Genomic DNA, 58,600 nt, shown 5'->3' with positions numbered 1-58,600 from the left:
AGTTACACATAAATTTTATAATTATATATTTCAGTCTTAATCAATGATTCATAGAGAAATATTTTTTTAAATTTTATTTCAAGAGTCCATAAAAAGCATAAATTCAAATTACTAGTATATGATGTTCAAACTTTTGAATTTTACCTAAAAAGGTTGATAATGCTATTGAATACGTAATAGTAATCAAGTGTCTGGAATAGCAACATATTTTTGAAGAGTGAGAATAAAACCCTGTGGACTTGAGGTAGTGTAGATATCAATTTAAAATTAAACTTGCTACATAGAGGTAGTGGGTGAATTAATTATAACAGAAGCTGCAGTAACAGTAGACCTAATTTTAAATATCAAATGATCAAGACCATTGATGAGGTTTCTTTTTTACAAATGTTCTTGAAAACATATGTAGAGTCTTGAAAAATCTTGCTCATCTAGAGTGCTAAAATTGCTAGAGATGTTGCATACAATTAGAAGAAAAAGACTGTTTAGACATTGATTTAAATTTCAAAAGTCAAAAATCAACTGTATCAGTTTATACACAGGTCGAGGAAACAATATTGTTTGGCGCCAGAATAAATTTACATGCAAAACGAGGTACCCACGTGACTGACAAATCGACCAATCCACTAAATGAGTTGGGTTTCTACAATACATACTACGTTTGTAAAATGCCAGTTTTTCAAATTGCTCTCGGAAAGACATGTTTAGAATGATTACAAAGATGCAAACATTATGTAAATGGCGACTTTGTAAATATTGTTTACTAAGTATGCAACTTTGAGATATACATGTATATACATGTACATGAATATGCATGCTACTAAATCCATGCACGACAGTTATATATAAATGTATGTGAGACTTTAGTAAAATTGTGTAGAATTAATGTCGTACAATACACTTTTGTTTTAGACTGTATGAACCTTTAGTCAACAAATGAATATCAAGTATTTATAAGAACCTAATTTTTATTACTTATGAAGAGTTGGTGAGTGGTATTTCAACGCACTATTTAACACCAAAAACTAGCTTTGTTTGTTGATGTGCCTGAGCATGGAACATCTTATTTTAATTTTTAACAAAAAAAATTAAAATAGATATTAGTTGACTCTCCGACAGGCATTTGAAATCATGTCGTTAATTGACCTGAACCACGTGTTTGAAGTAAAATGTAAACAGGTAGTAGACCAGCATGCTTTACGGTTCATTAATTCATTCGACTGGTTCATTGTTTGCTGTGAGCAGTAACAACAATGTTCATATAATGTAGTTTCTTCAACCTGATACATGTTTAGTAGAGAAGGAGAAATACACAAAGAATATATGGCTGAACCAGGAATTGAACCTGGGACCTCTGCATTACTAATCAGGTGCTCTATCACTTAGCTTCCCAAGATCCATATAGTCTGAACGGCTACATTCCCCCCTCCTTAAACGGCACAAAAGCCACAAATTCAAGGGCCCTGTCAGAAATTACTTATTAACGAACCTAGGAACCCTGCATTATTAGTCAGGTGCTCTGATTACTGTGATACCCAAAGTATATATAGACCAAACTGCTTGAGTTGCAAAGTGTCAATATAAGAATAGTAATTACAGGGCCAGAAGGCCAAAGTTGTTGATGTCAAAGGTGAATGCATATGGTATCACTGATTTGCAACAAGGTCAGTGTAGGAATATTGACTCAAAGGTCTAAGTCACACTGTTTCTCACCATATAACCTAAAGTATGAATTACAAAATGAACTGAAAAATGATTCAACAAACACTGTTTCTGTCGAATATTTCACTTTTTTTGAGTCAAGTTTTAAGACAATGACAAAAACATTAAAAAAAAATTACAACATTCAAGTTTTAATCAAACTCAGCAGTATACAATTTTTGACACATATGCATGAAAAGTCTTTAAAATAGAAATAAATATATATATATTTCAAAATAAAATCAATATCAACAAGAGTATAAACAAATACTTAATGCATCACTGTCTCATAGAAACACAACCATAATAATTTAAATCTACTCTGTACACAACCATTGTAATCACATATTAAATGTGAAAAGGACGGAATAAGATTGGCATTCAGCAAAACATAATACCTAATATTTGTCTATGTAATGCATTATGTCATACAATGAAACTTCTAATAAATAAATTTTTCAGCAAAAAATGTCAGTTCTTATCAATTAATCACTCTTAAAAGTCATCATTTTGGATTTTTTTAATACAACACAAAACGTCTTTGGCAGTTTCTTAAATTAATAAGGCCAGACAGTAGCCGTGAGCCCACGTAGTGCCCATCTCATGGGCGGGATTCCCTTCCTTCTAGATGTCAATTTCCATGATGGGGTCCCGTGGGGCTATTCTTGAGGGATAGAGTGGGCACTGGAAGGAGGGTTCCTGTAGGGCGGGTTTCTCATCAATCGAGTAGCACTGTAGATGGAGGACAGGAGGGGGCATAACCCTGTCTGGAGGCCTGGTCCTGGAATTCATTGGTCGTCTTCTCAATGGAACATCCCAGAGGTGGATTCCACGGATGTACACGCCCTCTGGTGGATGTTGAAGTAACTGTCTTTATTAATTTTCAATCTGAAGTTGAAAATGATAACATTACTTCAGTTTGATATTAATTAATAAAAGACACAACTAAAGAAGGGAACAAAAATACCAAAAATCAATTTTATTCATTAATGATACAATTACATTGTTATACCGGTATCAGATTCTGTTTCAGTCTTTTGTTAGATCTGGTAGCAAAAAACAAGATTTTTACATTATAAAGATTAGAGAGAAGGTATTGTTTTCACATGTCCAAAATCTCTAAATCAATGTACCAGATGTCATTGGTTTATTACATATAACATCCCATCAATCAGACAGACTCTGGATCAGTGACAAAAATGGTAATCTTGTCCAAACAGATCTACAGGGGAATATGATACAGAAGATAAAAATCAGCGGTGGATCTGATGGTCATCACTCCGCGACACAAGACGGGGATCTGATATTTACAGACATAGTCAATAAAGTCATCAATAGGATAACACAGGATAACAATATCACCGAATTCATTAAAACTGGAGTCTGGGTCCCACTCAGCATAAACTCCTCCCACATTAACCGGGAACTTGCTGGTGGGGAAGTTGACATATACAGAGGGTAAAGTCACCAGGTACAACAAGACAGGAAAAGAAGTAGAGAACATACATGTACAAAGAGATAAGAGGGGGCGAAAACTATATACTGAACCACACTATATCACAGAAAACATCAATGGAGATATCTGTACATCAGACTGGAATAAAAAGGCAGTGGTGGTAGTAAATAAATCAGGACAACACAGGTTCTCCTACACAGGTCAGAAGTCAGGGTTCCGCCCCTATGGAATCTGTACTGATGTCCTCGGTCACATCCTGGTGTGTGATTATCACACTAACTCTGTTCACCTCCTTGATCAGGACGGTCAGTTCTGTCTCTATTACTCACACACGAACAAAGGATATACGGCCCCTATAGCGTTTGTGCAGATGAAGAGAAAAATCTTTTTGTGGGACAACTACAGGGCACACTTACAGTGTCTAAGTTTCTCCAGTGAGAAAAAAACGTACCATTTTTTTATATTATGCAATCTTAAAGTTAACGTCATGTGAATATTTTAAATGCTAGTATTTTAATTTTAAAAGATGAACACACTTTAGAGATATAATTCTTTCTGAGTTACACATATTACACAATGTATAAAGTTTGAAATTTATCTATTTATCAAATGTGAATTCTTTAACATACTAAATACGTACTTGTACGTGACATGGTGAAGACAGCAAATAGAGTTTTATAATATATTGACAAACAATAAATATGTGAATAGTGCAAAAGACTCGGAACCTTAGAAATTCCAGAGGTGTGAATAGGTGCAACGTGCCAAACAGGAGAAAACATCTTATGTTGACTGGACGTACCCACATGAAACCCTATGTATTCAGTCAAATGTTGACGTTACAATCGAAGTTGGTGTTAAAGGGATGCTGAAGTTCCTCATTGACATCTTTTATGTAGTCTTTAGAGACAGAGTCTTTTGATGCTAAAATTATTTTTAGACGTCTATTTGCAATTGATAAGAAGAAAACTCCACATAAAGACATATCGATGCCTTTGAACATTTTACTATTGTTAAATTCATGTAAGTATGTATGTCGACTTTATATATCTTAGTGAATTTGAAAAAAAAGATAAGGCTGAGATCGAGTCTTGCATTTATTTCATAACTGCATAATTCACTGACTTGGACAACAAAGTCGAACAAACAACTAAATTATACGAGAAACTGGAATTAAGACTTCAGGTTTTTAATTGTCAAACTTCTCAAATTATCTAGTCATATTCTGTTATCACCTGCATATGGCTTTTATATTCCAACTTATTCATACCATAGAGCATACACTGAGGAAAATCAATTTTTAAACCGAGACAGGCTACTCACACATAAGTTGACGTTGCAGGGATTTCAACAATCTTGTTTAAATTTAGCATTATGCCTGTTCTTTGGACGTTATAATGGCCTTGCAACAAAAATAAACTATCAATAAATAGTACGTATTGTGTCGAATTTGCTTCATACCTTAGGTACTTTTCTTTTGAGCAATTCATAGGTGGATGTGACCGTTTAATAGGGGATGCTCACGCGATTAACCCATTGTTTCCCTCCTTACCCAAAAGGGTCATGATTTGAACAAATTTAAATCTTCAATACTTGAGGATGCTTACATGTCAATGTGACTAAACATAGCTTTCCTGCTCTTGGGTTTCACCCTTTATTTTCCTACGTAAAAATTGGATCCACCATTGAGGCCCCACCCTACCCTTGAGGGTTATGATGTGAAAAAATTATTCTACATCATTTGAGTATGCTTTCATATAAATGTCATCTATCATGGCTTTGCTGTTCATGAGAAGTTTTTAAAAAAAAATTTAATGTAAAACTTGTATCCCCGATGGTGGCTCAATTCTATCCCTGGGGGTCATGATTTGAAAGTTTTTTTGTTTCTTGCTTAGCCAGTGTTCAGGTGAGCGATGTGGATCATGGGCTTTGTTTATTTCATGTTTACACAATATGTTTTACCTTTCTTTTCCTCCATTTATTCAGAAATTATTTTTTTAATATCATGCTGTAATGTTTTCAGTAAAAATATTTGTTTACTTTTTGGAGAATACTAGTATGCAATCAAAAATGATATTGATATCAATAGACACGAAATCTTATCAATTTGTGTAAACTAGAATTTGAAAATAAATTATTTTAAAATACATGTTTTTTTTTCTTCTTATGGTTGAATTGGACAGATATGCATGTTTTTGTTGAAAGCGAAAATAAAGTTCAAGGGTAAATTAAAGATCAATGTATCTTCGAAAAAGGGTGTAGGCAACTGCGATAATCAATACAACCAAAACAAAATACTTGTATGGAGAATTATATGTACAAATACTGAAAACTAATGCTAGTCCTCTAGAGGCCCGAGGAAAGCAATTACAACGGGGGGGGGGGCAATTATTTTCAGTTTTCAGAGGGTGCTATTGAGCAAACACTTCCTTCCGCGCATATGATATATTGGCGTCGGGAGCAAATTTAATTGGGGGGGGGTCTAAGTAAAGGAGAAAAAAAATTCAAAATTTCTTAAAAACCTGACAAGCAAATACAAAAGAAAATTAAGATGTCTCCATTGCCCAAACACGAAAATCCTTTTGTAGTGGGCTGTAGAATCCTCAAACTATTTCCAGTGCCATTTTTAAATAAACACTACCATTTACCCTTTTTTGACTCAAGTAGAATATGCATGCTGAAAGTTGGGGGGGGGGGCTCAACTTACGTCCCATTGTTCAATATCTATATTATGTCAATTTTTGCAAATTGCCCAGGCTCCTAGTCCCCCAACCCCGGTTCCGACGCCTATGATGATCATGTAGTTTTGTTTTCTTTACAGTTCAATACAATACAGTGCATATAAGAAAATTTTAGGGGAGTTTTATGATTCACCCTGAATCACCGTGCACGTGCACAGCTAAATCATTAAATGAAAACAGAAGGCAATGCATAAGGAGAAAACAGTTAAAATTAAAACGAAATTACGATATCTTTAATTCAAAATATTTGTGAATTAATTTTAATGACAAGGAAAAAATTAGGTTTTTTTTTTTTTTTTTTAAACTGTCTGACTGTCATTATTTTCAGAGTGAAAAATCTTTCGGAACACAAAGGCCTACATGTATTAAGTCAAAAATAGTTCACTGGTTTTTTTTTTTTCGTTTTTTTTTTATTTTTTGGTTTTTATTATTTCACATGACACATAACACTTTTATATTTTTACAACAGGATATGCAGTGCATATTTTATTTTCCAAATAATATTTCAATACGTATTAGTAGAGAGAGAGAGAGAGAGAGAGAGAGAGAGAGAGAGAGAGAGAGAGAGAGAGAGAGAGAGAGAGAGAGTCGCATACAACGTAAATTAAATGTTGATTCAAAGTATTGTTAAATGAATGACTCATACTAAAGTGCAGACCTTTAAAGGTTTTATGGTATTTTGCATTATGTTTGGAAGAAAACGAATGATATACGCTGGTATTTACCAGTTATGGGTATTTAAATCTATATTTATCTTTAATCTATCCCGGAGGTGAATTATAGAGCTCGTTCAGGTCTCGACTGAAATCTCATTTTGACATTCCAAAACCTAGCTGTCAACAATGTCGTTTGTCAGCCATTCATAAAAGCTGTAAGTACTAGCAGAACATTAATTAAATAAATTTAATTTTATGAAAACTGTTGAATGAATTATGGAGAAGAAGTATAAAAAAATTGATGTACAAGAAAAGCAAATTGAATGCATATGATATTAATCTCAGTCAGATGTCATAGTTCGAGAGAAATCTTTGATGTACACATACGTACATGTATAAAACATACATTTCTATTTTCGTACTTTTCAGATGGCATTATCTAAACAAAATATTCCCCAGCGAGCCCAGCACTTTTTAGAATGTGGTATTGAAGAATGTGAAAGAAACTGCGAGTTCTACTGCAACCCTTGTCATCAAAGATTATGTGAACAATGCAGCGAGGAACATCTGAAAAGTCCAGAAAACAAGAACCATGAGGTGGTTCTTTACCAGCAACGCAAACGACAACTTCCTGTAGATAAATGCAAGATCCACCCTACTAAAGATGTGGACATGTTCTGTGAAGAATGCCAGGTTCCGTTATGTTCCAAATGTGCTACAATGGGAGACCACGAAAGACATAAATTTGTTGATCTTGAAGCAGTCTACGCTGAAAAATTTGCAGTCTGCCAAACGGAAATCTCCAAAATTCATGAATATTTTCTCCCTACATCACAAGATTTACAGAAAGATATTAAAAAAAATTCCTGGGAAATTAAACACATTATAGACAACATTAGAACATCTATGAAGACTGAAGGTGAAACCTTAAAAAATCTTGTGGACACAGTCGTATCTGAGAACATGAAGCAGTTAGACCAGATAGAGCATTCACTGTTAGAAGATATAAACACCCAAGACAAGACCATGGATGAATACATCAATTATCTTAATAACCTTGTCAAAGAGCTCCACAGATGCCTGTTCTCTAAAGAAACCCAGAAATTATTGTGTGAGAAGAAACCAAAGATCCGATCCATACCAGAAACAACAAAACCAGTCACACCAGAATTTACAGCTGGTCCATACAGCAAACAAGATGTCATCAAATTGCTAGGTAAAATACATGTCCCCAAAACTATGGCAGAGAGGAGAGAAATAAAGTCCATTGAAAGTGTCTACAATACAGCAATGAAACATACACATAAACAGATGAAAGAAGACAGAATGAAATCCGACAAGAAACAAACAATGTCTCTATCTGCCTCTGTCACAAAGGTCAGGGAGTTCAATGTACCAGGTGTTGATAATGTACGTCATGTATCACTAGATCAATCAGACAAACTCTGGATCAGTGATGGTGATGGTAATCTTGTCCAAACAGATTTACAAAGGAATGTCATACAAAAGATAAAAACCAGTGGTGGATCTCAGGGTTACCACACAGTCACACAGGACAGGGATCTGATCTTTACAGACAGAAAAAAGAATGTCATCAATTGGATAACACAGGATAATAATATCACTGAATTCATTAAAACTGGAGTCTGGGTCCCACTCAGCATACACTCCTCCCACATCAATGGGGACTTACTGGTGGGGATGTTTAAAGAGACTTTAAGTTTTATGGGACTAATGAATGAAAGAGAGGGTAAAGTCACCAGGTACAACAAGACAGGAAAAGAACTACAGAACATACAGAGGGATAACAAAGGACAGGAACTGTATAGTAATCCACACTACATAACAGAAAACATCAATGGAGATATCTGTACATCAGACTTTAATAAAAAGGCAGTAGTGGTGGTGAATAAATCAGGACAACACAAATTCTCCTACACAGGCCAGGAGTCAAAGTTTCGTCCCTATGGAATCTGTACTGATGTCCTCGGTCACATCCTGGTGTGTGATGGTGTTAGTAACACTGTTCACCTCCTTGACCAGGACGGTCAGTTCTTGTGTCTATTACTCACACAAGAGCAAGCGATATACTGTCCCCGTAGTGTGTGTGTGGATGATGAAAACAATCTCTATGTGGGACAATACTCCAACACACTGACAGTGTACAAGTATCTACAGTGAAAACAATATTGCAGCTATTCTTAATATTAGATCTACATAAAGTTTTAAATTGCATATTTAAATCTGAATCATATATATTGCAAAATCACGAGTATTTGCGAGGGATCAGATTTCCTCTATATCATTGTTAATAATTATCAACATAATTAAATCCAAACCAAAATATACTGTATACGATAACTTTTAAAACAACAAAATTAATCAAGTTTTGCTAAAGATGTTGTGGATAACCAGAAGATAGACGACATAGTACTCATTTTAGGATAAAAAGATCAAGGTTATTGTTAGTTAGGGTATGGTCGTACCAATGATCTTGAAAATAAATGTAGAACACTGTAAAACTTACTCATCTACAGTCACAATAATTCTTTAGATGTTGCATATAGAGGAAAAAAATGTCTATTCATTTGAATGTTTAAATATGTCTATGGTTTACAGTTTCAATTCATACTGGCTAAGAGTTACAAGGTGGTCAATGTAAGAATGATTCCAGCATCATCAGGTCAAAACGAAAGGTATGTTAATGGTCAAGGGTGAATAATATCACTGAATTTCGAATGTAATATGATTCCAGGGTCAGAAGGTCAAAAACACATGTATGTTATTTCTTTGTAATCCATGAATTTCAAACAAAATGTTAAAGAATCACTTTTCGTAAATATTTCACTTTTAACAAAACAACAATATTACAACGCCATTCAAGTTTTAATCAAACTCAGCAAAATACAATATTTTGACACATATGCATGAAAAGTCTTTAAAATAGAAATAAATATACAGTATATATTTCAAAATAAACACAATATCAACAAGAGTATAAACAAATATTTAATGCATCACTGTCACAGAGAAACACAACCATAAAGATACAAATCTACTCTGTACACAACCATTGTAATCACAGATTGAACGTGATGAGGACGGAATAAGGTTTGCATTCAGCAAAAAACACCTATTTATCTATGTAATGCATTATGTCTTACAGTAAAACTTTCAATAAATCACAAAGTCAGAAAAAAAGTCAGATCTTATTCAATAAATCACTCCTAAAAGTTATTATTTTGGATTTTTTTAATACAACACAAGACAACGTCTTTGGCAGTTTTTATAATTAATAAGGCCAGATGGTAGCTGTGAGCCCACGTAGTGCCCATTCCGTGGGCGGGATTCCCTTCTTCTTGATGTCAATTTTCCATAATGGGGTCCCGTAGGGCTATTCTGGAGGGATAGAATGGGCACTTGAAGGAAGGTTCCTTTACATGTATGGCGGGTTTCTCATTACAGTTGTAATCGGGTAGCACTGTCGACAGAGGTTACGAAGGGAGGCGTAACCCTGTCTGGAGGCCTGGTCCTGGAATTCATTGGTCGTCTTCTCAATGGAACATCCACAGAGGTCGATTCCGTGGACGTACACGCCCTCTGGTGGAGGCTGAAGTAACTAAAGAAGGAAACAAAAATACCAAAATCAATTTTATTCATGAATTCTGTTTCAGTCTATTGTAAGCTTTGGTAGCAATTAAAAAGCAAGATTAGAACATTAAAAAGATTAGATGTCCAAAATCTCTGAATGTTGTATCGGTCTGGAAGGTGAACTGTTCGAAATTGCCATACCTATCTCCACAGTACCTCTTGATGGCTTCCTGTTTCAGCAAGGAAAAAGTCCTCTAGGATTGAAGAATGCTCCTAACCAATAGGCTGGCATGGCCTTCCTTCCCTGTAACTCGCAAAAAATAATCCCCATATAAAACATTAAGTTCTTTTACTAAAGATGAAAGCTTAGTAGGATAAAGTGTTATTTGTTTCTAACTAACTAATATGAAAAAATAAATCTGCATAAAAGGATTCCACTCCCTATGGATCCTCCCCCATTTTCATTTATACAATGCACACCATGCTGAGGATCTTCTCAAAGTGTTTCTAGCGGTCCTCCAGATCCCGGAGCCACTGAGCGGCGTTGTAGGTGTAGGGTGGGGCGGTGGTGCCGGTCATCTTACACCAGATCCTGGGGATCCTTAAGTGGTAGAGGTCATCGGCCGCAGACAGGTAGTGGTCACTCAGCTGGTCACCCATCACATTGTTCTCACAGGCGTTCCTTATCAACTGTAATAAAGAAAAGATATTTGTACCAAGATCAGCAAAAAGAAGTTGATGTCAGAATACAATACCTAGGACAGAGTTTTAGTAAAGTTAAGAAAATAACCTATTGAAATCTTAATCAAATATACGCTTCAACAATTTATACATGTGTAAATTTCTCAGATTATTCGGACAGGAAATTTATTTGGTAAATACAAAATAAGTGAAAACTTACAGTGAGTGTATTTCGGACTTCTGTTAACAGTACTAGTTGGTGAAGAATCTCATACTCTTTCAAGATGAAGCCATTAAAGAGTAGTCTCCAGATAGTTTACGGATTTTCTCCACAACAACTTCATGGAATGACTAAAATCATCAAAGTTGGGATTTAATTACAAAATAATTTTGTTCTACTTTAGAACTCAAGTTATTAATCTGATAATTCTGACAAACAACTTTCAGTTTATCCATGCCATTGACTCTGACATTGTATTGACAATACAACTGAATTTCACATTACTGACATCTGTGATACATTAAAGTTTTAAATGTAACAATTGTACTGAGTATTTTTCCTAGAGGGTTTGACTTCCACAATAAGTTTTAAGTAGTTTTGATAATTCTAAATATGCAGGTCACGCCATTATGGAATGATATCAACAAAATCAAATATTTAACAAAATTCAACGTTCAATGAGAAATCATATGACTGTCATATCTGCCGGCGTTGCACCAGGACAAGGACTAATAAGTGTGGTATTCTGTTTCTCAACAGTTTGTTTATTAACATTAGCCCATGTGATTGCATTTATCTCCATCTAGCTAGTAAACAAAGTACAGATAACTTTTACGTGCTCGACTTAGTCAAACTACTACATCCAGAAATATTTGGATAAAAGTTTCTGTAGGCCATGAACATATATTGTAAGTATTAAAGAATACCATGTCCATTATTTATCTAAAGCTTATCACTTTATATAATATATAACATTATATAACAATGAAATTATGCTATATTATGTATCTCTTTCGTAAAAATCTTTATACCGGTATTTATGGAAACTTTTTACGTACTGTGAGAGATCATTTGTGGGATTTTAAGATCCAATTGTATATTTTTTTTTTCTTTATGGAATAAAAATTTATTAAATCAAATGATACAAAATTTTATATTTCCAGTACTTACTTAAACCGATGTCAAAGATTTACTAGTAAACTATTTGATGTTTGACTATTAATCAATAGTCTTCTTAAAAATAAAAAAAAAAGCTTTTGGTATTATTTTAATAAAGTTATTCACTGCGAAGATGAGAAATCCATATTACTATATAGAAACATCATGATTTTCAGATGTCATCATGTAAAGCAGCTTGCACTGTCCAGCTCTTTTTAGAGTGTGGCATTGAAGAATGTGATAGAAAATGTGAGTTTTATTGCAACCCTTGTCATCAAAAATTGTGCACACAATGCAGAGATGAACATATGAAAAGTCCAGAAAACAATAACCATGAGGTGGTCCTCTACCAGCAACAGATGACAGAAGACAGAGAGAAACAAACACAGCCTCTATCAGTCATCAAGGTGAGGGAGTTCAATGTACCAGATCTCCTTGGCATATTACATATAACATCATATCCATCAGACAGACTCTGGATCAGTGACAAATATGGCAATCTTGTCCAAACAGATCTACTGGGAAATGTGATACAGAAGATAAAAACCAGCGGTGGATCTGATGGTCACCACACAGTGACACAGAATGGGGATCTTATCTTTACAGACATAGTCAATAAAGTTATCAATAGGATACCGGTAACACAGGATAATACAATCAATGAATTCATAAAACCAGGAGTCTGGGTCCCACTCAGCATACACTCCTCCCACATCAACGGGGACTTACTGGTGGGGATGACTGGTTATAGAGAGGCTAGAGTCACCAGGTACAACAAGACAGGAAAAGAAATAGAGAACATACAAAGAGATAACAGGCGGCGAAAACTATATACTAAACCACACTACATCACAGAAAACATCAATGGAGATATCTGTACAACAGACTATACTAAGGGAGTAGTGGTGGTGAATAAATCAGGACAACACAGGTTCTCCTGGTCAGAAATCAAAGTTCCGTTCCTATGGAATCTGTATTGATGTCTTCGGTCACATCCTGGTGTGTGATTATCACACTAACTCTGTTCACCTCCTTGATCAGGACGGTCAGTTCTTGTCTCTATTACTCACACACGAACAAGGGATATACGGTCCCTATAGTGTTTGTGCAGATGAAGAGAAAAATCTTTATGTTGGACAACTACAGGGCACACTGACCGTGTTTAAGTTTCTCCAGTGAGAAAAAAAATTGCCTTTTTCATTATAGGCTCAAAATTCGCTCTTGTGAACATATTCGGGGACAAATTGGAAAATATTTAGATGTGATTTTTTGAATATTTTCTTCGTTTGTATATCATTTTTAGGTTCTAAAAAGGATATAAAATGGCATTAGAAGATAGTCAATTATAAAATAAAGATTCTATTTAAGATTAAAATTTATGAAACGTAACACTGACAGACAGATAACGTAACATGACAGACAAATAATGTATGCCCGACGGACATATAACGTAACATGACAGACATATAACGTAACATGACGGACATATAACGTAACATGACAGACATATAACGTAACATGACGGACATGTAATATAACATGACAGACATATAACGTAACATGACGGACATATAACGTAACATGACAGACATATAACGTAACATTGACGGACATATAATGTAACATGACGGACATATAACGTAACATGACGGACATTCAACATAACTATTAACAAATAGCGTAATTCGAGCTGAATTATCTCGTACTAGCACTGCAGACAGGTAAAATATCTCATCAAATGTCTACTGTGACATGATAGAAACTCTTGCCAATGTATGCAATAACATATGCTGGTGTCCTGGTACCTTTCTAAAACAAATAAGGCTCATTCTTGTTTTCTTTTTTCTCAATATTAAACCACCAACAGTATGTATATAAATATTGTAATAAAAAGAATTTGCCCTAAGTATTTATTTCCTGAATAGGACTATTTTACCAGCAAGACTTGTACCTTTTTGAGTTCTTTTTTAACTATTCTGCCCCCAAAAAAGAGAAAAGCAATTTGAATGATGTGAATTTTATTTTATTAACTTTTCATCAGCATAAAAAAATCATTAAAACTTTATCTTTTTGTTTTAGGTTGAAATTTTACCATATGTCACTTCATAACCAACTTTATAAAATTGTGGTGCAAGAGATAATTTCTTCTTGTTTTGAAGAATCCAATTTGAAGTGGAGAAGGGTTTGATCCCCAAAATGGAGACAACTGAACACGTTGTCAAAGAATATTGTCAGTCTCAGAGATGTGGATCTGTAAAATAAAAATATAAAATTAAATATTTCTCTCCAGAATGTGTTATAGATTTAATAATAGTCACAGTGTCCGGCAATAAATGTTTCTTTAAAAGACAGAAACGCTTGTGTTGTAGGTTTTTAAGAGGGAAAGAGACGGAGAGTATATTTTTTCTTATTTATCTATTTAGATTTGACATATCTATTTATCTTGTATATGTTACATATTTATTTGCTAAACGTAATTAAAAAATATTTTCTGTAAATGTTTCTATAAAATTGATTTCTTGGGAATGATGAATATTAACATGAATTACCATAAAAGTCATAAAATGTTCTTCTGCCTTGCTTCTTTACAGTAGGAGCACTGATCAGGCCTTTGACATCATTCTTCTCTATTTCGTGGGACACATCTAGCTTTATCCATAAGAAGTCTTTCTTTCTTTTAAAAAACTGGACACAGGGCCAGTCAACCACCTAGAAATAAAAACATGACAGAATAAGATTTTTGAAATTAACTACAAGTACATAGACATCTGCTACATTCAGATTAAAGACAAGCTTACAGATCTGTCAGAAATAAAATTTGGGATCAAAATTCTATAGTAGTTTATGAAAAGATGTAATACTGGTAGGTTAGATGAAGAAGAAAAGAAAAAATATAAACAACTGAAATAAACTCCATGGCTTAAAATGAATGATGTGGTTAGTTTAAAATAAAACCAAAAACTAAGCAATTTTAAATGTTTAACATCAAAGTAAACTAATGCCCTTACAACAGCTGGCAAGTATCCACACCCATAAATGACTTTTATGAATTGTCCGCTATCGAAATATCTACTTTAAGAAATTAAATTGGAATGAAATTCAATTGCATAAACAGTTGTGTCCTGTGAAAGGTTAAATTACAATCAATCATAGAGAGTTAACGTTAGAAGAAAGGAAGGGTTTTTACATTTCACCAAATGTTAAATGAGTTTTACAAAAATTATTATTCACAGAGAGTTAAATGAGGAAAAAATTCTTCAAGAAACTAAAGTCATATTTATCCAATACATACCTGGCATTTTTGGGGTTTTTGATTGAAGTGTGCTGTTCTGGTGTGTTACCAATGTTCTTGTCAATGTCCTTGTCAGACATTCCCTCTGGATTCTGGTCCGTTCTGGGAGTTAGGTCCTGGTCAGAACTGGTACAATAGGTTTGGTCAGACATGGACACCATATCTTTCTCACATGTTATAACTTGATTTTGATCTTGAAACTTAGGTTTCTCTTGGTCAATCACGGTATCTGATGTGTGCTTTTCAAGTGTGTTTCTAATGTTTTTGTCATCTGACATTCCCTCCTGATTCTCATCTTTTCTGGAAATTATGTCCTGATCAGAGCTGGTAAAACAGTTTTGGTCAGACATGGACTCTACAAATAGATATTTGACATTTTTATTTATCTTGTATATGTTACAGATTTATTTGCTATCTAAAAAATATTTTCTGTAAATGTTTCTATAAAATAGATTTCTTGGGAATGATGAATATAATCATGAATTACCATGAAAGTCATAAAATTTTCTTCTGCCTTGCTTCTTTACAGTAGGAGCACTGATCAGGCCTTTGACATCATTCTTCTCTATTTCGTGGGACACATCTAGCTTTATCCATAAGAAGTCTTTCTTTCTTTTAAAAAACTGGACACAGGGCCAGTCAACCACCTAGAAATAAAAACATGACAGAATAAGATATTTGAAATTAACTACATATACACTGTAGACATCTGCTACATTCAGATTAAAAACAAGCTTACAGATCTGTCAGAAATAAAATTTGGGATCAAAATTCTATAGTAGTTTATGAAAAGATGTAATACTGGTAGGTTAGATGAAGAAGAAAAGAAAAAATATAAACAACTGAAATAAACTCCATGGCTTAAAATGAATGATGTGGTTAGTTTAAAATAAAACCAAAAACTAAGCAATTTTAAATGTTTAACATCAAAGTAAACTAATGCCCTTACAACAGCTGGCAAGTATCCACACCCATAAATGACTTTTATGAATTGTCCGCTATCGAAATATCTACTTTAAGAAATTAAATTAGAATGAAATTTAAATTCAATTGCATAAACAGTTGTGTCCTGTGAAAGGTTAAATTACAATCAATCATAGAGAGTTAACGTTAGAAGAAAGAAGGGTTTTTACATTTCACCAAATGTTAAATGAGTTTTACAAAAATTATTATTCACAGAGAGTTAAATGAGGAAAAAAATTCTTCAAAAAACTAAAGTCATACTTATCCAATACATACCTGGCAATTTTGGGGTTTTTGATTGAAGTGTGCTGTTCTGGTGTGTTACCAATGTTCTTGTCAATGTCCTTGTCAGACATTCCCTCTGGATTCTGGTCCGTTCTGGGAGTTAGGTCCTGGTCAGAACTGGTACAATAGGTTTGGTCAGATTTGGACACTATATCTCTCTCACATGTACTGGCTTGATTGTCGTGGTCAAACACGGTATCTGATGTGTGGTTTTCAAGTGTGTTTCCAATGTTTTTGTCATCTGACATCCCCTCCTGATTCTGGTCGGTTCTGGAAATTATGTCCTGATCAGAACTGGTAAAGTAGGTTTCGTTAGAGATGGACACTATATCTATCTGACATGTACTGGCTTGATTATGGTCTTGACAGTTAAGTTTTTCCTGGTCAAACGCGGTATCTAGGCAAGACAGGGGGGCTTGATTTTCATCGAGTTCACTCACATCGAAGATGTCCTGAAAACTAGATACGATCTCGTTGCGAGCAACGAGTGGGTCTTCCGTCCGATTCTTAATAAGATAAGATAAGATTTTGATTGAGAATTTCATTCTAAAATAATGATAAAGATTGTGAAGAAGAACGATTTTGCCTCCATAATCTGTAAACAGACATTGAACATTAAGACTTAAAAATTCGACTTTTGGCTCCTTATGCACCCTAAAATTAGGGATCAGCATTTTTTTTCTTCATATCATCTTAAAGCTCTCACGACATTTCTGAAACACCAAAACACTTTCTAAAATCATATAACAATCAATACCAACAAATTCAACCCAAACATACCAAAAATCAATCTACAACACACTAAACACAGACACCGAATATTACACATTTACTAGATTCAAATTCTCCCGCACCAGAAGTGACGTCATCATTACCATGAAAACAACTGACCAATCAGAACAGTGTAGTACTACGCGGCACTATTTCCAACATATATATAACCTCTATACAACACTTCTACTACCGCTTTCACGGCACATCTCAACACACACTTAAGTCCTATTTTCATATATATACATATTAAGGAGACATTCTACGGAACTTCAAATACTAAACAAAACATTTCATATAACACACTAATATTACTTAACATAACTCATTCCATCAAATACGAAAAGAATATTCTAGAATTCCATCAAACATTTTTCCTTCAGTATTGTATTACAAAATATTTACTGATAAAGAGTTATCGATTAAAGACTTTTGGCCCTTCTCGGCCCCAAATTTGAGTACCCAGCCCCTTTCTCTGGATTTTATCTTAATGCTCTCATGTTTTTGAACACTTTTTGTCCAACAACTATTCAGAGATTCTCTTTTGTTTTCGAGTTATTTGCAAAAGAAATATTAAGGGGCTAAACCTTCAACTCCTTAAAGGGTACGTATAGCGAAAAATGAAAGGTTGCATATTGTTCAGAACATTATTTTGAACATCTTCAGTTCAATATTACTTATCAAAATATTTCCCACTTTTGAGATATAAAGCGTCAAAGATTTAGCATTTTGGCCCCTTTTGGCCCCTAATTATGCACCATAGGACATTCAAATTATAATATATAGTTGTAGATTGTTGAGATAAACATTTTTGCTTCAGTAATGTATTACAAAATATTGACTGCTAAAGAGTTATCGATTAAAGACTGTTGGCCCCTCTCGGCCCTTAATTTGAGTGCCAAGACCCCTTTTCTTGATTTCATCTTAAAGCTCGCAGGATTTTGAACAATTTTTGTTCAACAACTATTCAGAGATTCTCTTTCGTTTTCGAGTCATTTGTAAAAGAAATATTTAGGGGCCAACCCTTCAACTCCTTAATGGGGACGTTTAGCAAAAAATGAAAGGTTGCATATTGTTCAGAACATTATTTTGAACATCTTCAGTTCAATATTACTTATCAAAATATTTCCCACTTTTGAGATATAAAGCGTCAAAGATTTAGCATTCTGGCCCCTTTTGGCCCCTAATTATGTACCATACGACATTCAAATTGTAATATATAGTTGTAGATTGTTGAGATAAACATTTTTGCTTCAGTATTTAATAACAAAATATTGACTGTTAAAGAGTTATCGAATAAATACTTTTGGCCCCTCTCAGCCCCTAATGTGATGAGTCAGCACTTTTTTCTTGATACATGTATCATATTGAAGATCTTGTCATTTTGCACAAATATTGCTCAGTATGTTTTAACAAAATAATTATACTTTAAAAGATATGATGCAAAATGTCTCAAAAAATCAGTCAAGATTCGTGTCCTAAATTTTGACCCCTACCGAGCTTCCATACTAGGCATTTCCGGAAAATTTGAGAACCATTGTGCATATTGGCAACATGTCCTTTATCTTTGGTAAAAATTTCATTGATCTAGCTTAAGCCGTTCTTGAGTTCTGGTGATGACAAGGAGGTCCTCTAAATTTCGATTAAAGGGCAATAACTGCCGACCGGAAGTGATTTTCGAAAAAATGAGAAAAATTAATCAGGTTTAGTTGACGACACACCTTTCCTGAAAATTTCAAGTTGATCGATCGAGCCATCTCCGAGAAATCTTCTGCACAAAAATTGTAAGAAGAAAAGGAATAATAATAATAATAACTAGAGCCGAGCTCGTTGCAAAGCAACGAGTAGGTCTTCCGTCCTGTTTGGCCGGAAATGCATCTTTTACTTTCATTTTAAAAAAAAAAAGAGTGATGAAGTTAAAAAATGGTTTTATCCTCCAAATCTATATTAATTAATGCAATATTAAGCCATTTTTGGCTACTTCCGGTTTGACCGGAAGTGACGTCGACGGACGGAAAATTAAGATTTAAGCTTCCAGTGACATATGTTACCCAAAAACCTGTCAAGAACGGCAAAAATATGCAATTTTTGACTACTTCCGGTTTGACCGGAAGTGACGTCGCCGGACGAATTTTGACGATCCCATTAGATAAAGCTTGAAATTTTTAACAACTTTGCTTCTTTGACGTATTACAAATTCTCAATACTTTTTGAGATATAAAGGAAAAACTTTTGGCCCTTTTTGGCCCTTTATTATAGGGGCCAGCCCCTTATCGTTAATATCTTTCGAAAGATTGTGACATTCTCAACAAGTTTTGTTCTATATGTCTTTACAAAATGTTAACATGTAAAAAGATATTGCAGATAAGGTGTCAAAAATTTCTAAGTCCTCGAAAGAACTTTTTTCGAGCCATAGCGAGCGCCGACGCGCGGCACTTCCGGAGAAAAAGAGTGGTGTGTGACAAAAGAGCACACGTTGCTCTATCATCGCTGAAAATCTCATGTTTCTGCCTTAAGGCATTTTCAAGAAAAATGATGGACAATGAGACCCCCTGAAAATCACTAAATCGCTGAAATCTCAAAACCAGAAGTGACGTCATCAAAACAAAAAATTATATATCAGGTTTGTTTGATGTTCTATCAGTCCTGAAAGTTTCATGAAAATCGAACGAGCCGTTTCCGAGAAATCGTGTACACAAAATCAGTAAGAAAAAAAAACAACAATAATAATAACTAGAAAGTCTGCTATTGCAAGCAATAGCATATGTCGCCCCGTATTAGACAAGACTTTCATTTTTATCATCACTAAAACAAAAGTCCATAAGCTAAGTTTGAACAACCATTGAGTTATATCAGTCCTTTCCATTGGAAACGGAAGACCTTAATTCGGTACATCCCACTCATTATTTTTAGAATCGGTAGGAGAAGAAAGTAGTGCAGGAAAATTACAAGTTCCTCAATTTGCAGACTTGCATAAAAGAAATCTGGCAGATGTACTGAACTGAGCCTCATACTTGTTAATTGGCAGTATCTTTCCTATGATAAAAGCTTGGGAAATGTAATTTATGAAGAAGATCAGCCGAATTATTTTGTGTATTGTAACGCCAGTGAGAACTCTGAAATTTCCCTCTTTCACTTTCATTTTAGAGGTTCTACCGAAAAACGAATCTGACATGCCACCATCAATTCGAGCATTTCTGCATTGCAGAGAGCTGATGTGTGTTATGAGATAATAAATCATGTGTGAACTTTCTCAGTTTAGCGGAATCATGAACATTTTCGGCGAGATGAATGTTTTGTATACAGTGGTGATCAAGGCTTTGCGAACCATCAGGAGCGGATCAAAGAATTTATGAATGAATAAAAACTATGGAAATGACGTACCAATTTTTTAATTTATACTTGCACTATCTAATGAAATGAATAATATACAAGTGATAGATATACAAGAAAACGCGAAATGATAATAAATGCAGCTGACAATCGTTATTTTTTTTTTATATAGATAAAATAAAATATTTATAAATTCAAGAGACAAAACAGAAGGAGAATGAATGATGGCAAAATATCACATAACGGGAACTGAATTTTATGAATGAAGATTTTAAAAAGTTACTTGTAAGTTGTATATGTTATATCTGTGTATTCTACTTGGCTGTGTGCTTCATAAAAAGAGGGGGGGGGCGTCTTGAACATAGTAAATAGCCATAACGTTTGAACGGTAAGTACTAGGGCTTTCGTATTTCAAATATGTAATCCTTGTGAAAAGAACTTTTATTGGATACGACGAACTTTGACCCTTTGACCTAGACCTTGGAGAACACATGTGTACATCTGAATCTTTTTTTCTGTTTCGTTTCTATGGCAACCGTGAGCGACTCATTACAATTATTTTGAAAGTAGAAATCACTTTGACACATTGCAAGGAATAAACATTGAAAGTTTCAAAACGATTGCCTGAGTAGTTATTGAGAAAATCGAAATTAAAGAATTTTAACTTTCACCTGGTTTCCATGGCAATAATCGATTATATGAAAATTTTAAATACGAGTTGCAGAACTACAGATACTAATCATTAAAATAAGAAAAGTTTCATGACGAACGTTTAAGGGACCAGAGAGAACACTCTCGGACAAAATTTGTCGCTTTTTACAGGTTTCCATGGCAACGGTAGACATATTGGAACTGAACGACCTCACTGCACAACTACAACCAGTGATCGTCCTTGAAGGAAAGTTTCAGGAAGATTGTCCCAGCCATCTCCGAGAAACAGCCTGGATAAAAAAAACATGCGTACAATATCAATATGTCGTCCCCGACTTCGTTCGGGGCGACATAATAACTCCTGAATTTTTCTCATCAATAACTCCTGAATTTTCCCCTTCAATTCGAGCATTTCTGCATTGCAGAGAGCTGATGTGTGTTATGAGATAATAAATCATGTGTGAACTTTCTCAGTTTAGCGGAATCATGAACATTTTCGGCGAGATGAATGTTTTGTATACAGTGGTGATCAAGGCTTTGCGAACCATCAGGAGCGGATCAAAGAATTTATGAATGAATAAAAACTATGGAAATGACGTACCAATTTTTTAATTTATACTTGCACTATCTAATGAAATGAATAATATACAAGTGATAGATATACAAGAAAACGCGAAATGATAATAAATGCAGCTGACAATCGTTATTTTTTTTTTATATAGATAAAATAAAATATTTATAAATTCAAGAGACAAAACAGAAGGAGAATGAATGATGGCAAAATATCACATAACGGGAACTGAATTTTATGAATGAAGATTTTAAAAAGTTACTTGTAAGTTGTATATGTTATATCTGTGTATTCTACTTGGCTGTGTGCTTCATAAAAAGAGGGGGGGCGTCTTGAACATAGTAAATAGCCATAACGTTTGAACGGTAAGTACTAGGGCTTTCGTATTTCAAATATGTAATCCTTGTGAAAAGAACTTTTATTGGATACGACGAACTTTGACCCTTTGACCTAGACCTTGGAGAACACATGTGTACATCTGAATCTTTTTTTCTGTTTCGTTTCTATGGCAACCGTGAGCGACTCATTACAATTATTTTGAAAGTAGAAATCACTTTGACACATTGCAAGGAATAAACATTGAAAGTTTCAAAACGATTGCCTGAGTAGTTATTGAGAAAATCGAAATTAAAGAATTTTAACTTTCACCTGGTTTCCATGGCAATAATCGATTATATGAAAATTTTAAATACGAGTTGCAGAACTACAGATACTAATCATTAAAATAAGAAAAGTTTCATGACGAACGTTTAAGGGACCAGAGAGAACACTCTCGGACAAAATTTGTCGCTTTTTACAGGTTTCCATGGCAACGGTAGACATATTGGAACTGAACGACCTCACTGCACAACTACAACCAGTGATCGTCCTTGAAGGAAAGTTTCAGGAAGATTGTCCCAGCCATCTCCGAGAAACAGCCTGGATAAAAAAAACATGCGTACAATATCAATATGTCGTCCCCGACTTCGTTCGGGGCGACATAATAACTCCTGAATTTTTCTCATCAATAACTCCTGAATTTTCCCCTTCAATTCGAGCATTTCTGCATTGCAGAGAGCTGATGTGTGTTATGAGATAATAAATCATGTGTGAACTTTCTCAGTTTAGCGGAATCATGACCATTTTCGGCGAGAAGAATGTTTTGTATACAGTGGTGATCAAGGCTTTGCGAACCATCCGGAGCGGATCAAAGAATTTATGAATGAATAAAAACTATGGAAATGACGTACCAATTTTTTAATTTATACTTGCACTATCTAATGAAATGAATAATATACAAGTGATAGATATACAAGAAAACGCGAAATGATAATAAATGCAGCTGACAATCGTTATTTTTTTTTTATATAGATAAAATAAAATATTTATAAATTCAAGAGACAAAACAGAAGGAGAATGAATGATGGCAAAATATCACATAACGGGAACTGAATTTTATGAATGAAGATTTTAAAAAGTTACTTGTAAGTTGTATATGTTATATCTGTGTATTCTACTTGGCTGTGTGCTTCATAAAAAGAGGGGGGGGCGTCTTGAACATAGTAAATAGCCATAACGTTTGAACGGTAAGTACTAGGGCTTTCGTATTTCAAATATGTAATCCTTGTGAAAAGAACTTTTATTGGATACGACGAACTTTGACCCTTTGACCTAGACCTTGGAGAACACATGTGTACATCTGAATCTTTTTTTCTGTTTCGTTTCTATGGCAACCGTGAGCGACTCATTACAATTATTTTGAAAGTAGAAATCACTTTGACACATTGCAAGGAATAAACATTGAAAGTTTCAAAACGATTGCCTGAGTAGTTATTGAGAAAATCGAAATTAAAGAATTTTAACTTTCACCTGGTTTCCATGGCAATAATCGATTATATGAAAATTTTAAATACGAGTTGCAGAACTACAGATACTAATCATTAAAATAAGAAAAGTTTCATGACGAACGTTTAAGGGACCAGAGAGAACACTCTCGGACAAAATTTGTCGCTTTTTACAGGTTTCCATGGCAACGGTAGACATATTGGAACTGAACGACCTCACTGCACAACTACAACCAGTGATCGTCCTTGAAGGAAAGTTTCAGGAAGATTGTCCCAGCCATCTCCGAGAAACAGCCTGGATAAAAAAAACATGCGTACAATATCAATATGTCGTCCCCGACTTCGTTCGGGGCGACATAATAACTCCTGAATTTTTCTCATCAATAACTCCTGAATTTTCCCCTTCAATTCGAGCATTTCTGCATTGCAGAGAGCTGATGTGTGTTATGAGATAATAAATCATGTGTGAACTTTCTCAGTTTAGCGGAATCATGAACATTTTCGGCGAGATGAATGTTTTGTATACAGTGGTGATCAAGGCTTTGCGAACCATCAGGAGCGGATCAAAGAATTTATGAATGAATAAAAACTATGGAAATGACGTACCAATTTTTTAATTTATACTTGCACTATCTAATGAAATGAATAATATACAAGTGATAGATATACAAGAAAACGCGAAATGATAATAAATGCAGCTGACAATCGTTATTTTTTTTTTATATAGATAAAATAAAATATTTATAAATTCAAGAGACAAAACAGAAGGAGAATGAATGATGGCAAAATATCACATAACGGGAACTGAATTTTATGAATGAAGATTTTAAAAAGTTACTTGTAAGTTGTATATGTTATATCTGTGTATTCTACTTGGCTGTGTGCTTCATAAAAAGAGGGGGGGGGCGTCTTGAACATAGTAAATAGCCATAACGTTTGAACGGTAAGTACTAGGGCTTTCGTATTTCAAATATGTAATCCTTGTGAAAAGAACTTTTATTGGATACGACGAACTTTGACCCTTTGACCTAGACCTTGGAGAACACATGTGTACATCTGAATCTTTTTTTCTGTTTCGTTTCTATGGCAACCGTGAGCGACTCATTACAATTATTTTGAAAGTAGAAATCACTTTGACACATTGCAAGGAATAAACATTGAAAGTTTCAAAACGATTGCCTGAGTAGTTATTGAGAAAATCGAAATTAAAGAATTTTAACTTTCACCTGGTTTCCATGGCAATAATCGATTATATGAAAATTTTAAATACGAGTTGCAGAACTACAGATACTAATCATTAAAATAAGAAAAGTTTCATGACGAACGTTTAAGGGACCAGAGAGAACACTCTCGGACAAAATTTGTCGCTTTTTACAGGTTTCCATGGCAACGGTAGACATATTGGAACTGAACGACCTCACTGCACAACTACAACCAGTGATCGTCCTTGAAGGAAAGTTTCAGGAAGATTGTCCCAGCCATCTCCGAGAAACAGCCTGGATAAAAAAAACATGCGTACAATATCAATATGTCGTCCCCGACTTCGTTCGGGGCGACATAACTAGAGCAAAGCTCGTTGCAAAGCAACGAGTAGGTCTTCCGTCATGTTTGACCGGAAGTGGCTTTCATTTTTTAGTTTTTTTTAGCTACTTCCGGTTTGACCGGAAGTGACGACGACGGACGAAAAATTAATTTTTATGCTCCCAGAGACATATGTTACCAAAAAACGTGTCAAGAACGGCATAAATACGCGTTTTTCGACTACTTCCGGTTTGGCCGGAAGTGACGACGCCGGACGTATTTTGACGATCCCAATAGATTTATCTCGACATTTTGAACAACTTTGCTTCTTTGAGGTATTACAAATTCACAATACTTTTAAAGATATCATGAAAAAACTGTTGGCCCCTCTAGATCCCTTATTTTAGGGGCCAGCCCTTTTTTCGAGATATCATTTGCAAGATCATGTAATTCTACAATTCTTTTGTTCTATATGTCTTAACAAAATATTTGTAGGTGAAAATATATCGAATAAAAGGTGTTAGAAATTTTAAAATTCTCGACATGCCCTTTTTCGGACCATAGCGAGCGTCGGCGTGCAGAACTTCCGGTGAAGATGAAATGCGTATGTCACATCTACATACATTGGTCTATCATTGCTGAAAAACTCAAGTTTCTATCCTGAGCCGTTTTCGAGAAAACTCGCGGACAAACTGACCCCCTGAAAATCACTAAATCGTGGAAATCTCAAAACCGGAAGTGATGTCATCAAAACAAAAAAATTATATATCAGGTTTGTTTGATGTTCTATCAGTCCTGAAAGTTTCATGAAAATCGAGCGAGCCGTTTACGAGAACTCGCGTGCACAAAATCGGTAAGAAAAAAAAACAATAATAATAAAAATAGTGGAAAAGAAACCTAAGAATAACAAGAAGGTCTTCCGCTGAAGACGAAAGACCTTAATAATAATAATAAAAATAGTGGAAAAGAAACCTAAGAATAACAAGAAGGTCTTCCGCTGAAGACGAAAGACCTTAATAACTAGATACGATCTCGTTGCGAGCAACGAGTGGGTCTTCCATTCGATTCTTGATGAGATGAGATTCGATTTTGATTGAGATTTTCATTCTTAAGTAATGATTTTCCATATTCTGTAAAAAAAAACATTGAACAATAAAGACTTCTAAAATCGACTTTTGGCCCCTCACGACCCCTAATAATAGGGATCAGCCCTTTTTTCTTCATAACATTTTAAAGCTTTCAGGATTATGAACACTTTTTGTTCAACAACTATTGAGAGATTCTTTTTCGTTTTCGAGTTATTCGGAAAAGAAATATTAAGGGACCAGCCCTTCAACTCCCTAATGGGGACGTTTAGTGAAAAATGAAAGGTTGCATATTGTTCAGAACATTATTTAGAACGTCTTTTGTTCAATATTACTTATCAAAATATTTCTCATTTTTGAGATACAAAGCGTCAAAGATTTTGCCTTCTGGCCCCTTGTGGCCCATGCCATAATGATGTAATGTACGACTTTAAAATCATAATATGCAGTTGTAGATTGTTGAAATAAACATTTTTGCTTCAGTAATGTATTACAAATTATTGACTGTTAAAGAGTTATCGAAAAAAGACTTTTAGCCCCTCTTGGCCCCTAATTTGAGCTTCCAGCCCCTTTTTCTTGATTTCATTCTAAACTCTTAGGATTTTGAACACTTTTTGCTCAACAACTATTCAGAGATTCTTTTTCGTTTTCGAGTTATTTGCAAAAGAAATATTTAGGGGCCAACCCTTCAACTCCCTAATGGGGACGTTTAGCGAAAAATGAAAGGTTGCATATTGTTCAGAACATCATTTTGAACATCTATTGTTCAATATTACTTATCAAAATATTTCTCACTTTCGAGATATAAAGCGTCAAAGATTTAGCATTCTGGCCCCTTGTGGCCCCTAAATTCTACCATACGACATAAAAATCATAATATATAGTTGTAAATGGTTGAGATAAACATCTTTGCTTCAGTAATGTATTACAAAATATTAACTCATAAAAAGTTATCCATTGAAAACTTTTGGCCCCTCTTGGCCCCTAATTCGAGTGTCCAGCCCCTTTTTCGGGATCTCATCTTAAAGATCTTAAGATTTTGAACATTTTTTGTTCAACAACTGTTCAGAAATTCTTTTTCGTTTTTGAGCTATTAGCAAAAGAAATATTTAGGGGCCAACCCTTCAACTCCTTAATGGGGACGTTTAGCAAAAAATAAAAGATTGCATATTGTTCAGAACATTATTTTGAACACCTTTTGTTCAATATTGCTTATCAAAATATTTCTCTCTTTCGAGATATAAAGCATCAAAGATTGAGCATTCTGGCCCCTTGTGTCCCCTAATTATGTACCATACGACATAAAATTATAATATGTAGTTGTAGATTTATGAGATAAACATTTTTACTTCAGTAATATATAACAAAATATTGACTGTTAAAGAGTTATCGGAAAAAGACTTTTGGCCCCTTTTTGCCCCTAATGTGATGAGTCAGCACCTTTTTCTTGATATCATATTGAACATCTTGTCATTCTGCACGAATATTCTTCAGTATGTTTTAACAAAATGTTTATACTTTAAAAGATATGATACAAAATGTCTCAAAAATTCACTCATGATTCGTGTCCTAGATTTCGACCCCTACCGAGCTTCCATACTAGGCACTTCCAGAAAATATCCTGACCCAGGTGCACAATGGCAACATGTCCTCTATCTTTGGTAAAAATTTCAGCGCTCTAGCTTAAACCGTTCTTGAGTTCTGCTCCAGACAAGAAAGCCCTCTAAATTTCGATTAAAGGGCGATAACTTCCGACCGGAAGTGAATTTAAAAAAAATGAGAAAAACGAATCAGGTTTAGGTGAAGACACATCTTTCCTGAAAATTTCAAGTTAATTGATCGAGCCATCTCCGAGAAATCTTCTGCACAAAAATTGTAAGAAAAAAAAGGGAAGAATAATAAAAGTGAAAAAGAAACAATAGAATAATAGAAGGGTCTTCCGCTGAAGACGGAAGACCCTAAAAAAATCATAGTGACATTTTGGTTTCTCATATGACTAGTTTTATCCCAATTTCAGTTTTAATGTTTTCAGTTTCATGTACTCACAGAGTCAAAGGAAAAGTTTGACTGAATGGAACTGAAGCTGAGGGAGTTCAGTATAGTGTCTTCTTTGTCACCAGTATTTACTACCTGTGTTAAAATAAGGTGTATCAGTATTTAGAACTTTGAATCATTTAAGGTAGTCATAAAATGTGCCTGACTATAGAAGTAAATTATAAGGAACACTATCACAGTAACATTACACTATTTTTGTTGTGAAATCTGAAAATCGATAAAGTTGTAAACCTAATTCAAAGTTATTGTTTATTCCTGTGTATTGTTAAACTAGTTCTGTTTGCCATTAATTTGATTGTTTTATTAAATGCAGAAAAAGATACCTCCACATTTTCTGAAAGGTTGTCTACAGGCAGCAATGGCACAAAATGGTTCGGTGCCCAAAGGGCCTCCTTAACGCCTTTACCATTTATATTGGACCACATTATTTGGAGGATTTCAGACTGCTCATTAAATGAGCCATTTAATGGGAGAATTTTTCTATGGAGGTGCTTTCTGGTGTTAAAGCTCCCATAGACTGGATGTACAGAATAGACAACCGATTTTAGCACTTCTGCCAATGCATGTATCTGCCAGATACCCATATAACTGCCTTTCTTGCAGATGGATATTATTTCATTCTCAAACACTGTTTTAATAGCATCCTCTGTTAAATCAATCCCTGGGATGTAATAATCTGAATACTGGGCATACAATTTAGCCCAATTGAGCCCCTCTGTTTCTTTACTGCCAGACGATAAGATCTTATTATTTAAATAACTCTCACAGTTATTTACTGATTCTACAACAATCCTGGCTCTTATTTCCTCGTGCCTCTCTTCTGTCCCAAAAGCTAATAAACTCCCTGTCCTTGCAAGACAGTTCCCGTCACCGTATATCTTTACTGGAAATATGTTATAATTACAATCAATGTCAGGTGGCATCAGATCGAGGGCCATTTGATCTACTTCCTTTTTTAATGCTAAAATTGTGCATTTTTTGGGATGTAAATCTATGGGAAACCTTTCATTCAATACAGTTCCCAAAGATCTGCATATGTTTTTCAATTCTGCAAATGATTTGCATCTCTGTAGAGATTTAATAAGATCACTAAAGAACTTGTTGTGAAAGTCCTGGCTACTATCCACAGACACATTTTGTGTCTCGACAATATGATTCCCGTATGATGCTTCCAACTCATCTTTTTCTTCTACAATGGTAGTAAATTTTCATAAATATTTTTAGGCATTCAGATATTATATTATGTATTCGCTTAGTTATAACATAACATCTCATCATTTCTATACAAGTTGACCTACCAAAAACAGAGCAGAGTTCTACATCACTCTCTTCTTGCACAACTTCTTGCATGACCTCTTGCATGACTTCAGGCTGGATGTCTTTATTATTGTTAAGAATTCATAAACTATTTCTAATCATTATAAATTGTACATAATATCTTTAAAATTATTATGAATTTTTTGTTAATATTTAAACTTATAATCTTGTTTAAATTTTACTTATGCATATTACATTTTTTTTCTTGAAGGAGACACTTGAGGCGAATTGTTTTCCATTCATCTACATACAAGGACTGTTCACATTTGTCTGGCTCCTCATTGACACATTTTTTACAGAAGCAAGAGAGATGCCTTGTTTTTAGTATTTCATGCTCAACTCCAACTACTGAATGCATCTTTTGAGTTCCAGAGACAGTCTTAATATTCCTTTCAGGCCTCGGTCTTTTGATCTCTTCTGATTGAACAAAGAACATGTGTCTTCTTTTGTGCAAGCACTTTCCTCCTATTTCTGTGTCCTTTTCTAGGTTTTCTTTGCAGAAATTGAAGAAGGCGAAAGCATTTTCCACAACTGCTTCATCATTTTTGACAGCTCTTGTGACTCTGGATTTAAGGACTCCTCCCTCTCCATCACACCTGCTTTTTCCGTGTCTAGACCCATAATAATCTCTTTGAATTGTAAAGCCATAGTCTACAGTGGCAATTGCAACATCTGCAAACGGAATTTTGGACTTGTACTGAGCTGCGCAACCGTCACTCATAATGAAAGCTTTGCTTATTGTAAGTCCTCTGTTTTCCTCCAAGTAAGAAAAGATTTTCTTAAGGAAGGTATGTACTGCATGAGAGTCATGGGTGAGATCATCAGAGATAATATCACAAGCTTCTTCAACGACTTCATCTTTACATTGTGGACATTTATAATAAACTATTGCTGGATGAATTGTAACACATTCTTTTGCCCAATGTGCAGACTGGACTTCGTTTTGACAAGTGCAAGTATAATTCTCAGCAAAATCAATTGTTAACCCCACAGTGTTGGGTGGCAGATTCTTTCGTAATTCTGCAAATTGGGCAAGCTGCCAATTTGCCTCAAACAGATGCTTGGAGAGAAGTTTGACTTCTACTGAAAACTATTGTATTAAGTCAGCTGTTTTGCCTTTCAAAGTAGTAAGTTGCTTTTTCTTAACTTCTTTTCCTGTTTTTTTGTTTATTGTTGTTTGCATTGCCCATTTTTTCCACTCGACGTCTTCCTCTGGAAACTCCATTTTCAGATTATTCATCAGCTCATCGGTACCACATTTGGCACATGTTCTGTCAATGCATTCTAACTTGTGGAAAGTTTCAGTTTAGTACATAGTGTTAAGTCTAAAACTTCATAAATGTTTTTCATTTTCAGATCTAATCTCTTGATTTTGTCTGCAATTTTATTGATTTCATGGAGCTTTAAATTTGCATTCTCACAGTACTCACACAGACATTGTAGAAATCTCCTATGTTTTTGGGTTTTTACCTCTTTGGGTTTTAGTTTAGAGAACTTGTCCAGTGAAACCTTCTGATCTGGATTAGCTTCCTTCCACTTTTTATAGGTTGCACTGAGCGTGCCTACCAATACTCTACTCTCATCACTGTCTTTCTTAAATAACTTTTTATTGGGCAAATTAGTTGAAACCTGATCCTGTTGGAAGAATGATTTTACAGATTTTTCTGTTGCCTCATCCAGGGAGTCTTTTCTTTTCTTGTCTTCTTTCAGACATCTAGAACTTAGGAAACTTCTGTTAATGCCTAACTCAGAGCTGACCTTTTTGTTCCATACATGTACTTCTTTTTGATGTTCTTTACTAAACTACCAACAAATGACTTTCTTAATGTTCTTACCATATTTGCTCTTCCTCTCAAACTCTGATCGACTTCTTTGATGGCATCTACATAAACTTTTAAATTCTTGCTGCCCAACAAACCTTTCTCTGCTAAAACTTCCTTTTTGTGAGGTGAAGCTTTTTCTACAAGCCCTTTTACTATTTCAGCAAACTTTCTAGGAGATTTTGGTAATTTCTCCTTTATCCTGTAGACTGCTTTCTTCAAGGCACAAGTTTTATATGGAGTTGAAGACACACTAGCTGTGCTGGACTTTGTACCTGGAGATGCTGACATTGAGTATGTTTTGATGTCTGATTTCTTTTTTTCTGCTCGTTTTATTCTTTTTCTTAATGCATCCTTTTCACGTATTCTTCTCTTTTTTTGGGCCGAAAGTTTTGATCTGTATTTTCTTTTGTACTCAGAGTTTCTCTTCTTTCTTTCCTCCTCCTTTTTAGATTCTTGTCTAGTCATTCTGATAGTGCCTGCATGTTGATTTGATTTAGTGTCTTTATCTTTGTTTCTTATTCTATAGGCCCTCATTCGCTCTCTAGTTCTTTCTCTGTTTCTCTGTCTTTGCTCATCATTCAAAGTCTCTCTGTATTTTCTCATTCTCTCAGCAATATTTATTTTTAATTTCACTTTGGCAGGCATGTTTCTTGTAACTGTACTAAACAAATTAAGTTGATGTTAATTAAGAAGTTTCACAAATATTTATACAATTCTTATTCATTTCATTTCCATGCAATACTTTTGAATTTTTTAAGTAACTACATAATTTCAAAATAAAGTATATTGTTAAATTTTTATAGGATGATAACTCATGCATGCCACAGCTTTCCAATTGGTTACTTTTAAATTGTAATTACTAATACATGTATCAAGTCTCCTTAAAATTAACATTGTCTGATTTTTTTGTTATCTGACACGTGGGGGATTTTTTTTTACCTCAATTCAATACTTTAAAAAAGTTTTATCAATAGGCAATTAAAGCATTATAAAAGATTGTGTTCTTAGTCTCAGACACAAATGTTACACAATATCAAACTGCAGCAAACTTGATTTTTAAACAGTCTGATATCTATATTGCGAATATCCTATATATATATATATATATATATACAAGACATTTTTTACATACAAAGTTATGTGGATTAAACAAATAAGATATTAAAGTCTAATAATTTTTTTAAAAGTTTATCATAACATATTCTTACTTAGGCCAATCAATCTTTTTCACATTTATCCCAGGTTCACTCAAGTAAACAAAACATTCAAACATATGGAATCTATGGTAGGAGTTAGAGATGCAGTTGGTCTAACCCCCCCCCCTTTTTATATCAACACTTAAAATTTTTATCTCTGAGCCCATTTTTTAAACCCCCTTCCCAATAAAATTTGGAATCAAGAAACTTCCATATTTACCAGGGTGTAAGGGGGGTGGGGGGGGGGGGGATGGAGAGAGATAATTCACAGAGATAATTCACTGATAATGCCCCCCCCCGTTTCTAAAATCTATTCTATACCATGCCGGACACATTTTTTTTAACTGGAGCAATGTTATATTTAAAATCAAATTAATGTGTTTAATAATATTATTTATACCACGCTGTTCTCATTGCATTTGCTGCAACTTAGCAAAATTTTGAGTAAACAAACTGTACATTGCATGGAGGTCTAAATGAGCAATTTATTTAAAAACATTGCTTTTTTTCACAGTCAATGCGTGTTTAAAAAAAATTAGCCAGGTTTGACGTAAAACATTTCCAGTATTTTGTTTGAATATATCATTTACATTATTTATTTCTTCAATTTAATTAACTTTTTAAAATTTGAATGCAGCTTTCAAATTCACGTAACTTGGACAGACATCGTCATGTCTGTCAATGTTACGTTATTTCACATGCAATGTCTGTCCGTTATCGTGTTATTTAGACAATATAAGTGCTAGTAAACTTAACCCTCAATATAAACAAATGTGTATATGCTCATACATTTTAAACAATCCAAATTAAGCCTCTAATTGTTCATAAAGATATAGCAGTTGTTTCAAAATTGATATTATAACTTGTTTTTTTTTTTTTTGAATGCACGTAACTTACCACAAGAACGTCACACCTGGACAGACAAGCTTTCAAAGCTCTTCTGGAATAATCTGGAATGTTATGGATCGGAAGCTAAAAGGAGAGGCGAGGAATACTGGGAGAAAATTTAAATATTCATAATCTCCGGGCCATATATAGTTACAATAAAGATTTGTGGGTATTTTAAAATTTGAACGTAACACCCCGTTGATAGGACAGACACAACAAGCATCCCGCAGATTTGTAAATATTTCTGCCTACATGCATAATTTTTGGATCAGTGGCCAATAAAGTGATAGATGTTCATTTTTTTATTAATAGATAACCAAAAAAAACAAGTTTTTGTATCACAATGTCTTTATTTACAACAATGTTCCCCATGTCTTGTGTCGGACAGACGTTACGTTCAAAATGTGAAGAGAAATAAACATTGATTTCTTTATAATTTGCGATAATTTAAGCATGTTTTTTTTAAAATAATTAATTTTCACCTTTCCTTGTTAGTTATGATTCTAGATTTTATGTGTACTTTGCATTAATTTTGTTTATCTGTATAGTTAAGTGACGTGGTTGAAAATGTCCCCCGACATTAGCGTAAATTTAATTGATTTATCAACTTCATTTCGATAAAAAAAATATAAGGAAATCGAGAAATCTGCTAATTTTATCTTTACTATATATTTGCGATGTATGTAACAATACGCAACGTTTTTTATTTCTATTAGTTATATAAATTACTTTATATTCCTCTTGTTAAAATCACAGGTCAAGATATTCACAAGAGCGAATTTAGAGCCTATACACTCTTTGAGTTTACATGAGCATATTTTAAATATAACTATAGTTCAATCTTAATAGATTAGACATTTTAAATCCTGCGTATGAATAATACTAGAGATACATTCTGAATATCACACTGTATAAAGTTTTAAAATTATCTATTTATCAAATGTGAATTCTTCAGCATACTGAATACCTACTTGTACGTGACATGGTGAAGACAACAAACAGAGATCGATAACATATTGATAAACAATACAAATCTGTGAATAGGGCAAAAAACTCAGAACCTTAGAAGTTCCAGAGCTAGGATTAGATGTAACGTGCCAAAGAGGAGAAAACATTTAATGTTGACTAGACGCTCTAACAGGAAACCCTATGTATTCCCAGATAGCAGGATGCTGTTGGACCTTTGTTGGGCCAACAATGCTCCTTATGTTGGGCCACCGTTTGCATTCAACATTGGGCCATCGGTAATTTGCTCATCGGCCCTTAATCAATCCAACTTGTGGGCTTATTGTTGGGCCAATGTAACAGTTAATATTGGGCCACTGTTGGGCCAATTTATTCTTTCAATATTGGGCAAACGTCATTTTTGTACAGTTGGGTCATTGTAAGCAATTAATGTTGGGCCAACGGTAATTTGCTCATCGGCCCTTAATCAAACCAACTTGTTGGCTTATTGTTGGGCCAATGTAACAGTTAATATTGGACCACTGTTGGGCCAATGTATTCTTTCATTGTTGGGCAAACGTCACTTTTGTACAGTTGGGCCATTGTAAGCAATTAATGTTGGGCCAACGGTAATTTGCTCATCGGCCCTTAATCAGACCAACTTGTTGGCTTATTGTTGGACCAACGAACGGATATCATTCAGCCATTGATGGGCCACTTATTTTTTCAATATGAGGCAAACACAATTTTTGGACCAACGTTGGTTTGTATCTTATTGGCTCTCCATCAGGACAACTCATTTGCTCTTCACTGGCTGGCCATTTGTCCTCAAAATGTAATAACAAACTATATAAGGTTATCGTAGTTTTGTAGTACAGTTTATTGGTAAAAGCCCTTTATTTATTGGTAAAAGCCCTTTATATATGCTAGATTAATAGTTTAATACATATTCACAATATCTCAAAGAATTACCATCAACAAGTATTACATTGTAAGTAGCTCTACATTAATTAAAAAACTGAGCAAAAAGAAATCATATTATTAAATAAAATTATAACATACTAATATTTTATTGCTCAAAGCATGAAGAAAACATAAAGAACAAAAAGTTGATGCTCACTTGAAGCGATACATGTAGGGTTAAATGATTGTATACTCCCTTTCTGATGTAAATTTATGCACAAGTTCAGTAAATTGCAGATATCAATAAGCACATCTTAAAAATAAACAAAGACCTCCTTTTCTTAAAATAATACTAAAATGAATCTCGCAATTTTGTTTACTTACACAAAAAAATGTATCTGACATCTGCATCATGTTTGTTACCGACAAACAGACACAGAAAAGGAGAGAAATACAGGTATGTCACAGCCCAAACAGGAAAAAGTTAGACACTGTCGCGTTCAGTCTGATCCCTCTCCTAAGTCTCCTCTTCTCTCTCCAGAGTCTTCCCCCCCCTTCTTTTCTTCTTTGTCTGTTTCTTCCTCTCCCATCCCTGTCCTTTGCATACTTTAGCCATTCTTTGATTGTGTTCTCAATGTCTTTTTAGAATCTCCAGTACCACTAAAATTGTAGTATTTGGTACTTTATACATTTGATACTTACTTTTCTCAGTAAAGAGTAAACATACGATTAAATTTATAAGTATATCACTATATTTTTAAGCTGTCAATTGAAGAATAACCGTCTTTTTTGTTTGATGGTGTGATTAAGCGATTAGCTTGCGTGATGAAGGCATTTATGCATAAAATTTCTACGCTTGATCACCATTACACCGATTTTAATTTAATGTTGCGCCATATAACTCATTATTCAAAGTTAAATACATGTATAGAAAATTATTTTAAATGAAAGAACCCAATCTATCCTTTAGTACTGAATAAATTTTGTTTTAACTTTAACATGTTCAACATTTTCAACATGTTTGGTCATATGTGCTCGACTTTAAGTGTATACAAGTAAAATGAGTGGTAGAAATTTATTCTACTAGACACAAATTTCAATCTAAATAAGGGGCAAATAATTTATTGTTTTAACTGTATCAAAACACATTTGTTATTTTATACTTTCATATATTTTCTTGTATAGAAAGTTAGAAACAATAAATTTAATCACAGATAATCTATTTTGTTTTGATGAATATTAAGAATTTTAACAAGCCTTGTAAATTTATTTTAGCTAACTTGTATTTTCAAGAAGGATTGGTGGTAGATTTATTTCTGATTTTAGAGACTACCGAATTTGTTAATATACAGATTTGTAACAATTAAATATTATTCACATTGGTCCAATGTTGGTCCAATATATCAGGCCAACATTGGGCCAATGAGCAAAATGACACTGGGTCAACGTCATTTGCCAACATCGGCCCAATGTTATTGTTGACGTTGGGCCAAAATTGGCCCAGTGTCGCATTCATTTAATTGGACTGTCATGTTGTAAATTTTGAATTTACCGGGTGGCAGTAAATACAAAATTTACAGTTGTCATGTTGTAAATTTTGTATTTACTGCCACCCGGTAAATTCAAAATTTACAACATGACAGGACAATGTTGTCGCAACGTTGGGCCAACATCTGTAGAAATAACATTCTACATTGGGCAAACGTCGGCACAACATATCGGGCCAACATTGGGCCGATAAACAAACTTACATTGGGCCAATGTCATTTGCCAACATTGGCCCGATGTAACCGGTAACATTGGCCCAACGTTGGCCCAATGTTAGCATGCTATCTGGGACAGTGTTGTCTCGACAGCACCTGGCCTCTGCACTTATTTACACAGATTTGTACAAGATATCGTTTAAACTATAAACATTAATTAAGCTGTATCGAAGCAAATATATTATAAATACTTACAAAGTGGATGCAGATATGCAAGGCATCAGTCTCATTCCGCTCGTGTCAGATTAAAAATGGCGAGGATATTACAAGTAACCCGGATGGTGTCTACCCATGATACTCAATCAGATTCATGGTATATTGGGCCAACTTGGGGCCGATGCCAATCCCCCAACAAATATTTTCTCTCATGTAATACCGGGTAGTTTTATGATATAACACCAACAGATAGCCCAACATTGGCCCCATTATACATAATCAATTACATATATCAATATTCCATTTTGGACCTTTGTTGGTCCATTAAATGTAACCAAACAGCGATATAATACAAACATAATGTAAGATTGGACCAACGATGTTCTGCTATCTGGGATTCACATCCTGTTCCTGAGAACTTTTAACTAACAATTATTCAGTCTTCTCTAAATTCTTATGAATACAACGCTCATAAAAAAATCATAATTTTAAGCGTTTTATTAAAAATAAATAACCATGCACACAATTCAAAAAATAGAATAAAACACTCTTTGGTGCTGTGATCACTTAAGTTCAAAGTTAAAATGTTGAAAATATCATATTTAAACAAAAGCAGTCATCCAATGAAAAGCATGGACATAGAATATCCTCTTAATTATTTCAGAATATGCATCTAATTTAATATTTGGAACCAACGCTGTCCCAACGTAAAGCTCAGCAGCTAATTATAAAATTGACACCATCATTTAGTTGGCAGTATAATAATTGGACCAACGTTGGCCCAATATAAATATCCCATCTTTAAAACACCTGAACAAAATAACACTCTTGCTAATATCGGGCCAACGTTGGGCCAACATTCTCTTACGAACTTCATAAGACATTTCTTTAAAGGTGTATTACAAACATTGGACCAACGTTCGGCCAACATACTACTACCAACTTGATTTGACACATTCTCTACGGGTGTATTACAAACACTGGGCCAATGTTGGGCCAACATACCACTACCAACTTGATTTGACACATTCTTTACGGGTGTATTACAAACGTTGGGCCAACATACCACTACCAACTTGATTTGACACATTCTTTACGGGTGTATTACAAACATTGGGCCAACGTTGGGACAACATACTACTACCAACTTGATTTGACACATTCTTTACGGGTGTACTACAAACATCGGGCCAACGTTGGTCCAATATACAACTACCAATTTGAAAAGACACTTTCTTTAAGGTTGTATTATATATATTGGGCCAACGTTGGGCCAACATCAGCACCCGTCCTTCCTTGGAAAGTAAAGTGAATGGAAATTGCTTATGTTGGACCAACGTTGGGCCAATAAAGGAATTATGTCATGGTCGAGAAGGTTGACATGGTAACATGGGTCTAACGTTGGCCCAACGTGGTTCCCCCAACGCCAACCTTACAACCTTTTACCTGTGTTGGCCCAACATAGTCATGCTATCTGGGTTATTCAGGCAAATGTTAACATTACAGTCGGGGTTGATGTTAAAGGGATGAGTTCCTCATTGACAGCATTCATGTTGTCTTTAGAAAGAAAGTCTTTTAAAGCGGAAATTATTTAAAGATATGTATGCCGTGTTAAACATTATTTTTGCACACCTGAAGCCAAACAAAGATTTCTGAAGTATGAAAAGCTATCAAAAACGAAGCATTCTTGCAAATTCGACGAAATATTATTCAGTATTAACAAAAGTACTGGTCGGGAAAAGATCACGATGTTCTCATGCATATTTATAAAGGACTGACGTTTATGCTGGATCTGCGCATGTGCGCGGGAAAAGCATCGCGAGAATCATCAGGTCGAGAAAACTATGTTTTGTGACGTCTGTTCAGTGAGGAACCAACATGACTTACAAATCGAGCAATCAGCTCAATGAGTTGCATTTAATGCATTTCTGGGTTATTACATAAAATACTACATGTGTTATACATGCAAACACGTTATTCGTGCTGCACTCAAGTAACTATTCCTTGGTACAAAAGCTGTGCTCAAGTATTGACAATGTTTACAACGTGTACAACTTCGAAACATACAGTATGCTACTCAATACACGTTCTCTTATTTGCATGATATGAAATAAGAAGTGATTTGTGGTGTCTTGCAATTATAGCAAAAGCCTTTTACACTATGTATTATAGAATACATGACAGAAATAGAAGATAAAAAATACCAATTAAGCATAAAAATCATGGCAGTTTCTCTGAATGCCTGGATACCTATCGTTTTTAAACCTAAAATATATTTGTTTATCAATTTGCAATCAGAAAATGTATTGTTGATATTCAAATTCTCTTTTCCTGCAAAAATATTGGAGATTTGACATATATTATGATTAACTATAATCTTTGACTTTAAAGAAATACTGTTCATAAATTTACATAACATTGTGAATTCAGAGATACTTTTATGAGTAGTTTTGATTATTCAACTGCTAATTTTACAAACCTGATGATCGGACTACCTTTAATTTACATATAAAAAATTTGCTAGTTCATAAATTGAAATATTTTCAGTCATTTTTTTATTTTGAATAATTTAAAAGATTTGATGAATATATAAAGTCTACTGGGTTTTGTTGGGTTAACATTTTGATGTATACAATTTGGGAGCAATATTTATAATATAATATTATTATAGTGTATATATACTGTACATCTAAACCTGTTCTCTTGGTTAATTTTCAAACATGCACATTGTCATATAGTTGTATTTGTTATGTAATGTGCATTGTTTCTAGTACCATATTTATGAGAATAAAGTATTGTCATGGCATAACATGGTACAATTTTGAAGTAGTGTGATTCTGATTTGATATGTTGTAATAAAACTAAATTATACATTGCATGTAAGGATAGATTTAAGTTGGAGGTGGGGGTGGAAAGATTTAGGATATGATAATTGCGCATTAAATTTCGAAAATAAGGTTAAATATGAACTATATTCCTTTCAGTCTGTTGTAATCGGTATTGGATATCAAAGTTTCCATATCTGATGTTGTGACATGGCTCAGCCGTATCCACACGTAAATTGAAAAAAAAAACTTGAATCTTTGTTGGATTATACTTGTCTTTATTAATAATATTGACTTTTGTAGCTCCTTAAGCATGTTAAGTTGGAATTTTTTTTTCAGGATCAGAATTAACGATTTTGTTGTTGTGGTTAGTGTTATAGACATGTGTGAAAAATTTGCTAAAAATCATGCTAGACAGGTTGTGGATGACAAGAAGCCCAAATCTACTCACTTGAGGATCAAAGTTCGAGATCGTTGTCAGAATATGTTCTCAAAAAGATATATAGAATATAAGAATTCTTAAAAATTTGACTCGGTCTATAGCAACTTTAACTAAAATGCTATAGATTTTGCATATGTAGAAGAAAAATTAAAAAAGAGCCCATTCATTTGATGTTCAAATATCAGAGATGAGCAGTATCAATTTAAACATGTAAGAGTTGCAAGGTGACCAATATAATAAAAATACATAAGAATAGTTATTCAAGTGTCAAAAGGTCAAGGACAATAAGATGGTAAAAATGAATGGTCATATATCACATGTATCACTGAATTGTAAGCAGGCCACTATAGGAATATTGAACCCAGGGCAAAAGGTCAATGACACATCTGTGTATATATCTATAGAAGCCATGATTTACGAAATGAATACTTATGTGAATAATTCACATTCCAGAGTTGCATGCTCCCTATAACAAAAAGTGCTGGCGTCTCCATATGAGTGAAAATTCTCAAGAGCGACGTTAAAAATATACAATTTAATAATCATGTTAACGCAATGACAAAAAAAATTACAACATTCAAGTTTTAATCAAACTCAGAAGTATACAATATTTTGACACATATGCATGAAAAGTCTTTAAAATAGAAATAAATATATGAATTTTAAAATAAAAAACAATATCAACAAGAGTATAAACAAATACTTAATGCATCACTGTCACAGAGAAACACAACCATAATAATATAATGCATCGGTGTCACAGAAACACAACCATAATAATACAAATCTACTCTGTACACAACCATTGTAATCACAGATTGAACGTTATGAGGACAGAATAAGGTTTGCATTCAGCAAAAAATACATATTTATCTATGTAATGCATTATGTCATACAGTAAAAATTTCAATAAATCACAAAGTCAGAAAAAAAAATGTCAGATCTTAATCAAGAAATCACTCCTAAAAGTTATTATTTTGGATTTTTTAATGCAACACAAAAAAAACGTCTTTGGCAGTTTCTTATATTAATAAGGCCAGATGGTAGCTGTGAGCCCACGTAGTGCCCATCTCATAGGCGGGATTCCTTCCTTCTTGATGTCAATTTCCATGATGGGGTCCCGTGGGGCTATTCTGGAGGGATAGAGTGGGCACTGGAAGGAGGGTTCCTGTAGGGCAGGTTTCTCGTTAATGGGGTAGCACTGTAGATGAAGGACAGGAAGGGGGGCGTAACCCTGTCTGGAGGCCTGGTCCTGGAATTCATTGGTAGTCTTCTCAATGGAACATCCCCAGAGGTGGATTCCATGGATGTACACGCCCTCTGGTGGTGGCTGAAGTAACTAAAGAAGAAAACAAAAATTTAAAGTCAGAAGATCTTTATCTTAATTTTTTGTGTATATAAAGAAAATTCTCCTGAATATAAACCAGAAGTCTCTGTTGAGACTGTAGCTCTACTGGTTTGTACTTATCAAAAACCATTTCACTATTTTATGTATCTTTGTGTATTTACTTTTGTGCCAACTTATTTCGAAATCAAACTAAAACTGTAGAAGGAGTAGCGTTTTAAAGGAATTTCACAGATAATTCTATTTTTAGTAACCATGGTAAAAACGTTCATCGAAATCAAAAACCAATGCACTATTCTATGTATCTTAGTGTAGTCTATTTGTGTGCTAAGTTATATTGAAATCAAACTAAAACTGTAGAAGGAGTAGCATTTTAAGGGAATTTCACAGAATATTCTATTTTTAGTAACCATGGCAACACCATTCATTGAAATCAAAAACCGATGCACTATTCTATGAATCTTAGTGTAGTCTACTTGTGTGCCAAGTTATACTGAAATCAGACCAAAACTGCAGAAGGAGTAGCGTTTTAAAGGAATTTCACAGATAATTCTATTTTTAGTAACCATGGTAACACCATTCATCTAAATCAGAAACCGATGCACTATTCTATGTATCTTAGTGTAGTCTACTTGTGTGCCAAGTTATATTGAAATCAGACCAAAACTGTACATGTAGAAGGAGTAGCGTTTCAAAGGAATTTCACAGAAAATTCTATTCTATGGGCATCGGTTTTTAATTTCAATGAACGGTGTTACCATGGTTACCAAAAATAGAATATTCTGTGAAATTCATTCAAAACGCTACTCCTTCCACAGTTTTGGTCTGATTTTAATATAACTTGGCACACAAGTAGACTACACTAAGATACATAGAAAAGTGCATTGGTTTTTTATTTTGATGAACGGTGTTGCCATTGTTACTAAAAATAGAATTTTCTGTGAAATTCCTTTGAAACGCTACTCCTTCTACATGTACAGTTTTGGTCTGATTTCAATATAACTTGGCACACAAGTAGACTACACTAAGATACATAGAATAGTGCATCGGTTTTTGATTTAGATGAATGGTGTTACCATGGTTACTAAAAATAGAATTATCTGTGAAATTCCTTTAAAACGCTACTCCTTCTACAGTTTTTGTCTGATTTCAAAATAAGTTGGCACACAAGTAGACTACACAAAGATACATAAAATAGTGCAATGGTTTTTGATAAGTACAAACTAGTAGAGCTACAGTCTCGACAGAGACTTCTGGTTATCTTATTAAAAACAAAAGACTCTTACATGTCCAAAATCTCTGAATGTTGTATCAGTCTGGAAGGTGAACTGTTCAAAATTGCCGGATCTATCTCCACAGTAACTCTTGATGGCTTCCTGTTTCAGCAAGGCAAGAAGTCCTCTAGGATTGAAGAATGCTCCTAACCAATAGGCTGGCATGGCTTTCCTTCCCTGTAACATGCAAAAAATTATAATGCGCAAGCAAAATTTCTTTTTTAAATTATTAAGTATTAAAGAAGAATGAAAGTGGTATTAAAAGTGATAGTTTTGATTTTGTAAAAAAAATTGAGTTCTGAAAAGGATATCCACTCTATGGATCCCCCACACCTTCAAGTATACAATACACACCATGCTGAGGATCTTCTCAAAGTGTTTCCAGCGGTCCTCTAGATCCCGGAGCCACTGAGCGGCGTTATAGGTGTAGGGTGGGGCGGTGGTGCCGGTCATCTTACACCAGATCCTGGGGATCCTTAAGTGGTAGAGGTCATCGGCCGCAGACAGGTAGTGGTCACTCAGCTGGTCACCCATCACATTGTTCTCACAGGCGTTCCTTATCAACTGTAACGAAGACAAGGTCCTTTTACCAAGTTGTCAAAATCTACTTCTATACAATGTGTTAGACAACAGTTCAATCAAAATTCACATTTAAACAACTTCAATATTTCATAAAAATTTTCAGATTCAACAAGTAAAAGGTGAAAACTTACAGTGAGTGTATGTCGGACTTCTGTCAACAGTTGGTGAAGAATCTCACATTCTTTCATGATGAAGTCATTAAAGATAGGGTAGTCTCCAGGTAATTTACGTATTTTCTCCACAACAAACTCACGGAACGACTGAAATCATCAAAGTCATTTTTTGATTACAAATGTAGTTAATATATAAACTACTCAGTCTAACATAAAAATTCTTTAGGAACAACATTCAACATAAACTACCCCGTGTACTGATCCTGATTTTAACCGGAATAGCAATTTGTTTCCCCCCACCCCCTTTTCATTCATAACTGACAATCTAGCATAATTTGAGCAAGACATAAATAAATAAATGGTCATGTATATATTTACCAAGCATATGAAACCTTGCAGTAAGAGAATCATCAGAAATTTGTCAAACGAGGATCAGCAGAAATTTGTACAGCAAAACTCGTTAGTACGAACACGGATATTGGGAATTTACGGATATAGCGAAGTCATCTTGGATCCCCAGCTATATAAATTTAATGAATTTCTTATACAGTTATAACGAATTACGGATATAACGAAGTAATTTCATAGGTCCCAGTGACTTTGTTATAACCGAGTTTTGCTGTAGAGAGAGAATTAATCAGAGGATAAACCACATAACTGTTCCTTTATGTAGTTGTAGCCTTGAGTACTTTACCTTGCTGCTATTGCCAATCTTTGGAGTCTTCTGCAGAAGGTCGTTACAGATTTGCCAGAGTTCCACGTCTTTGAAGCGGATTTTGTGTGTGGCATAGCTGGCCGTGGAGAACACTCCCTGATGAACCACAGAGGGGTTGTTACTAGTTTTACTGATACCAGCCTGGGCAGGTCCTGAAATAGAAGGCAAGAGGCATTGTGATATATTGTTAGATAAAATTCATGTAAATCAAGTACAATTGATATTCAGGTGTTGCTTTGTAGGTATACCATCAAATAGTGTAGGGTCGTGGAAATATCAAGTGATACATTGGACATAATCATCAAATTGTGTAGGAGATACTACCCTGTAAGTAACTATGATTTCCTGTTACTTCCCATCAATTGGTATAGGAAGTGGTACCCTGAACCAATTATCACAAGGCATGCAAATTGGTACCTTGAAACTTCCAATTAAATGGTTTGGGCAATGGTACCTTGTAACTTATCATCAAATGGTATGGGAGATGTTACTCTGTCTTACCATCAAATGGTGTCAGAAATGGAACCCTGCAACTTGCAATCAAATGGTATGGGAGATGTTCAAATGGTGTTGCAAATGGTACCAAATTACAATCAAATGGTGTGAGAGATGGTATCATATTACCATCAAATGGTATGGGAGATGGTACCATATTACTATCAAATGGTGTTGCAGATGGTATTATATTACAATCAGATGGTGTGAGAGATGGTACCATATTACAATCAAATGGTGTGGGAGATGGTACCATATAACCATCAAATGGTATCAGAGATGGTATTATATCACCATCAAATGGTGTTGGAGATGGTACCTTATTACCATCAAAGCCATCAAATGGTGTGAGAGATGGTACCATATTACCATCATTGGTATGGGAGATGGTACCATATTACCATCAATGGTGTTGGAGATGGTACCCTGTAACTTACCATCAAATGGTGTTGGAGGTCGAGGAAACATCTTGTGAGATAAAGTATTGGTAGACGGCATGCTGTCAAAAACTTTGTTCAGTCTGGTGAAGACATACTGGTCATCTCCCAATAAAGTCTGTTAGCAAAATAAAATATCTATTAGTGTTAAACATTTCAAATTATTTACAAGATTCTTAATTTTTCAGACACAAATTGTTCATTTTCAAACATATTGATGACCTAGCAGGTCTGTAATGACTTAATTTGTATTTTGGTATCACTTAAGAAATCAAATCATAGCGGCAATACAATATTCACTAAGGAAAAAAAATATTTTTGAAAAAGCAAAATTCTATATGAATGTAAAAGGACAATGTGCCTGCTACCTATATAATCGGTGTTGATTTATTCGATAATTTCAGTGAAAAAGAGAAAGCTCTACACACTTTTCAAACACATTAAAAAAAGATTCTCTTCATTGTCTATGAATTCCTTGTTCATTATTAGTTAAGCATTCATAAACTTCTTATCAATTTGTGAAGGATCCAATTTTGATGTTCATTTTCAAAAAAAAAAGGGGGGGAAGGAAAAACATTTCTTTTCCTCTAAATCAAATTAATACATTTTAAAGAAATGAGTATTGTCATAAAGCAATTGAGTTTTTTCATCCCTATGCACTAAAACTAATTTACCATTATCACAAGTAATATAACAGTCCTTTTAAAAAGTAGTTTTCAGTTAGAGGGTGTAAACTATAAATATATGTGCCACTACCTCAAAACAACAACTTCCTTTGTATCCCACGAAAACAAAATTCTACCAGTAGTTAATGAATTAAGAATTCAACATCTTATATTTACTTCTGAGTGAGTCCAGCATCACACATACATTTTTTATAAAGAATAACAACAAACAAAAACTTAATTTCTAAGCATAAAAAGAGACCAATTCTTTATCTTGATATGAATTGTAGCAAAGAGTTTCTAATTTTATTGCAGAATTTGCTACCTCACTAGGATTTTAGCTACCACAGTCTTTTACATTCTTATTTACCTCTATTGGGTGTGAACCCTGGGGAATGTATATGAAGCATTAAAACAAGGAGACTTCAAATTTAGGCAGTTTTTAATGAATGAATGCTACCACTTAAGAATTCAATTTGAAAGAATAAGCAACCAAAATGGAAAAAATAAAATGAATCATCATTCATTACAAGTTTGCAATCATTACATACATGTAGGCATAAACACTATTAGTCCAGGACAACTTTGTCTTAAAATATATTTTCTAGGGATCATAACCAATGAAGAATTTTATCTTGAACTCATCATGTACATGATGTATATTTGCACATTTTAACACTGATTTTTTTTCTCTCTTTTTTTATGGAAAAAAATTACATGGATATGGATGAATTCATGCATATGGTAATAGTTCAATAATGGATAAATATGGAAAGTGATATAATTAGAGGGTTAGCTTCATGCACTTGTGATACTGCTGCACAGTGCAATATACACACTGTCAGGTGATTGGCATGATGCATGCATGCAATATATTTTAGTGCCATAGCTGCGCTGCATTTTGTGAAGTGAAATAATATATGTACGCACCCTAAATTTATTCAACATCTTATCAAAATGACATTTTAAATCATTTTTACGCTAGCAGTATTGCATTTTACAAACTCATGCAAATTTAAAGCACTTTAATTTAAAATATGCAGTGTGTTGTAAAATCTAGGATATTTATCAACTTCCTAATTTAGTGTTTAAAATGATTATTGTGCAAATTTCCACACCTTTCTCTTAGACTATAGGAAGTTTTAAAAATAAATTAAACTCTTCAAACATTTCCTAAATTTTATTTGTCTTTAAAACAATATTGTGAAGAATACACGAGGTTGAATATTCAGCACATGTTTTAATAATATGTACAATACAACTGGCGCAAGTTATCATTCCGTTAAAGGCAGTGAATTTTTGGAGTTAACGTTGGTCACATGTTAATTTATTGGTCTATGGTCACACTATCAACACACGGTTATTGCCTACCGCACTAAGTTCATCCTGTTATACAAGGAAAAAAACAAACAAATGTATTGAAAATATAGTATTACATTAATATACTTCCTAAAGAGTTGTATCTAAATTCTCTAAATAAAAATGTTGAAGCTGGGTTTATGAATATAGCATGAAATCTTTCAATCAGAAAGCTTGATTTTAGTTAAGTCTAACCTAATAAAAAATCAATATTATTCATTTTGTGCATAGCTTGCAAAAAGTATAATGCATTAATTCGAAACCGTATTAATCAAATTCACAAGTGAAAGTTTGGTATGCACTTAGAAATGTACAAGGGATTCTCTCAATCATAAATCTCTATTAATAAAGTCTCAATCACATGAACATAAAAATCAAGTGTGATTTTTCAAATCCCACACCACCCTTACTAGAGAGGAATATAAAGGAAAGAAAAGACCATTTATCCCATAGCAAATATCATTGACATGAAAAGAAGGGTGATGTTTCAAATGTATCTGCTGTGAGAAATCAAAGAGAAAAATGAGCCCAAACTGGAACCTGACACAACATTGTGTGAGACTTACCACTACGGTCTGGTGGATATGGCAGCCCTCCGGGACATCCAGATAGTGATTAGGGGCCCCATCCAGGGCCTGGATCAGGGTGTTCAGTCGAACGTTGGGGTTAAAAAAGGCCTGTGGGTGGCGGTACTTCACTACAATACCAAGATTTACAACAGATAATCTTAACCAGCCATTTATCTGATTTTTATGCAAAAAAAAAGAAGTCCTATTACAGAAAGGATAAATTATTTGAGAAATTACAATTATCATATCCCTTCAAAAATAAATAAGATGAGTTAGTCGGAAGCCACTTCTGAGTAAAGCCACTTCAAATAAAAATCTTTGATATCAAAAAAGAAAAAGACTTACAGCCTTTGACTTCAAAGTCCCTTTTGAGGGCCCCAGAGGACAGCCAGAAGTCCACCATGGCACAGAGACTTTGCTGATCATAGAAGTCTGTCACATAGCTACCATACACAATCTGTCAACAGAAACAGGTCAATTATATTGAATCTAATGAAAATTTGAAACTGAAACTGAAAAGTTAAGGTCAAGATCTAGTAAATAACTTGAGACTCATTTTTTGCTGCTAGATCCATAATGACGTCATAATCAATTTCAACTTTCTTTTTCCCGTACTGTACGGCTTTTGCGGAATTATGTAGAAAATAGGGTAATTTCATGACATTCAATTTGAAATCATATGAAAAGTAAACCGGATACCTATATTTAATTTGATATTGGTTTCAAGAAGAGGCTGTGAACATACTAATTTTCCTTGGCCGAATACAAAAAAACTCCCATATTAATGACTGGTTTTCTTAATTTTTCATTGAAAATGACAATTTAAAATGCTGTTTTTCATCTTGTTTACCTACAAATTATGCCCCGAAACACCTTATTTGACCAAGTTAAAGTTGTAAAGCATCAATAAAGGAATGTATTTCTCAAGTTTGATAAATCTGTAGGCACCTTTCATTTACTAGATCTTGACCTTAAACTGTGCAATATAGTTAAGAGCCCCAGAAACTTCAGAATGGAAATAAAATAGCTCCAGTGATTAAAGGACAATGGTTAATTTTTCTCTCATTTTTTTTTAATTTCAACAAAAAATCTCACCTCAGCAACCATGTATCTGATGCCGTTGTAGGAGACAGGTCTTGGCATCTGGGATCCATCTGGAGCCACACAGTTCAGTGGTTCCTTAAACTCATTCTGGACTATTGCCAGGGCCTCCTGCAAAAATGAAAGTAAGATTAACTTAAACTCTTTCTGGACTATTGCCAGGGCCTCCTGCAAAAATGAAAGTAAGATTAACATAAACTCATTCTGGACTATTGCCACTCAGCTAGGGCCTCCTGCAAAAATGAAACTAAGAATTTACTAAAACTAGCTTATAGTCAGTTTACCAGGGCCTCCAACAAAATTGATTATTACAGGTTACACTAAAACAGAAATCGCTTAAGCCTGTCATGAACTGTGTCATTTAGTTCTTAGCTTGACTGTTACCAGTGATTTCTTACCTGCAGACAGTTGTAGCCTATGCTGTAGAAATCCTGGGGACAGTTCCACCCTCCCTGACCATACCTGGCCCTCAGCTGAATGGCAGCGTGGAGGTAACACAGGTTGTGTAGCATTACCGGCCACTCGGGTCGCGAAGACTGGCGCAGGATGTCGGCTTCAAACCAGGAGAAGGACCGAATCATACTGTCCTTCATTACCTGTATAAGTCAAAATATACCGTAAAAAATACAGTAATGCTTGTCTGTAAATCAGCATATTGTGTACTCCAAAATTCTGCCTATCATTGTGTAAACTTAAAATCCTTTTCAATTCCCAAATCTTGCTTATTGTGGTGTTAAAGTGCTTTTCAATAAATTTAACTGTTTTCCATGTCAATCTGGAATCTTGTATAATCTTGTAAATGATAGTAATTTCTTACAAAACCAATGTTGTCCAGAATATGAGACAAGTTTTATTTTTTTGAGCAACATATATGCTCTTCTAAAAAGGGATCCCGGAACTCCCAATTTTCAGAAATTCTCTGTATTTATTTAATACATGGAAGTAGTGGTGTCTGCTTAAAATTTTATTACTTACTCCCAATTTTCAGAAATTTTCTGTATTTATTTAATACATGGAAGTAGTGGTGTCTGCTTACAATTTTATTACTTTCTCAATTAAATTCATGTCTTCTACTCTTTTTTAAGTACTATATCTGACCTTGGGTGTGTCCACCACAGCTTTGATGGAGTTCTGCAGCAGCCTGACTGGGATCACCCCCGGGTCCGCCTGACTGGCCACCCACAAACGGAATCCCTCGGGGTTAGGCTTCTCTGCCAGGAAGGACTCCAGGCTGTTCAGCACATTGGGGGCATTATGAGCATGGTGGATGTAAACCCAGGATCCCTTATAAAGAAGGAAATTATGCTTATTAGTAAACATCACTCAATAATATTTTTCATAACGTAGATGAAATAACTGTAAATAACTTATTTTCATTTGCGAGAAATTTATTTTTACAAAATTAGGCAACACTGTCTGCTCAGGACATTTTATACTTATTTTTATTGTTAAGGATTATATACATGTATAATATAAAAAACAGCATTCATGAAAATTTGGCCCTTTAAAAATCAAATAGCGTAAATTCTTGCAAAAATAATACGTCATGAAAATTTGGTTATATACAGTATTGTATTTTTATATTAATTTTAAAAAAGGGCTAAAAGAACTTGATTAAGGAAGATCCCATTAGTATGTAATCACTTTCAATATCAGGCCTTATTAGGCATATATTTAAAATAATTCTGCCTCCTCACCTCACTGACTGCCTTCCGGATGACCTTTCTGACCTTGCTCCGGGTCGCCTGGGAGTTGTCTGTCACGGTGATCATGTGACGCTGTGCTTGCTTCCGATTGGAGAAATCAATGAACCGGCTCTGGGCGGCCTCTGCCTCAAAGGTGTAGAGCAGGAGGATAGGGAGGGAGATGGTGGACGGGGGGACAGTGGCGCTCTGTTTGTACATGGCTGACAGGTCAAGTCCCATGTCTCCATAGTATCTGTAACAGGAAGGGACACCACTATATTAATATTCTGGAGGAATAATGCATTGACATATTGATTTTGGAAATGCATCAACATTTTGGTTTTGGAAATGCATTGACATATTGGTTTTCCAAACATATTTTTAACTCAAGTCATATACTGCAATTTAAGATAATTTAAGTGAGATTGATAAATAAAGTTGACATTAGCATGCAAACAAAGAGTAAATTCTGAGGATGGTGCTACCAAGTTGCCAACAGTGGTTTGGTACCTAACCCCTAAAAATAGCCAAATAAATGACAGCAACATCAGACAGAATTTGAAGCCTTTTCCTTTGCAATCTTTTGACATGCACTCAGACAGCACAATATCTAAAGCATACATGAGACTCCAAGAGCATCTTAGCTCTATTTTCACAAAGAAGGGAATACATTCAATTTTCTTTCTTCCAGACAATCAAAGGTCAGATTAAAAATAGCTTAAGGATAACAATTTTAAGCTGATAGCAGGAACAATTTTCCATGAAACATATTTTTTTGTATTCTAGAATCTGCTCTTTTCAATTTTGAAAATGTTTTTTAAATAAATAATATTTTTTATTAATTTTTTCATTCTTCAGGTTTGAAATAATCTCTAATTTGCTAATTTCAACATCAATATAATAAAATAATGCTATTAAAGATTTGAGAAAAATATTAATTTCATTAGATTTATTGATCTAAATTTCCTGGATAGGACTTAAAAAAAACAAACATATTCTGGCTTTTATCTACAAAAAATCAAACTCTGCATGTATAATTCTGAAAGAACAACACAATAGCAGACACAAGAGAGATGCAATGCATTCTGGGAAGGCACACAGAACTGTGTGAAGGATTGTGATTGGCCGCCTCCCAATATAAGACACGCCCAGCTTACCCTAAAAACTCCTGTTCTGGACTTTGTGGAAAGCTGACGGAAAAATTACACCACATTTAGTTGATAAAATTCATGTAATTTGAAATTGCAACTTAACATTAAAATCTTATGGTACATGTACTATAGTTTTTGCCTTTAATTATTTCTAAGGATTCATTCAATATTGCAAGGGATTAATTTTTTTAAATACAAGTATAATGAAGCTGACTGCTGTAAAATTTCATAGACAACAGAACTGGAAACAAATTTTTGGTATCAGTGTAGCTGATGGTGTGGTTTTCCTGTCGATTTAAAAAAAATATATAAAGAAAAAATTTAGACATAAACACTGCAGAATTCTGTAGATCTAACAAACTAGATTCAAGAAACATAATTCTTTTTTGTTAAGAACATACTTCAATTAAAAAAAATTATGACCAGCACAAGTATTAAGCTGTGTCACAGTGATCACAATTCAAAATTCATTAAATGATTAATAAAATAAAATCTGAAGAAAATCAAATGACATAATCTTTTTTTTTTTTTGCACATCATTTCCTCCACCAAAAATCAAACCACTTTGGGTTATCTATTGTGCAATATCACATACCCACTATATTCCTTCTTCAAATTTACATTAAACCAGCTAGAAGTATACATATTATCAATTTCAAATAATTTCTTGTTGTTTTTATTTTTCTGTGATTACATGGATTTAAAGGGATATATACATAAAATCATACAGAGCAGACTTGACATATACAGTCATTTTATCATATATTTATTAGTAACTACATGTTTTTTGCACTTGGCTTAAAATATTACGTAAATTGGTAATTGGGAAACATAAACATCTAAATATATTAATTGATACCTATACAGAAATTAAATGAAGGATAATTAAAATTTTCAGTAAATAGAAATGTGCAAGATAGGAATATACAAAGGGGCATAACTCACTTCTTTCCAAGGACCCTCTGTATAAACACCGTGGAGGCCTGCATCAGTCGATCACTCCGGACCGCCCTGACCACTAGAAGGCGTTTCATGGGGGCGAAGTCCTTGCTGTCCATCTTGTCTGGCAGGGGCATATTCTCTGGTTCCTTCTCCACGTTGTCACACAGCATCCTCCATTCCATCTCCCGCCCGTCTTTCGGCATCCGTTCAAACTTCTCCTGGAACCACTCGAAGTGAGTGGCCAGTACCTGGAGATTGTGGAACTGGTCATCGTGCATCCAGTCAAACGGCTTCTTCATCTGGACGATCTTGCTGTCGGGCGGCTGGGTGTAACCCAGTTTTGTCATCACCACGGAGCTGTAGTTGGGGGAGACCAGGAACTCACGTTCACCTGGACCAATGTTACCCAGGGAATCTTCAACCTAAAATAAAATTAAGTTAACAAATTTTACACAGCTAGGTTTAAAACCTACAAAACTTACAGGTACTTTTTCACAAATTTACCTGCTTTATTTTCAATTTATGCTACAAACTTATAAGTAAAAAAAAATCCAAAATTTCTATAGTTAATTTCCTTAATACACACCCCAAACAATATCTAATTCTTAACTAATCTTTGATCTTACCTCAATGGCCAGCAGCAGAGTGAAAATGAATCTATCTCTCTCCAGCAGTCCTCTAGCAAATGTGGTGTAGGCCATATAAGTTATCTTCTCCAGAGTTTCCTCTGCTCTCTGGGCTCTGTAAGATAAACGACAAATTCCATAAAAGTATACAAAGCAAAGTAAAAATTGAATGCAGCATCAAATTGTACTAAGTCTGACATTCAGCTAAATTTTCAACATGTAAAAGAAGTATCATGCAAACAGATTCAAATATTGAATATGCAAAAATTCTCTAACCTGGCTGAAAAAATTATAATTAAATTACATGCAATTCAAAAATCTCAGTATAAAGATTCTTTTTCAAGTACAGATCAACCCTGTTCTTTAGAAAATTACATAATTTATATGGGAAGAAATGTACATGCTAATAGTTTTCGATACTTTTATAACTTACTTACAAATTGAACAGAAGTCATGCATTGCACAGTTTTCCTTTAAAATTTTCAGTGTGGGTTGATTTGTACATGCATTTTATTTTCATGCATCAAATAAGATCATGCAAACACAAGGTTTTAACATTTCTGAAGCATTAGACTTACTCAAAGCCCAAGACTAGCCACCTATTAGATATCGGAGTGAGTTGTTGACTGTTATAAAGAATAGGAAACTATTGGCATGCACATATGACAAGATCACAAATTAATGCATCAAAATTGTAGATTTTATATTATACATGTATATATTTGCTAGAATCAATTTGAACAGATCGACATCCATAATTTTTTTAAAAAATCTTTGGGTATATAAAGCTGCTTGCAATGAAAAACTTTAATGCATAATTTCAAAAAAAAAATCTAAAATTCTATTTTGATTTTTAATTTAAAAACAATTTGGATATTAATCATTTTTGTTCATAATACTAAATCCATGAATCTATGTTTCATATTTTTAATCTTAAGAGAATTTACCCAACAATAAATAACATTTTTCTTAATTAAGTTACATATAGACCAAATGGAATAATGTTAAGAAATGGATGGGAAGAGACATACCTTTCAGAGTGAGCAATGGCGGCATCATACAGCTGTTGAAACTGAGCGTAGGAGACCTGGTACAATGGGTTCACCTCCCTCATGTACTGCATCACATGGAAACACACAGCCCCGCGCCGAGCGAACTCGCGAGACAGCTCACGGTTCCTCGTGTTAGTGGCTTCATTAGACTCAACTCGCTCTTGGCTGCAATTCATGTAAAATTTATATAATATTTTGTAAACATCTATAAAAAATTTTTCAAACATATTTTCAACTTTTAATTACCAAACCCCCCTTTTAAATTTTCAAAGGAGTAGGGAGATTGGAGCTTTCATAAACAATAAGAAAAGTATTTTACCTATCCAGAGTTTCGTCGTACTGTTTCTTGAGCTCGGCCAGTTTTTTGGTGGCGGGGAGTTCATTCATCAGTCGGATGTCACTAGACAGACTCTCCAACATAGACTTTTCCAGCTTCTCCATCAAACATTAAATTTTCCACACCTAAAAAAGCAGAAACAGTTTTCATAATTACCTAACCTACTATATAAATTATAATTAGGCATTTTAAACTGTTTGAGGGTTTACTTTATGTTTTTGTGTGATCTCTCCTGAACTGTTAAAAAATATTCATGCGTTTTGAAAATTTACCTGCTCTTTAATTAATCAAATTTAAATAAAACACACAAACAATCCATTTATTAAGTATTAAATTACTTTAAATTTAAAATATTAATTTAATCTTTATAATTATTATATGTTCAGCTAATTAATAGAACCAAACATTAAATTATTAGTAGGTTAGGTAATAAAACAAACCTAACAAAACAGAACAACAGTTTGACTGTTTCACCGAGTAGTCATTGAATAAGTGTATAATCCTTTACCCATTCTGTAAATAGCATTCAATAACTGAAGTATCTGTTGACTGAATCTAACCATACCTGGAGTAGTGAGACTCTCTCCTCCTCTAGTTTGGATTTCTCCTGGTAAATGAACCGGTCCAATAAGGTTTCCTCGATGTCGGCGCGAGACCGCTGGAAGTAGATCACGGACGTGTACGCCGCCAGGTGTGGTGGTACAATATGGGGCTCCACCGTGGTGTGTAGGAACAGGCGGAAACGTGGATCACACTCCACTTCATGATCCTCCACCTAAAATATAGGATCAATTAATGTTAACAATACATAGAGACTTCATGATCCTCCACCTAAAATATAGGATCAATTGGTAATGTACAACAATATATAAAATATAGAGACTTAATGATCCTCCACCTAAAATATAGGATCAATTGGTAATAACTATACAAAGAGACTTAATGATCCTCCACCTAAAATATAGGATCAATTGGTAATAACTATACAAAGAGACTTAATGATCCTCCACCTAAAATATAGGATCAATTGGTCATAACTATACAAAGAGACTTAATGATCCTCCACCTAAAATATAGGATCAATTGGTCATAACTATACAAAGAGACTTAATGATCCTCCACCTAAAATATAGGATCAATTGGTCATAACTCAAAAATATAGGATCAATTGGTAATAACAAACAAAGAGACTTAATGATCCTCCACCTAAAAATTAGAGATAAATCAATTGACAATATCAATTTACAGAGATTTAATGATCCTCCATCTAAAATTTAGGATCAATTAATGTTAACAATATACAGAGACTTCATGATCCTACACCTAAATTTTAGGATCAATTAATGTTAACAAAACAGAGAGCAAAAAACCTCTAAACTCTATTATTCTGTACAAAATATTGGTAAAATTCATGTGACTTATTTTACTTACAGTGATTTTGAACTTGGCTTTGCCGTTGATGAAATGTTTACAGCTTTGTATGGCATCCCTGAAGCGCTTGTCCTTGGCTAGTTGCATTGTGTCACAATCTGTCACCAACAGAGGGCAGCCCTCAGCCAGACAGTTCTCAAACTGGGAGCGGATCTCCTACAAATACAGGGTACAATATTTAACAACGTCTAACTATATCTTCTCAATTATATTCAGTTTATGGTTCGACTGCTCTGGTCATGTTACAGTTACTGTACAATTGTTTTATAGCCAATTTTGTAAAAAAAAATCCTTTGATCAAGTCAAAATTCTAGAACAAGATCAAACTCTCTAACCTGACAAACTCTTAAAATTTGGTAAAAGCTTTAAAGGAAGCTGAGACTTCAAATTCCTTAGCATCTGACTAAAGGATCTAAGGTTTGATATATTAACTGTATAACTCACAGAATATTTGACCTCCACAAGGCCTGTGTCGCCGTAGAAGCTCCTGAGCCAGTCTAGGACGCGACTGGTGGGGTCACAGATGAGGGGCCAGGCCACCATGCTGTCACTCTGCATCAGGAAGCAGGCATTCTCCAACATCAGCTTAGTGGTGGACAGTCGCATGGTCTCCATCTTGATCACATGGCCCAGTGGTTCCTGAGAAGAAGATTTTCAAAGATTTTTCCAATATATTTCTATGTAAAACTTTGATTCCCCATAATGGCCCCGCCCTTCCCCCAGGGGTCATGATTCCTACACTTTAGAATTTACAATACCCCAGAATGCTTCCACATAAGCTTCACTTTTTCTGGCCCAGTGGTTCTTGAGAAGAAGATTTTTCCTATATATTTCTATATAAAACTTTGATTCCCCATTGTGGCCCCGCCCTTCCCCCGGGTGTCATTATTTGAACAATTTAGAATCTACATTATACCAGGATGCTTCCACATAAGTTTCAGCTTTTCTGGCCCAGTGGTTCTTGAGAAGAAGATTTTCAAAGATTTTTCCTATATATTTCTATATAAAACTTTGATTTCCCTATTGTGGCCCCACCCTTCCCCCGGGGGTCATGATTTGGGATAATTTTTGAATTGTAACATTCACCAGGATGCTTCCACATAAGTTTCAGCTTTTCTGGCCTAGTGGTTCTTGAGAAGAAGATTTTCAAAGATTTTTCCTATATATTTCTATATAAAACTTTGATTCCCCATTGTGGCCCCGCCCTTCCCCCCGGGGTCATGATTTGAACAATTTAGAATCTACACTATACCAGGATGCTTCCACATAAGTTTCACCTTTTCTGGCCCAGTGGTTCTTGAGAAGATTTTCTTAGATTTTTCCTATATATTGTATTTCTATATAAAACTTTGATTCCCCATTGTGGCCCCGCCCTTCCCCCGGGGTGTCATTATTTGAACAATTTAGAATCTACACTATACCAGGATGCTTCCACATTACGTTCAGCTTTTCTGGCCCAGTGGTTCTTGAGAAGAAGATTTTCAAAGATTTTTCATATATATTTCTATATCTAAAACTTTGATTCCCCATTGTGGCCCCGCCCTTCCCCCGGGGGTCATGATTTGAACAATTTAGAATCTACACTATACCAGGATGCATCCACATAAGTTTCAGCTTTTCTGGCCCAGTGGTTCTTGAGAAGAAGATTTTCAAAGATTTTTCCTATATATTTCTATATAAAACTTTGATTCCCCATTGTGGCCCCGCCCTTCCCCCGGGGGTCATGACTTGAACAATTTAGAATCTACACTATACCAGGATGCTTCCACATAAGTTTCAGCTTTTCTGGCCCAGTGGTTCTTGAGAAGAAGATTTTCAAAGATTTTTCCTATATATTTCTATATAAAACTTTGATTCCCCATTGTGGCCCCGCCCTTCCCCCGGGGGTCATGATTTGAACAATTTAGCATCTACACTATACCAGGATGCTTCCACATAAGTTTCAGCTTTTCTGGCCCAGTGGTTCTTGAGAAGAAGATTTTCAAAGATTTTTCCTATATATTTCTATGTAAAACTTTGATTCCCCATTGTGGCCCCGCCCTTCCCCCGGGGGTCATGATTTGAACAATTTAGAATCTACACTATACCAGGATGCATCCACATAAGTTTCAGCTTTTCTGGCCTAGTGGTT

The 58,600-nt window shown here is 34.5% G+C and overlaps 4 protein-coding genes and 2 pseudogenes across 8 annotated transcripts; 3 read left to right on the top strand and 3 right to left on the bottom strand.

Moving 5' to 3' along the window:
• Nucleotides 1-2,255: 2,255 nt before the first annotated feature.
• On the bottom strand, nt 2,256-11,466 carry LOC134238812 (dynein axonemal heavy chain 8-like; annotated as a pseudogene).
• Nucleotides 2,825-3,647, top strand: LOC134238810 (uncharacterized; annotated as a pseudogene).
• Nucleotides 6,703-8,880, top strand: LOC134238811 (uncharacterized). 2 transcript variants are annotated; one of them, XM_062720924.1, is made up of 3 exons: nt 6,703-6,766; nt 6,981-8,254; nt 8,297-8,880. In XM_062720924.1, exons 2-3 carry the CDS (start codon nt 6,981-6,983, stop codon nt 8,730-8,732), a joined length of 1,710 nt encoding a protein of 569 aa, XP_062576908.1. In that variant the 5' UTR covers nt 6,703-6,766; the 3' UTR covers nt 8,733-8,880. The 2 variants fall into 2 exon arrangements, with proteins under 2 accessions (XP_062576908.1, XP_062576907.1); XM_062720923.1 differs by having other exon boundaries at nt 6,981-8,880.
• An 824-nt stretch (nt 11,467-12,290) lies between the features above and the next one.
• LOC134238814 (uncharacterized) lies at nt 12,291-12,962 on the top strand. Its single transcript, XM_062720926.1, has one exon. It carries the CDS (start codon nt 12,291-12,293, stop codon nt 12,960-12,962), a length of 672 nt encoding a protein of 223 aa, XP_062576910.1.
• A 28,251-nt stretch (nt 12,963-41,213) lies between these two features.
• LOC134238809 (dynein axonemal heavy chain 5-like) lies at nt 41,214-55,139 on the bottom strand. Of its 4 annotated transcripts, none has more exons than XM_062720918.1 (18): nt 55,021-55,139; nt 54,681-54,866; nt 53,650-53,764; nt 53,027-53,445; nt 52,677-52,712; nt 50,943-51,183; nt 50,344-50,529; nt 49,644-49,841; nt 49,240-49,356; nt 48,490-48,601; nt 48,142-48,272; nt 47,588-47,602; nt 45,552-45,669; nt 44,599-44,771; nt 43,923-44,051; nt 43,564-43,773; nt 43,222-43,386; nt 41,214-41,929 (listed from the first exon to the last, which is right to left on the bottom strand). In XM_062720918.1, the coding sequence occupies exons 1-18, from the start codon at nt 55,119-55,121 to the stop codon at nt 41,618-41,620; spliced, it is 2,964 nt and encodes a 987-aa protein (XP_062576902.1). In that variant the 5' UTR covers nt 55,122-55,139; the 3' UTR covers nt 41,214-41,617. The 4 variants fall into 4 exon arrangements, with proteins under 4 accessions (XP_062576902.1, XP_062576903.1, XP_062576906.1 ...); XM_062720919.1 differs by lacking the exon at nt 52,677-52,712 and adding an exon at nt 52,088-52,120 and having other exon boundaries at nt 41,215-41,929; XM_062720922.1 differs by lacking the exon at nt 52,677-52,712 and having other exon boundaries at nt 41,215-41,929.
• Nucleotides 55,140-55,148: 9 nt separating this feature from the next.
• On the bottom strand, nt 55,149-57,089 carry LOC134238813 (dynein heavy chain, cytoplasmic-like). The gene is made up of 4 exons (XM_062720925.1): nt 56,914-57,089; nt 56,470-56,625; nt 55,604-55,813; nt 55,149-55,163 (listed from the first exon to the last, which is right to left on the bottom strand). Exons 1-4 carry the CDS (start codon nt 57,082-57,084, stop codon nt 55,149-55,151), a joined length of 552 nt encoding a protein of 183 aa, XP_062576909.1. The 5' UTR covers nt 57,085-57,089.
• Nucleotides 57,090-58,600: the final 1,511 nt, after the last annotated feature.

The sequence above is a fragment of the Saccostrea cucullata genome, unplaced genomic scaffold (genome assembly GCF_032062105.1).
Source record: "Saccostrea cucullata isolate Sc308-1 unplaced genomic scaffold, CSIRO_AGI_Scuc_v1 ctg5635, whole genome shotgun sequence".
In the NCBI taxonomy this organism is placed as follows: domain Eukaryota; kingdom Metazoa; phylum Mollusca; class Bivalvia; order Ostreida; family Ostreidae; genus Saccostrea; species Saccostrea cuccullata.
This window is presented reverse-complemented; position numbering and strand designations above follow the sequence as displayed.

What these genes read in the sequence shown, in the direction of transcription:
- LOC134238813 (XM_062720925.1), bottom strand. Translation starts at nt 57,084, where the DNA reads ATGGAGACCATGCGACTGTCCACCACTAAGCTGATGTTGGAGAATGCC. An exon ending in TTGTGGAGGTCAAATATTCT is followed by an intron (nt 56,626 to 56,913) that starts GTGAGTTATACA and finishes CTGTATTTGTAG; the next exon opens with GAGATCCGCTCCCAGTTTGA. An exon ending in AAGCCAAGTTCAAAATCACT is followed by an intron (nt 55,814 to 56,469) that starts GTAAGTAAAATA and finishes CCTATATTTTAG; the next exon opens with GTGGAGGATCATGAAGTGGA.
- LOC134238811 (XM_062720923.1), top strand. Translation starts at nt 6,981, where the DNA reads ATGGCATTATCTAAACAAAATATTCCCCAGCGAGCCCAGCACTTTTTA.
- LOC134238814 (XM_062720926.1), top strand. Translation starts at nt 12,291, where the DNA reads ATGAAAAGTCCAGAAAACAATAACCATGAGGTGGTCCTCTACCAGCAA.
- LOC134238809 (XM_062720918.1), bottom strand. Translation starts at nt 55,121, where the DNA reads ATGTTGGAGAGTCTGTCTAGTGACATCCGACTGATGAATGAACTCCCC. An exon ending in TACGACGAAACTCTGGATAG is followed by an intron (nt 54,867 to 55,020) that starts GTAAAATACTTT and finishes CATGAATTGCAG; the next exon opens with CCAAGAGCGAGTTGAGTCTA. An exon ending in TTGAGAAGATCCTCAGCATG is followed by an intron (nt 43,387 to 43,563) that starts GTGTGTATTGTA and finishes TGCATGTTACAG; the next exon opens with GGAAGGAAAGCCATGCCAGC.